Source organism: Petromyzon marinus, chromosome 4, assembly GCF_048934315.1.
Source record: "Petromyzon marinus isolate PM22_M1 ecotype Great Lakes invasive population chromosome 4, UKy_Petmar_22M1.pri1.0, whole genome shotgun sequence".
Classification (NCBI taxonomy): Eukaryota; Metazoa; Chordata; class Hyperoartia; order Petromyzontiformes; family Petromyzontidae; genus Petromyzon; species Petromyzon marinus.
In genome coordinates, this window is record NC_133670.1 from 24,398,812 (window position 1) to 24,465,060 (window position 66,249).

The window sequence follows — 66,249 nt, forward strand, 5'->3', positions numbered from 1 at the left end:
GTGATTTGACTGAAAATCAGAGACTTTCCCGGCAGTCGTGTCGGCGTTTGTCAACGTGTGCACGTGCCATGTGGGGAGCGGTGGCGCAGCGGTTAGCGCTACGCTGCGCTACGAAACCCGGCGATGACGGATCGATTCCCGCTCACGGCCAACACCGGTGACGAGTATCTGAACCGGTCCTGGGCCTTCCTTTGGTCAACTCAGCCTCAAATTACTGGCTAGTGTGGTGTGTAAACATCGCCACTGGGGAGACAAAGGCGGTCGAGCGTGGTGCTAGCCACCCACCCCCTCGTGTGCCGTGCTGGCCTTCATACAGTGAGGGAAAAAAGTATTTGATCCCCTGCTGATTTTGTACGTTTGCCCATTGACAAATGATCAGTCTATAATTTTAATGGTAGGTTTATTTGAACAGTGAGAGACAGAAGAACAACAACAAAATCCAGAAAAACGCATGTCAATAATGTTATAAATTGATTTGCATTTTAATGAGGGAAATAAGTATTTGACCCCCTCTCAATCAGAAAGATTTCTGGCACCCAGGTGTCTTTTATACAGGTAACGAGCTGAGATTAGGAGCACACTCTTAAAGGGAGTGCTCCTAATCTCAGTTTGTTACCTGTATAAAAGGTACCTGTCCACAGAAGCAATCAATCAATCAGATTCAAAACCCTCTGCAAAACATGATTTAGTACTTGGTGGCGTTTGGCCACTCGAACCTTCAGCCCCCTCCACAGATTTTCTATGGGATTAAGGTCTGGAGACTGGCTAGGCCACTCCAGGACCTTAATGTGCTTCTTCTTGAGCCACTCCTTTGTTGCCTTGGCCGTGTGTTTTGGGTCATTGTCATGCTGGAATACCCATCCACGACCAATGTTAAATACCCTGGCTGAGGGAAGGAGGTTCTCACCCAAGATTTGACGGTACATGGCCCCGTCCATCGTCCCTTTCATGCGGTGAAGTTGTCCTGCCCCCTTAGCAGAAAAACACCCCCAAAGCATAATGTCTCCACCTCCATGTTTAACGGTGGGGATGGTGTTCTTGGGGTCATAGGCAGCATTCCTCCTCCTCCAAACACGGCGAGTTGAGTTGATGCCAAAGAGCTCCATTTTGGTCTCATCTGACCACAACACTTTCACCCAGTTGTCCTCTGAATCATTCAGATGTTCATTGGCAAACTTCAGACGGGCATGTATTTGTGCTTTCTTGAGCAGGGGGACCTTGCGGGCGCTGCAGGATTTCAGTCCTTCACGGCGTAGTGTGTTACCAATTGTTTTCTTGGTGACTATGGTCCCAGCTGCCTTGAGATCATTGACAAGATCCTCCCGTGTCGTTCTGGGCTGATTCCTCACCGTTCTCATGATCATTGCAACTCCACGAGGTGAGATCTTGCATGGAGCCCCAGGCCGAGGGAGATTGACAGTTCTTTTGTGTTTCTTCCATTTGCGAATCATCGCACCAACTGTTGTCACCTTCTCACCAAACTGCTTGGCAATGGTCTTGTAGCCCATTCCAGCCTTGGGTAGGTCTACAATCTTGTCCCTGACATCCTTGGAGAGCTCTTTGGTCTTGGCCATGGTGGAGAGTTTTGAATCTGATTGATTGATTGCTTCTGTGGACAGGTACCTTTTATACAGGTAACAAACTGAGATTAGGAGCACTCCCTTTAAGAGTGTGCTCCTAATCTCAGCTCGTTACCTGTATAAAAGACACCTGGGTGCCAGAAATCTTTCTGATTGAGAGGGGGTCAAATACTTATTTCCCTCATTAAAATGCAAATCAATTTATAACATTTTTGACATGCGTTTTTCTGGATTTTCTTGTTGTTATTCTGTCTCTCACTGTTCAAATAAACCTACCATCAAAATTATAGACTGATCATTTTTTTTGTCAGTGGGCAAACGTACAGAATCAGCAGGGGATCAAATAATTTTTCCCCTCACTGTAGGTGCTCGCTAACAGCACTTTCCCCAACAGTCTGTTAAAGCTATACGGGGGGGGCTTTGTACGTATGTGGGGAGCGGTGGCGCCGTGGTTAGCGCGCTGTGCCTCGAAACTCGGGGACCCGGGTTCGGTTTCCGCTCACGGCCATCCCCCGCAATTCCGATTAGCGCGGTTGGCTGCGTACGGTGAGAAAAAAAAAGTTCAACACGCACACACATACACACATACACACATTTTTTCCCCCAATTCTCGGAAGCCTCCGTTCGCTCCCCCAGTTCCAAAAACTCTCCACCCACCCCCTCTCTCTCATCTCTCCAAACTCCCCCCACCCCGCCCCTCAGTGCCCCCCCCACCCCCACCAGCGTCACCTCCCGCCCCTCTTCATCGACGACAGCAGCAGCAGCAGCAGTTGCTCCCCGCCACTTCTGATTAAAATCTTCGAGCCAAGCTGCGAAGTGGCCGCGTGGTGAGCTGCCTTCAGGTGTGTGCACGTGTGTTTGTGTGTGCACGTGTGTGTTTGTGTGTGCACGTGTGTGTTTGTGTGCACGTGTGTGTGCACGTGTGTGTGTGTGTTTGCACGTGTGTGTGTGAACGTGTTATGCACGTGTGTGCACGTGTGTGTGTGTGCACTTGTGTGTGTGCACGTGTGTGTGTGTGCACGTGTGTGTGTCTGTGTGCTCTTGTGTGTTTATGTTTGCACGTGTGTGTTTGTGTGTGCACGTGTGTGTGCACGTTTGTGTGTGCACGTGTGTGTGTGCACGTTTGTGTGCGTTTGTGTGTGCGCGTTTGTGTGTGCACGTGTGTGTTTGTGTGTGCACGTGTGTGTATGTGCACGTGTGTGTGTGTGCACGTGTGTGTGCACGTGTGTGTGTGTGCACGTGTGTGTTTGTGTGTGCACGTGTGTGTGTGTGTGTACGTGTGTGTGTGTGTGCACGTGTGTGTTTGTGTGTGCACGTGTGTGTGTGTGCACGTGTGTGTGGCACATTTGTGGAGAGCCGTGGTGCAGTGGTCAGATCGCTGCGCTACGAACCTGGCGATACGAGTTAAGTTCCGCGCTCACGGCCAACATCAGTGGGAATCGTCTGAACCGGTCCCGGGCCTCCTCTAAGTCGTCTCAGCCTCAAATGAGTACCTGATGCGGTGTGTAAACATCGCCACTGGGGAGACAAAGGCGGTCGAGTGTGGTGCTGGTCCCCTCGTGTGTAGTGCAGTCCTTTATTGGTGCTCGCTAACAGCACTTTCTCCAAAAGGCGTTTGAGGCTATACGGGGAACCTTTGTCTTGTGCGCACATATATATGTGTGTGTGCACGTGTCTATAAGGCGTGTGTGTGTATCTGAGGTGTGTGCATACGTGTCTGTAAGGCGTGTGTGGTGTGTGTGTGTGTGTATCTCAGGTGTGTGTGTGTACGTGTCTGTAAGGCGTGTGTGGTGTGTATGTACGTGTCTGTAACGCGTGTGTGGTACGTGTGTGTGTCTCAGGTGTGTGTGCACGTGTCTGTAAGGCGTGTGTGGTGTGTGTGTACGTGTCTATAAGGCGTGTGTGTATCTAATGTGTGTACGTGTCTGTAGGGCGTGTGTGTGTGTGTATATCAGGTGTGTGTGCACGTGTCTGTAAGGCGTGTGTGTGTATATCATGTATATGTGCACGTGTCTATAACGCGTGTGTGTATCTCATGTGTGTGTGTACGTGTCTGTAAGGCGTGTGTGTGTGTGTCTGTCTCAGGTGTGTGTGTGTGTACGTGTCTGCAAGGCGTGTGTGGTGTATCTCAGGTGTGTGTGTGTGTGCACGTGTCTGTAGAGCGTGTGTGTGTGTCTGTCTCAGGTGTGTGTGTGTGTACGTGTCTGTAAGGCGTGTGTGGTGTGTGTCTCATGTGTGTGTGCACGTGTCTAGAAGGCGTGTGTGTATCTATTGTGTATGTGTACGTGTCTGTCAGGCGTGTGTGGTGTGTGTATCTCATGTGTATGTGCACGTGTCTATAAGGCGTGTATGTATATCAGGTGTGTGTGCACGTGTCTGTAAGGCGTGTATGTGTCTCATGTGTGTGTGTACGTGTCTGTGAGGCGCGTGTGTGTATAGCAGGTGTGTGTGTGTACGTGTCTGTAAGGCGTGTGTGGTGTGTGTGTGTGTCTCAGGTGTGTGTGTGTACGTGTCTGTAAGGCGTGTGTGTGTGTCTCATGTGTGTGTGCACGTGTCTGTAAGGCGCGTGTGTGTATATCAGGTGTGTGTGTGTCTGTCTCAGGTGTGTGTGTGTGTGTACGTGTCTGTAAGGCGTGTGTGTGTCTCAGGTGTGTGTGTGTACGTGTCTGTAAGGCGTGTGTGGTGTGTGTGTGTACGTGTCTGTAAGGCGTGTGTGTGTCTCAGGTGTGTGTGTGTGTGTGCATATCACATGTGAGGTGCCCACGTGTGCAAGCATCTCCGGGGTGCAAGTTCGTGTGCAACTCAGCACCATGTGTTTGCATATGAACGGTTTGTGTGCGTGTGCATCCCACATGTGTGTTTGACTATTCCAGGTGGAGGAACTTGTGTGTGTGTGCAATTGTGGTGGTCGTTAACAGCACTTGCACCAATAGTTTGTTAAGGCTATACGGGTGATCTTTGTCTTTGTGCGTACGTGTGTGTATTTCATCTTAAGTACATGTGCCGCGTGTGTGTGCATCTCAGGTGTAAGTGTGTGCGTGTTTATCAGGTGTGTGTATCAGGTGTATGTGTGTGTGTGCACGTTTGTGCGTAAGGTGTGACAATTATCCGAACCGGTTCTGGGCCTCCCCTAGGTAGACTCAGACTTAAATGTGTACCCGGTGCTGTGTGTAAACATCACCGCTGGGGAGACAGGTTCCCGGGGCCGTAGGACTGGCCACCCATCCACCAGCTCGTGAATCGTACCTGCCTAAATAGGCGTTCACTTACAAAATAAAATCACGTTGAACCCGACAGTCTATCGAAGGCCGCACGGGTGATCTTCGTTTTTGTGTGCGCTTGCGTGTGATTCATCAGACTCGCGCGGGTGTCACACACCTGAAGCTTGGCTTCAAAGGCGCCGCCTGCACCGGTGCAGCTGCACGGGGAAGACGCGACGTGCCGCCCGTCGGAGAGAGCGAGAGCCAGAGGGAGGAAAGTTCTACCGCCTTCTCTCCCATCTCTTCATCCCCTCCTCCACTCCACCTCCAATCACCCCCATCCCCTCCCTCTCCTCATCTCCCGGCACTCTCGACCTTCGCACTCCCCCCCCCTCCCTCTCTCCCCCAGAGCCCCCCCCCCCACCGCCGACCCCCCCAAACCCCGCGATGGCCCCCCTCCTGCGCGTGCTCCTCCTCGCTCACCTGGTGTCGCAAGCTGCCCCCCAGACAGGTAAGATGCGCGCGCTGCGGATCGCGATCTCTGCGAAAGCAAAGGGTTGGTGGATCACGTAAAGATTTGTGAAATAATTTTCCATCACCACCCCCCTCCTCCCCTCCCTCACCACCACCACCACCACCGCCATCAATCCGCTGGGCGGAGAGGTTGTCTCGGAGGATGGCAGCACAGCAAGTGGGCTCGAGAATGAAGCCGTCGATGCGGATCGTTGAGTGTTTAGGGTGCCGCGGTGGCGAGATGTTAGCTACCTCGCCTGGTGTACAGGAGGTCGTGAGTTCCATCCCGACCCCCTGACGCCTGCTGCTGTATATTTGGAGTTTGCCTGTCTCTCTCTCTCTCCACGTGGTCGCGTGGATTTTTCTCCGGGTCCTCCGCTTTTCCCCTCAACATTTAGAATCAACGTCGCGCGTTTAGAGTCTTTTGTCTGCTGTGCATGTCCACGTGATGATGCCACTTCGTCGTGCTGTCATTTGTGGCCAGATCGCTTCCAAAAAAAAGAGCTGTATAGCTCAGTGGGCCTCACATAAAATTAAAAGTTTAGTTTTATCCTCGTAATGCGTGGTGAGCTTCCTCCGGGTACTCAGATGTTCTCACTCATCCGACGAAAAAAAACCCCACTCTTGCTTTTCGCTTTCTTGATTTCACCTCGTAACGCTGTGCCACCTCCCGATGAACACGGTTGGCTACGTACGGTACGGAAGAAGTTCAACGTACTCACACACATCGCTCTCGCCGAGAGAGGACGACTCGGACACGCTCCGGAGGAGGAGCCACAGGCGAGCGGGGAAGGCAGCAGCAGCAGCCGCGGAGGTGACCCGGCACTGCCAAAGAATCGGCCAAGCTCTGCGGTCCCCTCTGTATATTAATGTGTTATCGACCAATTAATGAGCGGTCATGCATGTAGCTGGAAGCCGGAGTTCCCGGCGACAACCCGCGGATGCGAGGGGTGAACACTCCATGGCTCTCTGCACCTCCGATTGGTACGGTGCGAAAGGAGATACATCTGTACGGCATATGCCGTACAGATGTATCAGATGTTCGTGAAGTTCACATTGGCCTGCACTGCCTTCTCATGGCGAGCCCGGCTATGTCTCCTGGACGCCCAAACGGGAGGGGAATGGTCACCGCGTCTGTGTGTGATCCACCAACGCCAAGCGGCCACAAGGAAACGGCCCTGCTGCTCAATGTGTGATGCTGGAAGGTCGGCGCGTTTCTGGAGTGGAGCAAGGTCGTCATGATAAGAGCTGGGGGCGGGGGTGGGAGAAGAGGAGTTTACAGAGTCGGGCAGTGCGAGGGAGGAAGCAGAGAGGGCCGAGCATTGGACTGCAAAGTCGACCAAACATTCCACTGCGAGATCCTCCTGAAACGAGTCGTAAGGGCTCGACGAGGCTTTGCCGGATAAATCGCGGAGATCGTTTGCGGTCGCAGAAGAGTCACTGGTTGCATTGCACCATCTCGTCTCGAGGTAGAAATGCAAATAAAGAAGGGCCATTGCCCGAAGCGTTACATTATAATTTATTTTTTTGTTTACAAAGTAATGACTTTGTCTATCCACTGCTGGCATGAAGACTTTTCACAGCAGATGCCTTTCGATTTTGGTTGATTGTTTTTGTGTGCGCGCCACCGTACTTTACCACGATTGATCAGAGCCGGGGATGGGGGGGGGGCGAGAAGAGCCCAGGACGGACCGGTTGAGATATCACTGATGTTAGCCGTGGCCTGGAATCGAACCTGGGCCCAGCTGAGTTCACCGCACAGTGTGCGAAGCACGACACCTCCGCTCCACCACCGCCTCCCGGTGGTTTCCCCTCCACATTCAGAATCAATATCCACGCGTTTCGATGATTTTGCTGATGCGAATGTCCACGTGCTGAGCCACTTCGTTTGAGCTGTCATTCGCGCCCAGGTCGCTTCTGAAAAAGAAGCTCATAGCTCAGTGGGCCTTACCTGGATAGATAAACAATAGTTAAATTTTGATGTAAAGCTTTCGTGACTGCAGGGATTCATATTCTTGGTTCTTTCGGTAAAGTCACGTAGAAGGGAAACAATAAAATAATAAAAATATAAAACAATAAAATTCTCACGACGGTTCGACTGCAACACAAGCGATCATCATCAGGTGTGAAAACCACAACAATAGAAAACACAACAAGAAAATTTGTTGTGGTTTTCACACCTGATGATGATTGCTTGTGTTGCAGTCGAAACGTCGTGATTATTTTATTGTTTTATATATTTATTATTTTATTGTTTCCCTTCTACGTGACTTTACCGAAAGAACCAAGTATATAATAGTTACATTTTATTTGTATATTTGTTTTGGTGACTTGTCTGTTTGTTGTAACGTTCTAACCCACCCCTACTGGACATGTGCGACAAGCAACTGTTAGAGCTCATCGAATTCCTCCTGCAGTATAGAGACAGATTCTGATTCTGCTGTGAATGGTGGTGTCGGATGAGCCGACGCCACCATTCCACACGCTCCTGTTGCTGTCCTTGTACTCCGTTCTCACTCAGTCATCCTCAGCGGCAGCAGCCACCATCTATCCACCGCTGAATGATGGCCTCCCTAACCGCCAATATAATTTTAATTTAACCCGTGTTGCGTTAACCCTCCCGAAGCCGCCAATATAAGTTTAACCCGTGCTGCGTTAACCCCGTATCAATTGACAAACTCTTTAACTCATGCCGCAGGGACAACAGAGCAACGGCCCCTGACATTGAATTTCAAGAGGCGCGGGAGGGACACGGCCTTCATCGAGCAGTGGATAGATAATGGTTGATGATGCTGGTGGTGGTAGACCTAGAAAACTTGATTCATAGACAGGGTGAGGATGAGGAGGAGGAGGCACGGTGTGTGGGTGCCTACGAGGCTCTCCGCGAGTCATTGTTTGCAGAGGAAGCTCGCGAGGGAGCGATTTCAGAGGAAGCGAGGGGGGGTTGGTGGTGGGAGGAGGAGGGGGGGTCAGCGATAGGGGGGCGGTGGGGGGAGCAGAGGTGGGAGTGGATGGGGGATCAGGGGAAGTCAGAGGAAGGGCGAGTCCGTCTGCTCTTGTGAAAAGACGACGATATGCCTTCCTCTTCACTTCACACACGTGTGCTTGTGTTCGAGTAGAAACACACAGACGGATAAAGATCCCCCGCGTAGCCTCTATCAGACTGTAGGGGCAAGTGCTGTTAGTGAGTAGCACCTATGGAGGCCGAAACAGCACCACGCCCGGCCGCCTTTGTATCCCCAATGGCGATGTTTACACACCGCACCAGGTACTCATTTGGGGCTGAGCCGACCTAGGGGAGACCCAGGAACTGTTCAGGAAATCGTCACCGGTGTTGTCCGTGAGCGGGAATCGAACTTGCAGCGCTAACCACTACACCACCACACCACGCGCACACCCGCATACAATAATGTAGGAAATGGTCAAACATCCCATTGGAGCAGGACTCTCATGAAGAGTTATCTTGAGAGTCAGGGAGGTTTTCCTGGGTACACAAAGGGCTATTGTTGTGACTGCATCCGCCCGGGCGTTCTGCTCTGGTCAAGAGGTCCCGACTCACAGTTCGAAGGCCAATTCTGCTTCTTCGTCTTCTTGTTGCCGTACGGCTGCTGATATCGATGCAGAGCAACGATTACCATTTCACATTCAGGTGCTCAAGTCAGAACGGCGGAGTGCCTCGCTGCGATGTCTCCTTCGTGCTTGTACGGTATCTGTCCTGGATGAACGCAGTCGCACCACGATTTGTGCACCGGATGCGGTTCAGGGTGGGCCACGAGCTTCGTCGAAGATCAGAAACCCCCAGGGGATCTTCTGCGTTGGCTCTTTCACGTTGACAGACGTAACAGACAAATGAAGTTAATTATAATTAACTCATCGCCATCATCAGCGGCTGAGCACGAGGCTGCCCGTAATCCAGCACTGTGGAGGCAGCAGCGAGGGTCGGTGAAACGCACAGTAGACGCTGCGTTGACGAGGTGCCATCACCATGATTCATCAGGAGAAGGCTGCATTGCAAAATTGTGGACTCCACCTGTTTCCATCTGTATGGGATAGAGGGTTGCGCCCTCGCATGCGTGGGGTTGTCTTCGGGCGCTCCTGTGCCGTCCTCTCACCGCATAAACACGTGAATTGGCCGATAACACTTTCATGCATAGGGGACCGCAGAACTTGGGCAATTGTTGGTTGCGCCGGATCACCGTTGCGTGGCTGTTGCTGCCGCTGCTGCCGTCATGTTCGCCTGTCGTTCCTCCTCCTCTCTCTACGACGGCGAGTGAAGACTGTGCGGCTGAGCGTTACAAGTTGACACGCTCATTACTTTGAAGGGGCACCACGGTGGTGGTAATGTTAACTACCTCACCTGGTATACAGGAGGTCGTGAGGAGGGGGGGGGGGGCGCGGTGGGGTGGGGGATGGAGGGGTGCAGGGAGGGGGTTGCACATCGAGTTACGTCGCGGTACATTATCTGTAGATTTGAGGTTCTTTACAACATTAGTTGGACTGATAGATTTACGGTAGTTTGCGGTATTTAGGGGCGCCGTGGTGGCGAGATGGAGTTCCATCCCGACCCTGACCCCTGCTGTATATTTGGAGTTTGCGGTGTGTCTCTCTCTCTCTCTATGTGGTCGCGTGGATTTTTCTTCGGGTCCTCCGGTTATTCCCTCCACATTTAGAATCAACAATGTACGTTTAGAGCATTTTGCCGCTCTACACGTCCACGTGATGATAATCCACTTAGTTTAGCTATCGTTTGTGGCCAGGGCACTTCTAATAAAAAAATAAACTACATAGCTCAGTGGGCCTCAATCTGGCATAAAAAAACAAAAATACAGTGAGGGAAAAAAGTATTTGATCCCCTGCTGATTTTGTACGTTTGCCCACTGACAACGAAATGATCAGTCTATAATTTTAATGGTAGGTTTATTTGAATAGTGAGAGAGAATAACAACAACAAAATCCAGAAAAACGCATGTCAAAAATGTTATAAATTGATTTGCATTTTAATGAGGGAAATAAGTATTTAACCCCTCTGCAAAACATGACTTAGTACTTGGTGGCAAAACCCTTGTTGGCAATCACAGAGGTCAGACGTTTCTTGTAGTTGGCCACCAGGTTTGCACACATCTCAGGAGGTTTCGAGGCTGACGTTTGGCAACTCGAACCTTCAGCTCCCTCCACAGATTTTATATGGGATTAAGATCTGGAGACTGGCTAGGCCACTCCAGGACCATAATGTGCTTCTTCTTGAGCCACTTCTTTGTTGCCGTTGCCGTGTGTTTTGGGTCATTGTCATGCTGGAATACCCATCCACGACCCATTTTCAATGCCCTGGCTGAGGGAAGGAGGTTCTCACCCAAGATTTGACGGTACATGGCCCCGTCCATTGTCCCTTTGATGCAGTGAAGTTGTCCTGTCCCCTTAGCAGAAAAACACCCCCAAAGCATAATGTTTCCACCTCCATGTTTGACGGTGGGGATGGTGTTCTTGGGGTCATAAGCAGCATTCCTCTTCCTCCAAACACGGCGAGTTGAGTTGATGCCAAAGAGCTCCATTTTGGTCTCATCTGACCACAACACTTTCACCCAGTTGTCCTCTGAATCATTCAGATGGTCATTGGCAAACTTCAGACGGGCATGTATATGTGCTTTCTTGAGCAGGGGGACCTTGCGGGCGCTGCAGGATTTCAGTCCTTCACGGCGTAGTGTGTTACCAATTGTTTTCTTGGTGACTATGGTCCCAGCTGCCTTGAGATCATTGACAAGATCCTCCCGTGTAGTTTTGGGCTGATTCCTCACCGTTCTCATGATCATTGCAACTCCACGAGGTGAGATCTTGCATAGAGCCCCAGGCCGAGGGAGATTGACAGTTCTTTTGTGTTTCTTCCATTTGCGAATCATCGCACCAACTGTTGTCACCTTCTCACCAAACTGCTTGGCAATGGTCTTGTAGCCCATTCCAGCCTTGTGTAGGTCTACAATCTTGTCCCTGACATCCTTGGAGAGCTCTTTAGTGTTGGCCATGGTGGAGAGTTTGGAATCTGATTGATTGATTGCTTCTGTGGACAGGTGTCTTTTATACAGGTAACAAGCTGAGATTAGGAGCACTCCCTTTAAGAGTGTGCTCCTAATCTCAACTCGTTACCTGTATAAAAGACATCTGGGAGCCAGAAATCTTTCTGATTGAGAGGGGGTAAAAAATGTATTTCCCTCATTAATATGCAAATCAATTTATAACATTTATGACATGCGTTTTTCTGGATTTTCTTGTTGTTATTCTGTCTCTCACTGTTCAAATAAACCTTCCATTAAAATTATAGACTGATAATTTCTTTGTCAGTGGGCAAACGTACAAAAATCAGCAGGAGATGAAATACTTTTTTCCCCTCACTGTAGTTGCGATGTGGCCGAACGAACTTCTTCTGTGGTTCTCGTTCTCTGAGCGGCCACTATCGCTGCTGCTGCTGCTGCTTCGCTCAGCCTCAATCCCAAGATCACTTGCCACTGCGCCTGATTCCTTCCACGGAAGTTGTTGTTTTTTTACTTCAGCCGGATCAGTCCAGAACGCTGTGACCCGAGTTCCAGTCCCGCTCACCGCCAGCACCAGTGACGAGTATCTGAACCGGTCCTGGCCTTCCCCGAGGCCAACTTAGCCTCAAATGAGTACCTGGTACTGGCGCGTAAAAAAACATCGCCATTCGGGAGATAAAGGCGGCCGGGCGTGGTGCCGTAGCCTGGTCTTCATAGGTGCTGCTCACTAACAGCACTTGCCCCAACAGTCTCTTAAGGCTACACGGGGGATCTTTGTCTTTTTGGTGGTGTGTAAAACACGTGCATTAGGATTTTAGGAAGATATGATTTGATGATATACATATATTATTGGTAATTATGTATATTGTACTATTATAATGAGCGTTTGCACTCTAGTGGTAGTGCCTTACGCCAAACAATACTCGGTACTATACTCTTTTGTTCTATTCGGTAAAGTCAAGTAGGTAAAAAAATAAAACAACAGAAATCACGACGTTTCGGCCACAACACAAGCGGCCTTCATCAGGTGAAGGGACCAGGCTGTCTCGAGGACAGCGCTAGAGTGAAACACAGCCACGCTCAGACCGCGACCTTTAAGCTGTGTGCGAGGAAACAAGGTGCCTTGACAAAGGAATTAGCATAAAAATGAGCATTTGATTGGCCGACTTAGCATGATGAACGGTGTAGAGGTGGTGTACATGCGGGTGAACATGCCGGTTGGCGCGGGGGGGAGGGGGATTTACCTATTGATGGTATGAAAAGGGAATTTTTAAGAGCTGCGAAAGTTTGGGGTACCACTACTTGAAAAATATACTGTACCATTGAAAATGAGTTTAATGTTTGGTTCGATTTAGAACATCTTTCCAATGGTTGCTTAATTTGAAACCATCTTCTCGGTTGAAATTGTGTCCGTGTTTGTAGATCTGAATTGCCTCGTGAACAAATCTCTGATAAAAACCCGTGGGTTTGCAAAGAACCTTGGTATCGGAGAAAATTATATTGTGATCACCCACAGCGTTGTAACAGTGATCAGCTACGGCAGAAGAATTCGTTCTGCCGTGTTTCAAATCTGATTTGTGCTCGCGAATTCGGTCAGAGACATGTCGCTTTGTCTCCCCGATATAGCAATCACCGCAGGTACAACTAAATTTGTAAAACCCGGGGTACTGTAAGTCAGGGATGACATCCTTCACGGATGGGATCAGATCACGAATTGTGTGTACTGTATTGAACCGGACCTGGATCTTGTGTTTGTTTAGAATTTTGGAAATCTTTTTAGTAACGACTGCTATATATGGTAGTGTGATGGTTTTGACCGGAGTATCAAGTGTTTTTTTCTGTATGGAGGGAGAAACAGCTTGGCGGATGGTACGGTCAGAGTATCCATTCCTTTTGAGGGCCAGGTGTACATGTTTTAATTCACTGGTCAGGTGGTGTTGGTCCGAAATGCAACGAGCCCTATGGTATAAAGTTTTGATGAGAGAATTATTTTGATCTGGGTGGTGGTGGGAATCAGGCTTCAAGTACGAATCCGTGTGGGTGGGTTTCCTGTAGACAGAATGCCCCAATGAGCCATCAGGTCTCCTCTCAAACAGAACATCCAAGAATGGTAGCTTGCCATTTTTCTCCACTTCTATAGTGCATTTGATGGCGGGATGTCTAGAATTGATGTGGTGTAGGAAAAGGTTCAGAGCTGGGAGGCCATGTGGCCAAATGACGAAAGTGTCATCCACATATCTCTTCCACAGGGAAGGTCTGAGGGTGAAAGTCTGGATGGCGTCCGATTCAAATTTCTCCATGAAAACATTGGCTATCACTGGTGACAAGGGGGAACCCATGGGAGTACCCTCTTTTTGTTTGTAGAAGGAACCATTCCAAGTGAAGTAGGTGTTGGTGAGGCAGTGCCTGACCAGCGTAGGTACCTCGGGGTTTAGTCCATGTTGTACCAGCTTAAAGGTCGCGGTCTGAGCGTGGCTGTGTTTCACTCCAGCGCTGTCCTCGAGACAGCCTGGTCCCTTCACCTGATGAAGGCCGCTTGTGTTGTGGCCGAAACGTCGTGATTTTTGTTGTTTAATTTTTTTTTACCTACGTGACTTTACCGAATAGAACCAAAGAGTATGGATCCTTGCAGTCACGAAAGCTTCAAATCTAGAATACTCGGTACTTTACACCATGCCTAGCAGCGTCCTGCAGAAAATATCGCGTGAGCAATGAAGCCTCGCTTTCACGTGATAAACCGCTGTCGTTATCGTTCTGTTTCTTCTGCCACCTCTAGAGCCAATCACCTTCCTCCTGGAGAACAAGACGGGTGGCCAATGCCTGACCGTGCAGAGTCGAGCGCTGAAGTGGGTGCCGTGTGACCCCAAGGTCACGGGACAGCACTGGCTCTGGGGCTCCACCGAGAACCTCATAAGCGCGTCCCAGACCCCCGAGGATCGAGGCCTCTGCCTCACCGCCACGGCGCTCAAGAAGAGCGCGGCTGTAAGTCAACGGAGGGAGGGGGCGGGGGGTGGACAAACTGGCAGGAGGAAAGCGGCGATGGCGATGTTGTTTGTGTCGGTGGGGAGCGGTAGGTGTAGCGGTTAGCGCGCTGCGCTACGAACCTGACCACCCGGGTTCGATTCCCGCTCACGGCCAACACCGGTGACGATTATCTGAACCGGTCCTGGGCCTCCCCTAGGTCGACTCAGCCTGAAATGAGTACCTGGTGCGGTGTGTAAACATCGCCACTGGGGAGACAAAGGCGGTCGGGCGTGGTGCTGGCCACCCACCCCCTCGTGTACCGTTCCGGCCTTCATAGGTGCTCGCTAACAGCACTTGCCCCTACAGTCTGTTAAGGCTATACGGGGGGTCTTTGATGGCGTCAGTGGCAGCAGTGCGAAGGTCGAGATGGAGTCCTCCTCGGCACGGTGCCCCCCACCCCCGACGCCTTCAAACTAAATCAGAACTATGACATCTGACACCGTGAAGTCGAAGCGCCCCCCCCCCCCCCTCCGTGGGGAAGGCTCAGCCTGCAGACACCGCTCTCGACAGTTTCATTCTGACAACCACGTGGCCTTCGATCCTCTCAAGGAGAGCCATCATCTGTAGCATCCCCGTGATCACGGCGGTGATTATAACACTGCTGTTGCTGCCGCTGCTGCAACTGATGGTGGCGGAGGTGATGACGTTGCTTCTGCTCTTGCTGCTACTGATAATAATAATCATAGAGAACATTATGGCTGTGACAATGATGGATGTTGCTGCTGTTGACGGCAATACAAATGACGACACCGCTGCTGCTGCCGCTGCTGCCGCTGCGTGTAGGTGTCGGTGGAGCGGTGCTCTGTGGCCCAGGAGAGCCAGCAGCAGTGGCAGTGTCGCGACAGCGAGCTGATGGCGGCCAAAAAGCACGTGCTGTCCCTGACGATGCAGAACGGGCAGCTGGTCCTGGGCCGCACGGGGGGCGTCAGCTGGAGGATCCACGGCTCGGAGCAGACTCCCTGCAGCGTCCAGCATCAACGTGGGTGGTTGACCAACCTCCCACAAACCCGCAAAGCCACGGCCCATCGCTGCCAACCGCCGCTCAGAATCATTAAAAAAAAAACACTTTAATGAGACTGCAAGGCGTGGGATCCGATGAGCTATGAAGCTCGTGTATCCACAGATGCCCAGTATGGGCGCGGTCAGCGAGTTAAAACGGCAAACGACAACAAACCCCGATAGGAGTGCGAAATCGAGAAAATGGTGAGAAAGTCACGAAAGATAAATACAGAATAAATAAAGTTCAACCAAGTCCGCTTTGTCAAGCTTGGGCAAGGCAGCAAAAACAGCAACAACAACAACGGGTCCCAGATCACACCAAGATAACCCCACACAGTAGATGTAGTCCCTCAATACAATGGCCACATGCACATTGAACTATCGATACACGGGTAATGATCAAAGTTACAAAGCACATTCGCAAATGCGATCGTTGTATCCAGCACAAATCTCCTGCTTCAGGATGGAACCACTAGGGGTCCGTCCATAAATGACGTCACGCACCTGGGGGGGGGGGCTCAGACATTTGTGAGGATGTGTGACGAGGGCGGGGGGGGGGGTTGAGAAATATGACGTCACATCAAAATGCACCAACTTTAAATAAATACAGACAACACGTTCTACTTAATTAAATATACTTTATAATAAATGTTTTCTCCTACAACATCAGAGTGCAGCGCCACATTAAGTACGCACTACAATGACAATAGTTTAAAGCGATTTGCAGCATGTTTCATTTTTTTTAGGGGGGGGGGGGGGGAGCAGACCTTTGTGACGTCATATTTGAGGGGGTCTGACTTTTTGTGACGCCGTATGACGAGGGGGGGGGGTAAAAAAATCGTCCAAAATCGCGTGACGTCATTTATGGACGGTCCCTAAGTCGCCAACCACAACCAGCCATTATAGAAGTGTTTTGGGGTTAGATCGCGTAAATAAATATATAATGCGTCGTTGAACCCGCTGCGACCCGACACAGCCAATAGGCAAGGTTGGTCACGTAAACAACACGTGACAATTAGTTACTGCTTCAGCACACCGCCTGTGTGTTGGAGAGTAAACCCACAAATTGGCTGCGTCGGGCGGTGGCTGGGTTACCGACACTTTTATATTCAGGCGATCTAGCCCCAAAACACTTTCATTATGAGAAACAGCAGCAGCAGTAGCAGCAGTAGCTGTAGCAGTAGCTGTAGCTGCAGCAGTAGCAGCTGTAGCTGTAGCTGCAGCAGTAGCAGCTGTAGCTGTAGCAGCAGCAGTAGTAGCAGCAGTAGCTGTAGCTGCAGCAGTAGCAGCTGTAGCTGTAGCTGCAGCAGCAGCAAGCAGCAGCAGTAGCAGCAGTAGCTGTAGCTGCAGCAGTAGCAGCTGTAGCAGCTGTAGCAGCAGTGGCTGTAGCTGCAGCAGTAGCAGCTGTAGCAGCTGTAGCAGCAGTAGCTGTAGCTGCAGCAGTAGCAGCTGTAGCTGCTAATGCAGCTGCAGCTACAGCTGCTGCTGCGGGATCTGGCGGAGGGCAGAGACCGTTGTTGTTGGCGCAGTGGGCTCCTGGCATTGGTTCCGACTAAACTATAAAACTATTTTTTTTATTTAAAGCTTTCGTGACTGCAGGGATTCATCTTCTTGGTTCTTTCGGTAAAGTCACGTAGAATGGAAATAATAAAACATTAAATACAACATTTTATTTATTTTGATTAAACTATTGTTTTTTTATATTCTTGGTTCTTTGGGTAAAGTCCACAGAACAAAAGAATGATTAACTTAGCCCCACACCCCACCAATGTCCCCCACTTGCCCCCCCCCCACCCCCCTTAACCTGTATTTAAGCTCGAGGCTCTCAGAGCCTCCCCACTTGATCAGCGATCTTACTGTGACTGTCCCACCTGAAGACGGAAGCTTGTGTTGCCTCCGAAACGTCGTGAGAATTTTTATTTTATTTTTATTATTATTTTATCCCCATTCTACGTGGTGACCTTACCGAAATAACCAAGAAGATGGTCCCCTCCATGTGCAGCCCCCCACCTGCCCCTCCCCTCCTACCCCCGCGTCTCACCCCCCGTGCCCCTCCCCTCCTACCCCCGCCCCCCCGTGCCCCTCCCCTCCTACCCCCGCCCCCCATGCCCCTCCCCTCCTACCTTCGGCCCCCCGTGCCCCTCCCCTCCTACCCACGCGTCTCACCCCCCGTGCCCCTCCCCTCCTACCCCCGCCCCCCCGTGCCCCTCCCCTCCTACCCCCGCCCCCCATGCCCCTCCCCTCCTACCCCCGCCCCCCCGTGCCCCTCCCCTCCTACCCCCGCGTCTCACCCCCCATGCCCCTCCCCTCCTACCCCCGCCCCCACGTGCCCCTCCCCTCCTACCCCCGCGTCTCACCCCCCATGCCCCTCCTACCCCCGCGTCTCACCCCCCATGCCCCTCCCCTCCTACCCCCGCCCCCACGTGCCCCTCCCCTCCTACCCCCGCGTCTCACCCCCCGTGCCCCCCCTGGGGACGGCTCTCCCGCGCCCCCCTCCCCTTCCACCCCGCGTGGCCGTTGGCCAGCGCGCGTTCTGATTGGCTGCAGCCCCCACGTGGGGGCTGTGGGTAGCTAGGGTGGGGGCTGTGGGTAGGTGGGTTGGGGGCTGTGGGTAGGGGGGGCTGTGGGTGGGGGGGAATGTGGGTAGGTTGGGTGGGGGCTGTGGGTAGGTGGGGTGGGGGCTGTGGGTAGGTGGGGTGGGGGCTGTGGGTAGGTGGGGTGCGGGCTGTGGGTAGGTGGGGTGGGGGCTGTGGGTAGGTGGGGTGGGGGCTGTGGGTAGGTGGGGTGGGGGCTGTGGGTAGGTGGGGTGGGGGCTGTGGGTGGGGGTACTCTTTGCGGTACACGTGCAGTAGGTGGCCATCATTGGTCATTAGCAGGACCGCATCAACAGCGGCTTTGGCCAACGACGACGTCTCGGATCCTGCTTGTCCCATTAGCGCGGCTCGAGACGATTTTTTGCTGCTGCCATCGACAAAATATAAAAAACCATGGGGGGCCACGTGAAATCAAATCGCGGACCACGGGTCCCCCCCCTCCGACCCCCCCCTCTCTCTCACGCTTGAATGTCTCTGCGCGTCCGTCGGTTGCCGTCTCGCCCGTGACAGCGGTGTCCACGCTGTTCGGCACGGGCAAAGGGCAGCCCTGCCACCTGCCCTACCGGTACAAAGGCAAGTGGTACGTGGGCTGCACAACCGAGGACAACGGCAAGCTGCCGTGGTGCGCCACGACGCTCGAGTACGACCAGGACAAGCTGTGGGGAAACTGTCCGACGGCGTGTGAGTGCGTGCCGAGCGGCCCGCTCACTCGGAGCACAGAGACACTCACAGAGACACTCACAGAGACACGCAGAGAGACACGCAGAGAGACACACAGAGAGACACTCACAGAGACACACAGAGAGACACGCAGAGAGACACACAGAGAGACACTCACAGAGACACACAGAGAGACACACAGAGACACACAGAGAGACACTCACAGAGACACACAGAGAGACACACAGAGAGACACACAGAGAGACACTCACAGAGACACACAGAGAGACACACAGAGAGACACACAGAGAGACACTCACAGAGACACACAGAGAGACACACAGAGAGACGCACAGAGAGACACACAGAGACACACAGAGAGACACTCACAGAGACACACAGAGAGACACACAGAGACACACAGAGAGACACTCACAGAGACACTCACAGAGACACACAGAGAGACACACAGAGAGACACGCAGAGAGCCGCTCAAACACACGGAGACACAGCGAGACACTTAAACACAGACACACAGCGAGACACTTAAACACATAGACACACAGCGAGACACTCAAACACATAGACACACTGCGAGACACTCAAACACATAGACACACAGCGAGACACTCAAACACACAGATACACAGCGAGACACTCAAACACACAGACACACAGCGAGACACTTAAACACATAGACACACAGCGAGACACTCAAACACATAGACACACAGCGAGACACTCAAACACATAGACACACAGCGAGACACTCAAACACATAGACACACAGCGAGACACTCAAACACACAGACACATAGCGAGACACTTAAACACATAGACACACAGCGAGACACTCAAACACATAGACACACAGCGAGACACTCAAACACACAGACACACAGCGAGACACTCAAACACACAGATACACAGCGAGACACTTAAACACATAGACACACAGCGAGACACTCAAACACATAGACACACAGCGAGACACTCAAACACACAGACACACAGCGAGACACTCAAACACACAGACACACAGCGAGACACTTAAACACATAGACACACAGCGAGACACTTAAACACATAGACACACAGCGAGACACTCAAACACATAGACACACAGCGAGACACTCAAACACATAGACACACAGCGAGACACTCAAACACACAGACACACAGCGAGACACTTAAACACATAGACACACAGCGAGACACTTAAACACATAGACACACAGCGAGACACTCAAACACATAGACACACAGCGAGACACTCAAACACATAGACACACAGCGAGACACTCAAACACACAGACACACAGCGAGACACTCAAACACATAGACACAGCGAGACACTCAAACACATAGACACACAGCGAGACACTCAAATACATAGACACACAGCGAGACACTCAAACACACAGATACACAGCGAGACACTCAAACACACAGACACACAGCGAGACACTTAAACACATAGACACACAGCGAGACACTCAAACACATAGACACACAGCGAGACACTCAAACACATAGACACACAGCGAGACACTCAAACACATAGACACACAGCGAGACACTCAAACACACAGACACATAGCGAGACACTTAAACACATAGACACACAGCGAGACACTCAAACACATAGACACACAGCGAGACACTCAAACACACAGACACACAGCGAGACACTCAAACACACAGATACACAGCGAGACACTTAAACACATAGACACACAGCGAGACACTCAAACACATAGACACACAGCGAGACACTCAAACACACAGACACACAGCGAGACACTCAAACACACAGACACACAGCGAGACACTTAAACACATAGACACACAGCGAGACACTTAAACACATAGACACACAGCGAGACACTCAAACACATAGACACACAGCGAGACACTCAAACACATAGACACACAGCGAGACACTCAAACACACAGACACACAGCGAGACACTCAAACATACGGAGACACAGCGAGACACTCAAACACATAGACACACAGCGAGACACTCAAACACATAGACACACAGCGAGACACTCAAACACACAGACACACAGCGAGACACTTAAACACATAGACACACAGCGAGACACTCAAACACACGGAGACACACAGCGAGACACTCAAACACATAGACACACAGCGAGACACTCAAATACATAGACACACAGCGAGACACTCAAACACATAGACACACAGCGAGACACTCAAACACATAGACACAGCGAGACACTCAAACACATAGACACACAGCGAGACACTCAAATACATAGACACACAGCGAGACACTCAAACACATAGACACAGCGAGACACTCAAACACACAGCGAGACACTCAAACACACGGAGACACACGGAGACACACAGACACACAGCGAGACACTGAAACACACGGAGACACACAGACACACAGCGAGACACTGAAACACACGGAGACACACAGCGAGACACACAGACACACAGCGAGACACTGAAACACACAGAGACACACAGACACACAGCGAGACACACAGACACACAGCGAGACACTGAAACACACGGAGACACACAGACACACAGCGAGACACTGAAACACACAGAGACACACAGACACACAGCGAGACACACAGACACACAGCGAGACACTGAAACACACAGAGACACACAGACACACAGCGAGACACTGAAACACACAGACACACAGCGAGACACTGAAACACACAGAGACACGCAGAGAGCTGCTCAAACATACGCTGACTCCGTTGTTCAATCACACCCGATCACTCACAAACTCACTTGACTCCCCATTCACTCAATTACTCACGAAACCACTCATTCATTCAATTACCCCTCAACACAGCCGCTCTCTGAACCCTTGTCGTGCACGCACTCTCTGAACTACCCACTCAACCAGTGACTCGGTCGTACGAACACAGAGACCACCACCCCCCCCCTCTGTATGTCATACACGCCAACTTCGTCACACTCACTCATTCGCACGCTTACCAAACCACTTAATCAATCATCTGATGGCTCGATCACGCCCATTCAAGCAAACGCATTCCCAAACACTCAGTAACCTGACTGCTCATTCACCCCCCGTTGTAGCCTATAACAGGTTGTAGGGGCAAGTGCTGTTAGCGAGCACCTATGAAGGCACGGCACACGAGGGGGTAGGTGGCCAACACCATGCCCGGCCGCCTTTGTCTCCCTAGTGCCAATGTTTACACATCGCACCAGGTACTAATTTGAGGCTGAGTCGACCTATGGGAGGCCCATGACCCGTTCAGATAATCGTCACCGGTGTTGGCCGTGAGCGGGAAATCGAACCCGGGTGGACTGGCAGCGCAGCGCTAACCGCTACACCACCGCTCCCCACAACTCAACCCCCCACACCAACTCACTAACATGCGCGCGTGTTCCCGTCCCCCGCGTGTGCCCACCACCCCCTGCCCCCCGTGCCCTCCGCCAGTGCCCGCAGAGGACGACGGCTGTCCGCAGCTCTGGAAGCTGGAGGCGGCGTCGCGCGCGTGCGTGCAGGTGAACGAGGGCGCGCGCCTCACCTGGCACGAGGCACGCGCCAGCTGTGTTCTGCAGGGCTCCGAGCTATTGAGTGTCGAGGGGGAGTGCGAGGCCATGTACTTCGCCGGTGAGACTTCACGCACGCGCGCGCACGCACGCACGCGCGCGCACGCACGCACGCGCACGCATGCACAAACGCACTCGAAAGGAGAAAGATTCCCCAAACGTTTTTTTTTTCAGTTTACATTTATTAGGTAGAGCCCTGTGAGCCATGCGGCTCTTGACTCGGGTGCAACCGCAACAAAACAAAAACATGAATAAGGAAACATCTTAAAGTGACTACACGCAACATAAAAAAAACGTATAGCCTTAACAGACTCACACGGTGGCGAGATGATGTTAACTACCTCGCCTGGTTATGCAGGAGGTCGTGGGTACGATCCCGACCCTGACGCCTGCTGCTGCTGCTGTATATTTGGAGTTTGCGTGTTTTTCTCCCCGTGGTCGCGTGGATTTTTCTCCGGGGCCTCAGGTGTTTCCCTCCACATTTATAAACAACTTCACGCGTTTAGATTATTTTTGGCTGCTATATATTTCCACGTAATAAGCCACTTTGTTGAGACCAGGTTGCTTCTGAAAAAGAGCTAAATAGCTCAGTGGGCCTTACCTGGAAATTTTTTTAAAAAAGTTTAAAATACTTAATAGACTGCTGGGGAAAGTGCTCTTAGCGGGCATGGCACACGAATCGGGGTGGGAAGCCAGCACCACGCACGGCCCCATGTGTCTCCCCAGTGCTGCTGATTTATACACACCGCCAACAAGTACTCGTTTAAGGCTGAGTCGACCTAGGGGAAGGCCCTTGGCTGGTTCAGATATTCGTCCCTGTTGTTGTTCGCGCGGTGCAAACATTCCACCCCATCCATCCTCCGATTATCACGGTTGGCTACGTACGGTGTGAAAGAAGTTCAGCATACATCAACATACATACATACATCCGCCAACTCGTTCACACATGCAGGCACAACTCCATTCAGAGATACCTTTCGGAATTGTAACAAATTGCGTAACCGATTTTCGGACTTATCACGATATTATTTTTGGGAATTTCACTTATTTCACACTCACTCCTTCCAAAATGCACTGCGCTCATTCACTCGCCCACCCACCCACCCGCTCGCACCATCTGGAACTCGGGGGGCTTCTCTGCCATCTCTCACCGGCGGCAAAGGTGGCAACCCGCAACGGCCGTGCGATCTTCACACGCGGTTGGGTCCAAGCGGACCCGCGTCGTCCTCGGTTGGTCCCTCGGAACGTCGACGGTGGTGCCAACGTCGCCCACCACTGCGATGTGTGAATTAGGGGGGGGGTCGACATTGTGGACGGCTGTACGCGATGGACGGGAGTACGTGAGGGGCGAGTGTACGTGATGGACGGGAGTAGATGATGGACGGGAGTACGTGATGGGCGAGAGTACGTGATGGACGGGAGTAGATGATGGACGGGAGTACGTGATGGGCGGGAGTAGGTGATGGACGGGAGTACGTGATGGACGGGAGTACGTGATGGGCGAGAGTACGTGATGGACGTGAGTACGTGATGGACGGGAGTACGTGATGGGCGGGAGTAGGTGATGGACGGGAGTACGTGATGGACGGGAGTACGTGATGGCCCGAACAGAAGTGGCGGTGGCGTCGGCAAGCTACAGAACACAAAACAAAGTCTGAGTGTTGCTGTACGAAAGCAGTTCAACACACATGCAGACGCGTGCGTACATGGATGCAGGTTGAACTTCTGTCGCGCCGTACATAGCCGACCGTGCTAATCGGAGGTGCCGGGGGAAGGACGTCAAACGAAGCACATACACAACAAAGCGGTTCTCAAGAAACGAGTTTTAAATTTAGGAGTGAGTTCCAGCCATCGCTCCCTCCCTTCGTTCGCTGCCTCCCCTCCCTCCCGCAGGGGCGATGCTGGGGAAGGAATCCCTCTTCTGGATGGGGCTCAACCGCCTCAACGCGGCCGGCGCGTGGCAGTGGAGCGACGGCCGAGCGCTGACGCGCGTGCACTGGGAGTCGAGTGAGGCCCTGGGGCTCGGGGACCCGGCGGGGTGGACAGCGATAGGCGGGGGGGGGCGCGTGGGGTTACGCGGGGAGCGGGGCGTGTAGGTGCACGGACACATGGGAGCAACTGTGAATGGTAACGATGATGATGATGTTATTAATGTGATGATGCTGTTCTCGGCGATGGTGGTGACGATGGTGATGATGATGATGCCGATGACGGTGATTATGGTGGTGCTGTTGTTGGTGGTGATGATGATCGTGGTTATGATGATGGTGATGATGGTGGTGGTGATGGTGATGATGAGAGTAGTGATGATGATGGCAATCGTGATGCTAATGGCGGTGATGGTAGTGGTGATGATGACGGTGATAACAGTGATGATGATGGTAATAATGATGCTGCTGCTGATGATGATGGTGGTGGTCGTGGCGATAATTCCTTTGTTGTCACCCCCAGAGCCGCCCACGAGTGACGAGGAGGGGAGTTGCGTGGTGATGAACCCGGAGTCGCACGGCTTGTGGAAGGTGGTGCGCTGCACGGAGAAGCTGCCCTACGTCTGCTACCAGCGCCTGCCCGAAGCAGCGACCAACGCCACCGCGCCCAGCCTCCCACCCCGTGAGAGACGCACAGACACGCAGACACGCGGGCACACAGACGCACGCGTAGACAGACAGGCAGACGAAACATACGGACGGGCAAACATACGGATGCACACACGAGCGTCAGTATGAGAGAGAGAGCCACGCACGTAGGGGCAGAGAGACGGACGGATGCGCGGACGCACCGGTCGACCAAGGAACGTACGAACGGGCGCACAGGCGGACGGACGGACCAACGGACCCAAGGCTGAACAGATGTGAACAGGCAGACACGTGAACAGATGGACATGTTAACAGATGGACATGTGAACAGATGGTCATGTGAACAGATGGACATGTGAACAGATGGACATGTGAACAGATGAACATGTGAACAGACATACACGTGAACAGATGGACATGTGTAACAGATGGACATGTGAACAGATGGACATGTGAACAGATGAACATGTGAACAGACATACACGTGAACAGATGGACATGTGAACAGATGGACATGTGAACAGATGGACGGACAATTCTTTGGGTGGATGGACAGACGGATGGATAAATGGACAGACGGACTGACGGACGATCAAGTAGTTAAACAGGCTGGTAGAAAGTCTGACATATACATACACGCAGACGGACAGGTGGAGCTGAGAGTAACGATGCTCCGATGTTGCGCTGGTGCTGCTGATGCTCATGATGCCGATGATGCTAATGATGCTCATGATGTTGATGATGCTCATGATGCCGATGATGCCCATGATGCCGATGATGCTCATGATGCCGATGATGCCCATGATGCCGATGATGCCCATGATGCCGATGATGCTCATGATGTTGATGATGCTCATGATGCCGATGATGCTCATGATGCCGATGATGCTCGTGATGCCTATGACGATGATGCTCATGATGATGCTCATGATGATGCTCATGATGATGCCAATGTTGCCTCTGGCACGTGGCAGCTGTTCTCGCCAACGCCACGTGCCCGCGCGGCTGGAGCGCGCACGGAGCCGCGTGCTTCCGCGCGCAGCCGACGGTGCTCGTCACGTGGCACGAGGCGCGTGCCGCGTGCGTGCGCGACGGCGCCGAGCTCGCGCGCCTGAGCAACGAGGACGAGCACGACTTCGTGAGCACGCGACTCGCGCCTGGTAACACACACACACACACAGACAAAGATCCCCCGTATAGCCTTGACAGATTGTAGGGGCAAGTGCTGTTAGCGAGCACCTATGAAGAGGCCGGAATGGTGCACGAGGGGGTGGGTGGACAGCACCACGCCCGGCCGCCTTTGTCTCCCCAGTGGCGATGTTTACACACCGGCACCAGGTACTCATTTGAGGCTGAGTCGACCTAGCGGAGGCCCAGGACCGGTTCAGATAATCGTCACCGGTATTGGCCGTGAGCGGGAATCGAACCCGGGTCGCCAGGTTCGTAGCGCAGCGCGGGTTGCTGAGGAGATGGAGTCTGCCCCATTAGCCCGCGATCACAAATGACTCTTTAACTCCATCAAAAAAGTAACTTGCAGCACCACACCTATCAGCATCATTATGGGAAAGAAATGTTGATCCGATCTCCGACCCGCAGGAACAGGTTTTCCGATTTGCTGAGCATTTCTGAGGTCTTGGGGGAAGGCAAATCCCTCAGCCTGGAAAACATCACGGGGAAAAGTGGGGATGACCCTGCTGAGGCTGTGGTGCCTCATATATTGGAATAAGTTTGACAGCAGAGGTCTCACTCCGAATTAGTCGAGCAGCATTATCTTTTCACCAGCTGCGTCATGCTGCATGGAAGCTACCTGGTCTGTCGCTTCACAAGAAGCTTCGGGTCTTCTCGCCACGATCATGCCCTCTCTTCTCTATGCTTGCGAAAAGTGGACGCCCCTAATGGAACATCTTGGCCGGTTAGAAACATTTTGGCCAGCCTGCCTACGATCCATCCTGGGATTAATCTGCAGGCTGGATTGTGTGAGCTTAAAAATCCTTGAAAGATCTGGGCAAGGTCCCATCGGTGAGCTCCTCCGGCAGGCAAGGCTGCGTTGGCTAGGTCATGGAGCCCGCATGCCCAGCCACCGCATGCCGAAACAGCTTTTGTTCTGCTGGATAGAGGGGCCTAAACGGCTGGCGCACAGGCTAAATAGGAGATGGAGTGATGTAGTATAACTGGATTTGGAGCGTTTGTGGACTTGCCAATGATTGGTACCAGCGGTGTCAAAATCAGCCTCTGTGGAGGAGGCTCGTGAAGGACGCTGTTACTGGGCAGTTGGAGGTAGTCGCCCTCCAGCAACAATGGAGGGCGGAGGAGCGACGCTCACAACATTGAGCGGAGCGCCGGGCGGCTAAAACACAGCAGGTTGTCACAGTAGGGGACACAGGTGGTGCATTGGCCAGTCATCTCACTCAGTCAACCCATGGAACCTGGCTCTGTCCCGTGACCTCCTGCCAGTGGGCGTTTGACACTTCACGTGGCCTTAAAGTGCACATGGCCTTAAAGTGCACATGGCTTGGCACAGGCGACGTGGTGACGTCACCGCCATTTAGTGGCGAATGGCGGTTGTTGTTGTTGGTGGTGGTGATGATGGTGGCAGTGGTGATGATAGTAATGTTGGCGTTCGTGGTGATGTTGCTTGTGGCGGCGATGATGGTGACGTTGGCGGTGGTGGTGGTTGTGGTGGTGATGGTGGTGGTGGTGGTGGTGTTGTTGTTGTCACCCAGAGGACGACTCCTTGCTGTGGATCGGCCTGAGTGCGTCGGGCCCTGGTGCTGCGTTCGCTTGGTCCGACGGGAGCCCCGTGACCCTCACGGTCTGGGACCGCTCCCAACCCAGCCGCGGAGACCGCTCGCCCGCCACCTGCGTCTACCTGTCGGAACAGGTACTGCTCCCCTCCCCCCGCCCGCCCACACACAACACCGATCCCATACAGGTGTCTCGTACGATGTCACCTGCTCCAGCGGTTTCTGTCTACACTTCTACAGTCTCGCCTGCGTCTCGGCCAGCACCATTGCGCTACGATCCTCGCAACCCGAGTTCTCTTCAATACAATTGCCGATTATCTCAACCGATCCTGGGTCGACTCGGGCCTCAAATGAGTACCTGGTGCGGAGTGTAGTAAACATTGCCATTGGAGAGACAAAGTCGTTTGGGCGTGGTGCTGGCCACCCACCCCTAGTGTCCGGTGCCCAGCCTTCATAGGTGCTGCTCGCTAGCGTCACTCGCCCCGAAAGTCTGCGAAGGCTATAGCGAGGGTGGGGGGGGGTGTCTTTGTCTTTTGTGTTCTTTATGTCACCCGTTGATCGTTGTGTGCTTGCACCGCCTCTCCTCTCAGAGCCGCCGCTGGAGCGACGCGCCGTGCAACCTCCCCAGGGGCTACGTCTGCAGGAGGCCGATCATCCCGGACGGCGTGCGCCCCACGGACAGCCCCAATTGCCAGCCGGTGCGTGTGCCTCCGCGCTGGCAGCTGCACCAGCACCAGCGGCTAGCACCCTCCAGGCCAGAGCAGGCTGGAGGCGCACCAGCGGGCAGCAGCAGTAGCACCACAACCACCGTCGGTCTTTCCCTTCGCTCGTACGGCCGATGATGTCGATGCGGAGAGCATCGACTACGGTTTCACGCGCAGGTGGTCAAGCCAGCAGATGACCGCGTCGGGAGCGGCGGAGTGCGTCGTCGCTGCGATGTCTCCTTCGCATTTGTGGATCGGGGGCTTTGCGGCGTGAAACGTTGTCCCGGCTGTTCTGGATGACCGCAGTCGCCACACTGCTACTGGGGAGTCCGCTGCCATGGTTTGTGTGGATGCGATTTAGGGTAGACCATGAGCTTAGTGGAAAATCAAACCCAGCGATATTCTTGACAACTTTGCTACCGCCACCCACACTCCGTGCCCCCTCCCCTGCGCCCCCCCCAACTTCTCCACCCCCCTTCAACCACGCCCCCCCCCCCGCCCCCAGGGCTGGGTGATGGGCCCCCACTCGTGTTACTGGGTGGGGGCAGAGAAGGCGGAGTCATTCACTGGCGCCTTCAACGTGTGCCGTCGTCACAACGCAACGCTGGTTTCCATCACAAGCAGGCGAGTACCGGCCCTGCCTCCAACTCTAGCACCAGCACCAACACTAGCACCAGCACCAACACCAACACTAGCCCTAGCACCAGCACCAACACTAGCCCTAGCACCAACACCAACACTAGCCCTAGCACCAACACTAGCCCTAGCACCAACACTAGCCCTAGCACCAGCACCAACACTAGCACCAGCACCAACACTAGCCCTAGCACCAGCACCAACACTAGCCCTAGCACCAACACCAACACTAGCCCTAGCACCAACACTAGCCCTAGCACCAACACCAACACTAGCCCTAGCACCAACACTAGCCCTAGCACCAACACTAGCCCTAGCACCAATACCAACACTAGCCCTAGCACCAGCACCAACACTAGCCCTAGCACCAGCACTAACACTAGCCCTAGCACCAACACCAACACTAGCCCTAGCACCAGCACCAACACTAGCACTAGCACCAGCACCAACACTAGCCCTAGCACCAACACCAACACTAGCCCTAGCACCAGCACCAACACTAGCCCTAGCACCAACACCAACACTAGCCCTAGCACCAACACTAGCCCTAGCACCAACACTAGCCCTAGCACCAATACCAACACTAGCCCTAGCACCAGCACCAACACTAGCCCTAGCACCAACACCAACACTAGCCCTAGCACCAGCACCAACACTAGCACTAGCACCAGCACCAACACTAGCCCTAGCACCAGCACCAACACTAGCCCTAGCACCAACACCAACACTAGCCCTAGCACCAACACTAGCCCTAGCACTAATACCAACACTAGCCCTAGCACCAGCACCAACACTAGCCCTAGCACCAACACCAACACTAGCCCTAGCACCAACACTAGCCCTAGCACCAATACCAACACTAACCCTAGCACCAGCACCAACACTAGCCCTAACCCTAGGACCGACACCAACACTAGCCCTAGCACCAACACTAGCCCTAGCACCAACACCAACACTAGCCCTAGCACCAACACTAGCCCTAGCACTAAGACTAGCCCTAGCACCAACACTAGCCCTAGCACCAACACCAACACTAGCACCAACACCAACACTCGCCCTAGCACTAAGACTAGCCCTAGCACCAACACTAGCACCAACACCAACACTCGCCCTAGCACTAAGACTAGCCCTAACACCAGCACTAGCCCTAACACCAACACTAGCCCTAGCACCAACACTAGCCCTAGCCCCAGCACCAACACTAGCCCTAGCACCAACACTAGCACCAACACCAACACTCGCCCTAGCACTAAGACTAGCCCTAACACCAGCACTAGCCCTAACACCAACACCAACACTAGCCCTAGCACCAACACTAGCCCTAGCCCCAGCACCAACACCAACACTAGCCCTAGCCCCAGCACCAACACCAACACTAGCCCTAGCACTAAGACTAGCCCTAGCACCAACACTAGCCCTAGCACCAACACCAACACTAGCCCTAGCACTAAGACTAGCCCTATCACTACCACGAGCCGTATTCCTCACACCAGCCCTACCACATCAGCCTCGACGCAGCGCAACGTCGAGCACGCACCCTCGCCCTGACTCTTCCACGTGTCCACCGTCACCCCCCCCCACCCTCCCGGCGCGCGTGACAGCTTCGAGCAGGGCTTTGTGCACAGCCTGCTGGGGGACGCGGCCGTGGGGGCCGCGGCGGCGCCCGGGGCCCACGCGTGGCTCGGCCTGCGCGACGCGCGGAGCCCCGGCGCGTTCCACTGGGAGAGCGGAGAGGCGCTCACCTACACGCTCTGGGACCGTTCGCAGCCAGGTGACGCGGGCAGCCGCAGCAGCACGGCAGGGGCAGCGGGGGAGGGAGGGGGGCAGGGAGGGAGGGGGATGATGGCGAGGAGGCATGGTCCGTCGTGACAATGATGTTGCCGATCACTGCCGACGATTGTTCCGACTTTGGTGACGACGGTGCCATCAAAGACGCTGCCGACACCGGCACGGTTGATGATGACGACGATTGTGACAACGACGACGTTGTCCATTCCGAGATCGTCAACAACGGCGATGATGACGGTCAGAGCCCGGCGCAAGCCCCCCGCCCCCCCCCCCAAAGCGCGGGGCCCGGGGCTGTCGCCCCGATTCGCCGTGCACCCCTAGGGGAACGGCTCTGACCGCACGCGCGCGCGCGCAGGCGGTGACACGGGCTGCGTGACGATGGACCCGGTGGGGGGCCGCTGGAGCGTGCGGAACTGCTCGGCCTTCCCCGCGCGCTTCGTGTGCGAAGAGAAACTCCGGGGCGACACGGAGGAGGAGGAGGAGGAGGGGCAGTCCCCGCCGACCCCCACGACCACGGGCACCGCGCCCCTCCACTGCGCCGAGGGGTGGCGCTCCAAGGACGACCTCCCCTTCTGCTACCAGGTACCGGCGGCGCGCTTCCGCTCGCGAAGCTAAAACTACGGACTAGTTTTAGTTTTTATTTATTTTACCAGGTAAACGCCCACTGAGCTGTAAAGCTCTTTTTTTCAGAAGCGAACCTGGGCTGTCACGAATGATGGCTCAACGAAGTGGCTCGTCATCATGTGGACTTTTGTAGTAGCAGCCAAAACACTCTAAACACGTGATGTCTATTCTAACCGCGGAGGGAAAAAACAGGATAAAACAAATCCACGTGACCACAGGGAGAGAGACAGCGCGCAAGTTCCGAATATACAACAAGCGTCAGGTTTGGGATGGAACCCACGACCTCCTGTATACCAGGCGAGGTAGTCAACATCTCCGAGCCACCGCGACATTTTCGTTCCACCGACGTCCCCGCCATCAACATTTCTCAGCCAGGGGACCGCAATTGGCTCTGATACCGACCGCCAACATTCGGCTGCACGTTCATTCGGTCCCCCCCCCCCATCATCTTCCCCCACTTCGAGAGGGATGCCTGGGGCAGCAGCGCCCGCTTTTCTTCACCCCCCCCCCCGGCCCGGCGACGTAACAACTTGAGGAAACGAACGGAGGAGAGTAAAAAAGGGCGTAAGCTTGCGTAAAATCGAGGGGGGTAGTCGTCTGTGCCTCTGTGTGCGCGTTAAACTTCACGTAGCCATTCCGCGCTGATCGGAGGCGCGAGCGGAAGGAGTGGACTGGCCGGGAGCAGAGCTCACTTCTCAAATCCAGGCTGCTCCCACGGCTAATCCCACCAGACGCGAGCTCTACCACTAGCTCTTGACTAGCCAACCAGACGTGAGCTCTAGCTCTACCACTAGCTCTTAACTAGCCAACCAGACGTGAGCTCTAGCTCTACCACTAGCTCTTAACTAGCTAACCAGACGCGAGCTCTAGCTCTATCACTAGCTCTTGACTAGCCAACCAGACGTGAGCTCTAGCTCTACCACTAGCTCTTAACTAGCTAACCAGACGCGAGCTCCACCACTAGCTCTTAACTAGCCAACCAGACGTGAGCTCTAGCTCTACCACTACCTCTTAACTAGCCAACCAGACGTGAGCTCTAGCTCTACCACTAGCTCTTAACTAGCCAACCAGACGTGAGCTCTAGCTCTATCACTAGCTCTTGACTAGCCAACCAGACGTGAGCACTAGCTCTACCACTAGCTCTTGACTAGCCAACCAGACGCGAGCTCTAGCTCTACCACTAGCTCTTAACTAGCTAACCAGACGCTAGCTCCACCACTAGCTCTTAACTAGCCAACCAGACGTGAGCTCTAGCTCTACCACTACCTCTTAACTAGCCAACCAGACGTGAGCTCTAGCTCTACCACTACCTCTTAACTAGCCAACCAGACGTGAGCTCTAGCTCTACCACTACCTCTTAACTAGCCAACCAGACGCGAGCTCTAGCTCCACCACTAGCTCTTGACTAGCCAACCAGACGTGAGCTCTAGCTCTACCACTAGCTCTTAACTAGCCAACCAGACGTGAGCTCTAGCTCTACCACTAGCTCTTAACTAGCTAACCAGACGCGAGCTCTAGCTCTATCACTAGCTCTTGACTAGCCAACCAGACGCGAGCTCTAGCTCTACCACTAGCTCTTAACTAGCTAACCAGACGCGAGCTCCACCACTAGCTCTTAACTAGCCAACCAGACGTGAGCTCTAGCTCTACCACTACCTCTTAACTAGCCAACCAGACGTGAGCTCTAGCTCTACCACTAGCTCTTAACTAGCCAACCAGACGTGAGCTCTAGCTCTATCACTAGCTCTTGACTAGCCAACCAGACGTGAGCACTAGCTCTACCACTAGCTCTTGACTAGCCAACCAGACGCGAGCTCTAGCTCTACCACTAGCTCTTAACTAGCTAACCAGACGCTAGCTCCACCACTAGCTCTTAACTAGCCAACCAGACGTGAGCTCTAGCTCTACCACTACCTCTTAACTAGCCAACCAGACGTGAGCTCTAGCTCTATCACTAGCTCTTGACTAGCCAACCAGACGTGAGCACTAGCTCTACCACTAGCTCTTAACTAGCCAACCAGACGCGAGCTCTAGCTCCACCACTAGCTCTTAACTAGCCAACCAGACGTGAGCTCTAGCTCTACCACTAGCTCTTAACTAGCCAACCAGACGTGAGCTCTAGCTCTACCACTAGCTCTTAACTAGCCAACCAGACGTGAGCTCTAGCTCTACCACTAGCTCTTAACTAGCTAACCAGACGCTAGCGCTAGCTCTACCACTAACTCTTAACTAGCCAACCAGACGCGAGCGCTAGCTCTACCACTAAGTCTAATAAGTCAGCATTTGAGGTGATTTCGTCGATATTAATGTGTTGCGTGTCCGCGTGTCCGCATGTCTGTCCGTCTGGTCCGTGTGTCTGTCCGTCTGGTCCATGTATCTACCCTGTGTCCGCGTGTCTGCCCGTGTGTCCGCGTGTCTGCCCGTGTGTCCGCGTGTCTGCCCGTGTGTCCGCGTGTCTGCCCGTGTGTCCGCGCGCCCGTGCACAGGTGAACCGCATGGCGCAGGACGTCCGCCAGACGTGGCGGGTGGCGCTGGAGCACTGCCGCGTGCAGGGCGCCGAGCTGCTCAGCGTCCATTCCACGGAGGAGCACAGCTTCGTGGACGACCTCGTGTGAGCGACCTGCGCTTCTGGGGCAGACGTCGGCAAACCTGCGGCTTCGGACGCCGCGCGCGGCTCTTTGAGGGCCGCCTTTGTGACGTCATGCACATTCGCATTGCTGATCTTGAGACGTTGAGTCTCTTTTGCCGAATTCGAAAATTAAAATGGCCCAGGATCGTTCGAGACCCCTGCTCTAGAACTACCCCGAGCCTTAGACCTAAACCTAGACCTAGGCTTAACCCTCCAGCCAACCCCTAACCCTACAGCCAACCCTTAACCCTACAGCCAACCCCTATCCCTACAGACAACCCCTAACCCTACAGCCAACCCTTAACCCTACAGCCAACCCCTATCCCTACAGCCAACTCTTAACCCTACAGCCAACCCTTAACCCAACAGCCAACCCCTATCCCCACAGCCAACCCCTAGCCCGAGGCTTGGCCTCTGGACGTGTCCCTTGACCTGTGTGTGTATGTTGAACTTCATTCCGACTGTACACAGCAAACTGTGCTAACCGGAGGTTCCGGGGAAGGACACAAGATGGCCACTGCATGGCGTGCTTGCAGATGCACTTCTGTGGCTGTCTGGAACGCTGTTCGGAAGCCACTGGAGCTGTGCACTTTTAAATCATCTAGATTGACAAACTCGCTGATTTAGAACTGCTTGTTGGTGTGTTTAGTTTGTCGTCCTTTCCCCCACACCCGTCAATTAGTACGGTGGGCTACGTACGGTGCAAAAGAAGTTCAACATACGTGCACATACAAAAAACGTCGGTGGACATGGCCGAAGCACCGTCTGGAATGCGTTCACCCCGCCACGTGGCTCTCTCGCTCCCCGCTCCCTCCCTGCTCCCTCCCTGCTCCCTCCCTGCTCCCTCCCCGCTCCCTCTCCCCGCTCCCTCCCTGCTCCCTCCCTGCTCCCTCCCTGCTCCCTCCCCGCTCCCTCCCTGCTCCCTCCCTGCTCCCTCTCCCCGCTCCCTCTCCCCGCTCCCTCCGCCCGCTCCCTCCCTGCTCCCTCTCCCCGCTCCCTCTCCCCGCTCCCTCTCGTGCGTGCGCGCAGGGAGGATTCGAACAGTAAGCGCTCGATCAGCGACTTCATCCACATGTACAGCTACGAGTACACGGATGAGAGCGACTCCCCCTCGGACCCCGGGGCCTTCTGGGTGGGCGCCAACCAGCTGGACCCCGACGAGAGCAACATGTGGAGCGACGGCTCGCCCGTGCGTCGTCGCGCCCGCACGCTGCTGCTGCACACCTGCTGCACACCTGCTGCACGTGCACACCTACACACCTGCTGCACGTGCACACTTGCTGCACACCTGCTGCACGTGCACACCTATACATATGCTCCACGTCTGCACACCTGCTGCACGTGCACACCTACACACCTGCTGCACACCTGCTGCACGTGCACACCTACACACCTGCTGCACAACTGCTGCACGTGCATACCTACACACCTGCTGCAAAACATCTGCTGCACGCCTGCTGCACTTGCACACCTGCTGCACCTCTGCTGCACCCGCACACCTACACACCTGCTGCACAACGGCTGCACGCGCACACCTACACTCCTGCGATACACCCGCTGCACTACCTAGATACAGGGATACCCACCTACATAAGAACTTGCACACCTGCTGCACTCCTGCTGCACAACCTGCTTGCATGCGCACCTACACCCCCGCTGCACACCAGGATATATGGATACCTATGGACCTACATACGTGCCTGCACTCATGCTCTCCTGCACTACTGGACACATAGACGGCTGCACAGATGGACACCTAAGCAGCTGAATATCTATACACTTTGACGTGTAGAGGCCTGGACACAGAGACACTGAGACACCTGCACGCGTGAACATCTAAACACCGGAACATAGACATTCTCACCTTCATTTATGTATCCCTATACACATAGACACACATACACAGCCTAACGCCTGTACACGTGCATGTCTGTTCATCGTGTCGAGTCGAGTGAAGTCGAGTGCAACCCCGCCGAGCTGAGCGGAGTTTCGAGTTCAGCGCGATGGGTCGCATCGTGGTGGGGATCGCGACCCGGGTAAAGTCGCGCTCAGTTCACTCGGCTGAACAGAGGAGGGCGCATCTCCACCCCCCCTCCCCCCCCCCGCAGGTGGACCGCCAGTTCGTGCGCTTCCACCCGATCGAGTCGGATGGCCAGTGTGGCACGGTGGAGAACTCGTACGTGACCCTGTGGAGGATGGAGCCGTGCGACCTGTTCAGGAGCTGGATCTGCAAGGTCGCCAAAGGTGTGGGGGGCAAGAGGCGACCGTGTGCACGGCGGATCCAATGGGGTGGGGGGGGGGGGGCAGGGGGTGGATACGAGTAGCCCACAGTCACGCAGAGAAGACAAAGATCCCCCGTGTAGTGGTGGTTAAGGAGGTTAGTGGCGATGTGGCTGAATTCTCAGTCGACTCCAGGCAGAGATTACAGGTTCAAGATGTGGAGCCCGGCTCCCAAATGAACCACCGTTCACTGGCAGTAGAATGTGGAATTTCCACTAACTACTAACTACAGCAATGTGACAAGGACAAAGATCCCCCGCATAGCCTTTGTCAGACTGCTGGGGCAATTGCTGTTAGCGGGTAGCAGCAGCTATGAAGGTCGGAAATTTGGCACACGAGGGGGTGGGTGGGTGGCCAGCACCACGGACAGCCACACACAAAGACAAAGATGCCCCCTATAGCCTTAACAGACTGTTGGGGCAAGTGCTGTTAGCGAGCACCTATGAAGGCCGGAACGGCACACGAGGAGGTGGGTGCCCAGCACCACGCCTGACCGCCTTTGTCTCCCCAGTGGCGATGTTTACACACCGCACTAGGTACTCATTTGAGGCTGAGACGACTTAGGGGATGCCCGGGACCGGTTCAGATAATCGTCACTGGTGTTGGCCGTGAGCGGGAATCGAACCCGGGTCGCCAGGTTCATAGCGCAGCGCGCTAACCGCTACACTATCGCTCCCCAGTCACACACACAGTCACACAGTCACACACACAGTCACACACACACAGCTACACACAGTCACACACACATAGTTACACACAGTCACACACAGTCACACACAGTCACACAGTCACACACACAGTCACACAGTCACACAAACACAGTCACACACACACACACAGTCACACACACACAGTCACACACACACACAGTCACACACACACAGTCACACACACACAGTCACACACAGTCACACACACAGTCGCTCACACACACAGTCACACACACACACAGTCACACACACACACAGTCACACAGTCACACACACACACAGTCACACACACATAGTCACACACACATAGTCACACACACACAGTCACACCAGTCACACAGTCACACACAGTCACACACACAGTAACAGGCAAACCGACGCCGTGTAGCCGAGTGGCGTCCGCTAAGCTCCCATGCCACTGTGTTTACATATTCCCAATTGTCTTTTGTTTTTCCAGGAAAACGTTTAAATCCGATGTCAAATGACATGTTCCACAAAGGTAAGCACGTCGCACTACTTATAGGCGCATCGCGATGTGCCACCCGACACAGGCAATTATAATTAAGTAATCTAACCCACCCAAAAAAACTATATTTTGGATTATATTTGTTGCCAAAGTCTACGTGTTAAACAGACATTTATTATGTGTGTAATATTCCCTTATTATATACAAATGACAAAGATCCCCTGTATCGACTAAACAGACTGTTGGGGCAAGTGCTGTTAGCGACCACCTATGATAGACCGGAACGGAACACGAGGGGGTGGGTGGCCAGCGCCACGCCCGACCGCCTTTGTCTCCCCAGTGGCGATGTTTACTACACACCGCACCAGGTACTCATTTGAGGCTGAGTCGACCTAGGCGAGGCCCAGGGCCGATTCAAATAATTTTCACCGGTGTTGGCCGTGAGCGGGAATCGAACTCGGGTCGCCAGGTTCCTACGTCGGATTGTTCCAAAGTGCGACGTAGGAAAAAGCGATTGTAAACTATCAAAGTAAATTGTTTTGATTTTAGCAGACAAGACCCACCGTGTTATTAGCTCGATTTCAGAAGCGACCTGGCCACAAATGATAGCGCCACGAAGTGGAAACTTACAACAGCCAAATACTCTATACGTGTGGTGACGTTGATTCTTAATGTGGAGGGTGGGAACCGGAGGACCCGGGGAAAAATCCACGCGACCACGGGGAGAGAGAGAGAGAGGAGAGAGAGAGACACGCAAACTCCAAATATACAGCAGCGTGCGTCAGGCTCTAAAATCACGGCCTTCCTGCTGCATTCCCCGGCGAGGGAGACAACACCATCCACAGCTTGGCATCAGGCGATGTCACCTTTCAGGACGCAGTCAAACAATCAAGGCCCCACCTCCCCCCCCCCTCGCGGGACACAGAGAACATGACGGCGGACGGGTGGTACGCGCTGGGCACGCGCGACATCTTCTACAGCCGCAACCAGACCGCGACGTTCGCCGAGGCTCGGCGCAAGTGCGCGCTCGGAGGGGGCGACCTGGCCATGCCGCGCAGCGAGCAGGAGCAGCGGGAGCTGCTGCGCATCGTGAGCTGGGGGGGGGGGGAGGTGGTGCTGGTGGTGGTGGTGGGGGGGTTGGCACGCTAGGTGGGTGGTGGTGGTGGGCTTGGTTGGCACGCTAGGGGGGTGGTGGTGGTGGTGGGGTTGGCACGCTAGGGGGGTGGTGGTGGGGTTGGTTGGCACGCTAGGGGGGTAGTGGTGGTGGGGTTGGCACGCTAGGGGGGTGGTGGTGGTGGGGTTGGTTGGCATGCTAGGTGGGTGGTGGTGCTGGGGTTGACACGCTAGGGGGGTGGTGGTGGTGGGGTTGGCACGCTAGGTGGGTGGTCGTGGTGGGGTTGGCACGCTAGGGGGGTGGTGGTGGTGGGGTTGGCACGCTAGGTGGGTGGTGGTGGTGGTGGTGGGGTTGGTTGGCGCGCTAGGGGGGTGGTGGTGGTGGGGGCGGGTTGGCACGCTAGGGGGGTGGTGGTGGTGGGGTTGGCACGCTAGGGGGGTGGTGGTGGTGGGGGGTTGGCACGCTAGGGGGGGTGGTGGTGGGGGGTTTGGTTGGCGTGCATGGGGGGTGGTGGTGGGGGGGAGGGGTTGGCACGCTAGGGGCGGGGGGGGGCACAGGCGGTGCGTGCGCAAAGTCATCTGAGTCAGTCGATCCACGGCCACCACCTGGGTCTGCCCAGTGGAGGAATCTACAACTCTGGTTTCACGACATGTTCATGTTTACGCGATCTAACCCAAACCCCTTGATTATTTACGGGAAAATATTCGTTGCCAACGCCTCCGTGTTGAACTCACTTTCATACTATTTTTTTATTTCATCGGGTAAGGCCCACTGAGCCATTAGCTTCTGTTTCAGAAGCCACCTACCCACAAATGATAGCCCCAATAAAGTCGCTTATCACGTGGAAATCTATTGCAGCCAAATGGAGGGCGGCACTGCGCATGAGGGGTGGCGTGGCACGCACCACGCCCGACCGCCTTTGTCTCCGCAGTGCTGATGTTTACACACGGCACCAGGTACTCATTAAAGGCTGAGTCGTCCTAGGGGAGGTCCAGGATTGGTTTAGATATTAACCACTGATATATACCGTGGCCAGGAATAGAATCCAGGGTGACCGGGTTCATAGTGCAGTGCGCCTAACCACTCCTCCACTGCCCCCCGTTATCTCTACACACACACACGCACACCCAGATACATTGTGTGCAACGACACAGACTGCTCCACACGTCGAGAGCTACGTGTTCATCTCTTGCAAATGTTGAGAAAAAATTTGCAATTATTGATACCCATTCATTGATCTGTGTCTGTCTCACTTTGTGTGTCTGTGTCTCTCTGTATGTCTGTCTGTCTGGCTATCTGTGCGTCTATGTCTCTCTGTGTCTGGGTGTTTGTGTGTCTCTCTGTTGTCTCTCTTTATCTCTGTCTATGATGCGTAGACATCCAAGTACGACCTCCAAGAAATATGGATTGGTCTTCAGATGAATAAAGGAGTGTTTGGGTGCGTACTCACGCAAACACAATAGCATGCACACACGCACACACGCAAGGTAGGCACACATACACACAATAAACAGGGGAGGTACGTACACATGGATACGTCCAATATTATCACTCACCACTGATGTCGGCCCTTGCCTGGATTATAATTTAGGTCACCGGATTCATGGAGCACCACGCTAACCACTGCGCCACCGTTCTACGCCATCTGGGCATACGGACACATGCAGAATGCGTGCGCACATAGACAAAGACACATTGAGAAGTGCACATAGACGAGGAGGCGCGCAGACACGTGCGCATCACACGGACACGCACGCACACGGGACACGTATGCAGACACACACACACACACAGACGTGTACACAAGGCCTCATTTGATCCGCGTCTGTTCGGCTTTGGCGTGCACACGTGCAGGTGGGTCGACGGCTCGCCCCTGAACCACACAAACTGGTCGCCCTACGAGCCCAACAACTACGCCCTGGAGGAGTACTGTGGCAGCATGAGCTCGCAGATTGGTGAGCGCAAGTCCTGCCCCTCCGTCCGTCAAACTCCGAGCAATCCTCCATCCGCCTCACGCCAAATCTCTCCATCCCTCTGTCCGTCTACCCATCCTTCTGTCTAATGCGAAGTGCGCGCGCGTGCGTGCGTGTCTGCCCGTCTTATGCCATCTGTGTCTGTCTCTATACAGCGATGGAATCCCCGTCCTCTCTTTCTCTGCCTACTCGTCTGCGAGTCTGTAATGCTGGCCGCTCAGTCTCTTAGATCATTCTGCCGATGATGAACTGAACCTTATGGCGGGACCCCGGGGTCCCGAAGAAACGGAAGTCAAAATCGTAATTAATTTATTAATTTTTAGGCGACTCCGTCCCACCACGCACATAAACGCCGCGACCCGCCTGGCGCGGATCGTTCTGTTGTCGTGTCGCCCAAGCGAAGTAGCGAGGACGAACGCGCAGAGGAAACAAACTTTTAAACTTTTATTATCGCATCGTGTAGAGCTCGTCGAGAGGGACAGATCGCCGTGTCGTTCGCCTTCAACAGACTTAAAATGACGTCGCAACGCAGTTGATGCGAGAGCCCCGGGGGCTTATGGGACCCAGGGGGTCCCGCCATAAGGTTCAGTCGATGATGGTGATGACCCAAACCGACGAGATGATGACCGTGGATGTGCCCCGCCCCGCTCACCCGCCCACCCTGACCCCCTCGCAGGGAACTGGAACGATCGCAACTGCGGGGCGCGCCTCTTGTACGTTTGCCAGCGTGGGAACGGCACCACCCCCATGGCCACCCCAGCCCCCACCGCCCCCTCCACGGGGGGATGCCCCCGCAAGTGGCTCCTCTTTGGCAGCAAGGTGACCCCCCCCCCCCCACGACGCCACCACCCTCCCCCACCCCAACAAACAAAAGACAAAGATCTCCCGTATAGCCTTAAGTGCTGCTCGCGAGCACTTGTGAAGGCCGGCGCTGTGGCACACGAAGGGGTGGGTGGCCAGCAACCACGCCCGACCGCCTTTGTCTCCCTAGTGGCGATGTTTACACACACCGCACCAGGTACTCAATTTGAGGCTGAGTCGACCTAGGGGATGAAACCCATTACACAGCTGATGATGCTGCGGATGATGATGCTGATGACGGTGCGGATGATGGTGCTGCTGCTGATGGTGCTGATGGTACTCATGATGCTGATGATGCTCATGATGCTCATCATGCTGATGATGCTCATGATGCTGCTGCTGATGGTGCTGATGGTGCTCATGATGATGCTCATGATGCTCATGATGCTCATCATGCTGATGATGCTCATGATGCTCATCATACTGATGATGCTCATGATGCTGATGGTGCTCATGATGCTGATGATGCTCATGATGCTGATGATGCTCATGATGCTCATCATGCTGATGATGCTCATCATGCTGATGGTGCTCATCATGCTGATGATGCTCATGATGCTGATGGTGCTCATGATGCTGATGATGCTGATGACGCTCATGATGCTGATGATGCTGATGATGCTCATCATGCTGATAATGTTCATGATGCTGATGCTCATGTGTTGCGAGCAGTGCTATTTGATCCGGGCATCCAACTCATCGGAGTACGTCAACTGGGACTCGGCCAACCTCATCTGCCACAGCCGAGGAGGACACCTCGTCACCGTGCAGTCCCCCCTCGAGCAAGGTTATCAATTGATGCAGATCATCATCATTCACATCGCCATCTTCGTCAACATCATCATCGTCAAGAGCACCATCGTAATTACCATCATCCTAATCATGGTCAACAATAGCTGTTGCCTTTATGTGTCCGTGTGTATGTGTGTATGCGTGTTTGTGTGTGTATTCGTGTTTGTGTGTGTGTGCGTGTTTGTGTGTCCGTGTGTGTGTGCGCGTGTTTGTGTGTTTGTGTGTCCGTGTGTGTATGCGTGTTTGTGTGTGTGCGCGTGTTTGTGTGTCCGTGTGTGTGCACGTGTTTGTGTGTCCGCGTGTGTGTATGCGTGTTTGTGTGTGTGTGCGTGTTTGTCTGTGTGTGTGTGTGCGTGTTTGTCTGTGTGTGTGCGTGTTTGTGTGTCCGTGTGTGTGTGCGCGTGTTTGTGTGTGTGTGCGTGTTTGTGTGTCCGTGCGTGTGTGCGCGTGTTTGTCTGTGTGTGTGCGTGTTTGTGTGTCCGTGTGTGTGTGCGCGTGTTTGTCTGTGTGTGCGTGTTTGTGTGTTCGTGTGTATGGGTATTTTGTACCATCGGACACTACACCCCCACAACTCCCAATCGGTGATGGGGCAGTTGTGGAGCGAGTGGAGAGTTTCCCATACCTGGGCAGTGTGCTTATGACCGGCTCCAGTTTAACAGCAGAGGTCTCACTCCGAATCAGTCGAGCGGCAATATATTTTCATCAGTTGCGTAACGCTGTGTGGAAGCTACCTGGTCTGTCGCTCCGCACTAAGCTTCAGGTCTTCTCAGCCACGGTCATTCCCTCCCTTCTCTACGCTTGCGAAACGTGGACCCCCCTAATGGAACATCTTCGCCGGTTAGAAACATTTAGGCTGGCCTGCCTACGATCCATCCTGGGGTTAACCAGACTGGATTGTGTGAGGAGCTCACAAATCCTTGAAAGATCTGGGCAAGGTCCCATCGGTGAGCTCCTCCGGCGGGCAAGGCTGCGATGGCTGGGTCATGTAGCCCGCATGCCCAGCCACCGCATGCCGAAACAGCTTTTGTTCGGCCAGATCGAGGGGGCTAAACGGGCGCGGCACGGGCTAGAGAAGAGATGGAGTGATGTGGTACAGGAGGACGTGGAGCTGAGTGGACTTGCCGATTACTGGTACCAGCGGTGTCAAGATCGGCCTCTGTGGAGGAGGCTCGTGAAGGACGCTACTGGGAAGTTGGAGGTAGTCGCCCTCTAACAACAACGGAGGGCAGAGGAGCGACGCTCAGAACAACGAGCGGAGCGCCGGGTGGCTAAAGCACAGCAGGTTGGCACAGTAGGGGGCACAGGTGGTGCATCAGCCAGTCATCTCGGTCAGTCGACGGGTGGCACCTTGGTCTGCCCCGTGACCTCCTGCCAGCGGGCGTTCGACACTTCACGTGGCCTCAGGGTGCACATAGCCTGGCACAAGCGTCGTGGTGACGTCACCGCCACTTAGTGGTGAATGGCGGTTGTTGTTGTTGGCTATCTGTGTGTGTCTGTGTCTCGGTGTTTGTGTGTCTCTCTCTCTCTGTGTCTGGCTATCTGTGTGTGTCTCTGTGTGTCTGTGTCTCGGTATTTGTGTGTCTCTCTCTCTCTCTGTGTGTATGGCTATCTGTGTTTGTCTGTGTCTCGGTGTTTGTGTGTCTCTCTCTCTGTGTGTCTGGCTATCTGTGCATGTGTCTCTGTGTGTCTGTGTCTCATTGTTTGTGTGTGTTTCTCTGTGTGTGTATCTGGCTATCTGTGCGTATGTCTCTATGTGTCTGTGTCTCGGTATTTGTGTGTCTCTCTCTCTGTGTGTCTCACTATCTGTGCGTGTGTCTGTGTCTCGGTGTTTGTGTCTCTCTCTCTCTGTGTGTCTGGTTATCTGTGCGTGTGTCTCTGTGTCTGTGTCTCATTGTTTGTGTGTCTCTCTCTCTCTCTCTGTGTATCTGGCTATCTGTGCGTGTGTCTCTGTGTGTCTGTGTCTCGGTGTTTGTGTGTGTCTCTCTCTCTCTGTGTGTCTCTCTCTCTATGTGTCTGGCTATCTGTGCGTGTGTCTCTGTGTGTCTGTGTCTCAATGTTTGTGAGTCTCTCTGTATCTCACTCTATGATGTGTATTTTTGTAGACACCCAAGTACGACCTCCATGGTACATGGATGGGTCTTTAGATGAATTAAGGAGCATTTGGGTGTCTGCTTGCTCGACTGTAATCAAGCGCTGCCAACCATCGCCATACCTCCGCAAGGAATTGCTGGGAGACGTTCTCGGGGAGGCCATCATCCAGCAGTGGATCGATAGTGGTTGCCCAGGATGACGATGATGACCAGGGCCCCCCCCCCCCCCGCTCCCCCTCCCCCGCAGCCTTCCTGCTCAGCCACATGGTGCCGAATGCAAACGGGCACCTCTACATCGGCCTCACGGACCGCAACAAGATGGACGAGTACCTGTGGACCGAGAACCTGCCGCTCTCCTTCAGCAACTGGGCGGTCGGACAGCCCTCGCAGACTTACTCGGTAGTGCCGAGGTACCGGCGCGGTACCGGCGCGGTGCCGCTGACTCGCCCACTGAGAGCCCTCGTCCTCACGGCGCGGCCAACGGTGTCCGCCGATGTCCCCAAACCGCACCCCACCCTCCCCGCCTCTCTTCTTCGGGAGAAGGGCCGGGGGTGGCGGCGAGCTCGGGGAGTTCGCCGGGGGAGCGGGGGGGGGGGCGGGGGGTGGGGGGAGCGGGGAGGGGGGCGGGGGGGGCCGTTCAGCCGCTCCCAAATCGCGCCCCCCACCCCCCTCGATCAGCGATAACCTCTGACTCCTGTCGTGGTGTACGCCAGCCGGCGTCGTGCTGCTACTGCCGCTGCGCGATTACTCATGACCGCATGCCGGAACGTAGCGGTTATGAGGAATAACCGGTTATGAGGAATAACCGGTTATGAGGAATAACCGGTTATGAGGAATAACCGGTTATGAGGAATAACCGGTTATGAGGAATAACCGGTTATGAGGAATAACCGGTTATGAGGAATAACCGGTTATGAGGAATAACCGGTTATGAGGAATAACCGGTTATGAGGAATAACCGGTTATGAGGAATAACCGGTTATGAGGAATAACCGGTTATGAGGAATAACCGGTTATGAGGAATAACCGGTTATGAGGAATAACCGGTTATGAGGAATAACCGGTTATGAGGAATAACCGGTTATGAGGAATGACCGCTACGCTCCCTTGCGGAGTTTTTCAACGCTCTCCGCTGCATTTCCTGGAGTCTGTAATTCTTCCGCGTTTTCCACTTTCCCCACCTGCGATGCATCGTTGTCGCCCAGCCACCCCAGCCGTCCAAAGCCATTCCGCTGACGACTTTCTGACGCTTGGCCGTTCATCCGCACTCGGGCCCTCTCGAGTGCTGCTAAGCTTGGCTTGTATGTCGGGGATTTTCGGCGTAAGGCACTACCACTGGAGTACGAGATATGTGCCTATGCAAAGCGGTGGATGTAAAGTTAAGACATCCAATGGTATGACTCCATCCTGTGCCGGACACTCGGAAACGTTATTGTTGATGTCGTCCTTGATGTCATTGTTAATATCATAGTCGATGTCATCGTTGGTGTCGTTGTTGATGTCATAGTCGATGTCATCGTTGGTGTTGTTGTTGATGTCATAGTCGATGTCATCGTTGGTGTTGTTGTTGATGTCATTGGCGATGTCATCGTTGGTGTCGTTGTTGATGTCATTGGCGATGTCATTGTTGGTGTCGTTGTTGATGTCATAGTCGATGTCATCGTTGGTGTCGTTGTTGATGTCATTGGCGATGTCATCGTTAATGTCGTTGTTGATGTCATTGGCGATGTCATCGTTGGTGTCGTTGTTGATGTCATAGTCGATGTCATCGTTGGTGTCGTTGTTGATGTCATAGTCGATGTCATCGTTGGTGTTGTTGTTGATGTCATAGTCGATGTCATCGTTGGTGTTGTTGTTGATGTCATTGGCGATGTCATCGTTGGTGTCGTTGTTGATGTCATTGGCGATGTCATCGTTGGTGTCGTTGTTGATGTCATAGTCGATGTCATCGTTGGTGTCGTTGTTGATGTCATTGGCGATGTCATCGTTAATGTCGTTGTTGATGTCATTGGCGATGTCATCGTTGGTGTCGTTGTTGATGTCATAGTCGATGTCATCGTTGGTGTCGTTGTTGATGTCATAGTCGATGTCATCGTTGGTGTCGTTGTTGATGTCATTGGAGATGTAATCGTTGGTGTCGTTGTTGATGTCATTGGCGATGTCATCGTTGGTGTCGTTGTTGATGTCATAGTCGATGTCATCGTTGGTGTCGTTGTTGATGTCATTGGTGATGTCATCGTTAATGTCGTTGTTGATGTCATTGGCAATGTCATCGTTGGTGTCGTTGTTGATGTCATAGTCGATGTCATCGTTGGTGTCGTTGTTGATGTCATTGGCGATGTCATCGTTGGTGTCGTTGTTGATGTCATTGGCGATGTCATCGTTGGTGTCGTTGTTGATGTCATTGGCGATGTCATCGTTGGTGTCGTTGTTGATGTCATTGGCGATGTCATCGTTGGTGTCGTTGTTGATGTCATTGGCGATGTCATCGTTGGTGTCGTTGTTGATGTCATTGGCGATGTCATCGTTGGTGTCGTTGTTGATGTCATTGGCGATGCCATCGTTGGTGTCGTTGTTGATGTCATTGGCGATGTCATCGTTGGTGTCGTTGTTGATGTCATTGGCGATGTCATCGTTAATGTGTTTGTTGATGTCATAGTCGATGTCATCGTTGGTGTCGTTGTTGATGTCATTGGCGATGTCATCGTTGGTGTCGTTGTTGATGTCATTGGCGATGTCATCGTTAATGTGGTTGTTGATGTCATAGTCGATGTCATCGTTGGTGTCGTTGTTGATGTCGTTTATGTCGTCATCGTTGCTGCCATTGCTGTGGTGGTGAGCGCAGCACGACTGCGTGGGCATGGATCCCTTCACAGGGAAGTGGTTCACCACCTCGTGCTTTGAGCTCAGTGGCTTCATCTGCCAGAAGTTCCGAGGTGAGCAGCTCAGCCCTCCCCACTCACCCACACGCTCACCCCTTCCCCGCTCACTGGCGCGCTCAGCCCTCCCCACTCACCCACACGCTCACCACTCCCCGCTCCCTCACACGCTCACCACTCCCCGCTCACCCACACGCTCACCACTCCCCGCTCACCCACACGCTCACCACTCCCCGCTCACCCACACGCTCAGCCCTCCCCACTCACCCACACGCTCACCACTCCCCGCTCACCCACACGCTCACCACTCCCCACTCACCCACACGCTCACCACTCCCTGTTCACTCACATGCTCACTACTCCCCGCTCACGCACACGCTCACCACTCCCCACTCACCCACACGCTCACCACTCTCCGCTCCCTCACATGCTCACCACTCCCCGCTCACCCACACGCTCACCACTCCCCGCTCACCCACACGCTCACCACTCCCCGCTCACCCACACGCTCAGCCCTCCCCACTCACCCACACGCTCACCACTCCCCGCTCCCTCACACGCTCACCACTCCCCGCTCACCCACACGCTCACCACTCCCCGCTCCCTCACACGCTCACCACTCCCCGCTCACCCACACGCTCACCACTCCCCGCTCCCTCACACGCTCACCACTCCCCGCTCATCCACAGGCTCACCACTCCCTCACACGCTCACCACTCCCCGCTCACCCACACGCTCACCACTCCCCGCTCACCCACACGCTCAACACTCCCCGCTCACCAGCACACTCACCACTCCCCGCTCACCCACACGCTCACCACTCCCCGCTCATCCACAGGCTCACCACTCCCTCACACGCTCACCACTCCCCGCTCACCCACACGCTCACCACTCCCCGCTCACCCACACGCTCAACACTCCCCGCTCACCCACACACTCACCACTCCCCGCTCACCCACACGCTCAACACTCCCCGCTCATCCACAGGCTCACCACTCCCTCACACGCTCACCACTCCCCGCTCACCCACACGCTCACCACTCCCCGCTCACCCACACGCTCAACACTCCCCGCTCACCAGCACACTCACCCCTCTCCTCTCACCTGCACGATCACCTACCTGCATCCTGTCTCACCTCCACACCTGGGCACAGTTTCACCTGAGAATTGTAATCCGCCACGATGATTCAATTGTCAATCCCACGATAACCCTTCTCTCTCCTCCCGCGCCAGACCCGCTGTTCCTGCCCCCCCCCGCCACGCCGGCCCCCCGGCAGCGCGACTTTGGGGGGCTGAGCTACTGGGTGGTGGCGGGGGAGCGCGTGGCGTGGGCACGTGCCGCGGAGGTGTGCGCCGCGGAGGGCGCGGTGCTGCCCCACGTGATGGACCCCACGCACCACGCGTTCCTCACCGTGCTCGCCAGCCGCGTCAGGGAGCCCGTCTGGCTCGGACTGCACGCACACGGCAACAAGGTGACGGTGGCGACGGCGGTGGCGGTGGTGGCGGTGGCGGTGCTGGTGGTGGTGGTGGTGGCGGTGCTGGTGCTAGTGGTGGCGGTGCTGGTGCTAGTGGTGGCGGTGGCGGCACTGGTGGTGGCACTGGTGGTGGCGACGGTGGCGACGGTGGTGGCGGTGGTGGTGCTGGTGGTGGTGGCGGTGCTGGTGCTGGTGGTGGCGGTGGTGGCACTGGTGGTGGCGGTGGTGGTGGTGGCAGTGGTTGTGGTGGGACTGGTAGTGGTGGTGGTGGTGGTCGTAGATGTGGTGGTGGTGGTGGTGGCGATATTGGCAGTGTCACATTCATCGTTGTAATCATCATACAACAAAATAAATAAATTACCATCATCTTTGACATCACCGTCATCGTCTCCATCATTGGCGGTGATGCTGGTGGTGGTGCACAGTGTAGCAAACGCAATAATACAATACAGTTAGAGCTGGGCTATCCGATTAATTAATTTACTCACTCAGGTGAGCTCGGGTGAACTTGGCTACCTCAGGTGATGTCAGGTGCGGTCGGGTTCGCTCCGGTTTGGCCTCCGCGCGGTTCTTCGCCAGTCGCCAATCTGTTCCCGTGTTGCTTCCTGGGCCGCTCGCGACGCTCAAGACCGAGGAGGCCCGCTCGCGGTTCGCGTGGGCCAGCGGGGAGCGCCTCTGGTACGAGGAGTGGGCGCCCGCAGAGCCCCGGTTTGGCAGGGACTGTGCCGTCATCTCCCTCAACGGCAGCTGGGCGAGCGAGGAGTGCGACGCCACTCGGCGCGTCGTGTGCCAGTCCTTGTCCGGTATGCTTCCGGGACACTCGTGACATCGTGGACGGTAGCCGACACTTTACTAACCCGACCGAGTTAAGCAGTCGCCTGCCGATGATTAATCGCCCCCCCCCCCCCCCCCCCGGGGCCGCCTGCCGATTTTCAAAGCAGGAAGCGCGTCAGACGCTTTTATTTTTAAATTTCATATCGCGCTGCGATTTAGCTTGGAAAATCAGAATGCTGTAAAGCGGTTTACCAATTGGAAAGATTTCAGCTGTCAATTCCAAACCGTGCTTGCCAGTCCTACCGCTGATCGGTAGTGTTGGCATGTATGCATGCGGAAGGGAGTTTACGATTGGCAGGATGATGATGACGATGATCAGTCGCATAGCGGAAAAGTGAGCAGGCAGAGCCACTGCGCAGGGGCCTGGGGGCCGCAGGGTCCCAGGCGCCAGGCTAAACACCTCCAATTAGCACGGTTGGCTACGTATGGGGCGAAAGAAGTTCAACAATGCATACATACCTCCTCTAGTCTAGCGACGACCCAGGAAATATAGAATTGGAAATTATTCGCTGGTCACGTCCGTCAATACCTTGATCTCCTGAGTGGTCCGATTCGCGAGGCGTCCACTCGTGTGCAGCTCTGTCACGGGGCTCTATCTGCTGTCGGTCTGTGGGAAGACTTTATCTCCTTCGGTTGGCTCGCTACTGACGTGACCTTTTCGCCCTGTTGTCCACTTATTACCACCACCCCTCTCCCCTCTTATCTTTTCCTTTCTCTTTTCTATCTCTTCCGAATGTTCCCTCTGTCTCCCTTTCCTGTCTCTGAGCGTCCTGTCGCCTCCTCGGTCACGGCTTGGGGCCTCCTCCCACTCTGCGTGAAAATAATCGCATCATTTTTTATTTATTTGAAAACTCAGCACACTTGTCGATAAAATTGCGCCCAGTAATGTGGGAACAGCGCGGGAAACCAGCACAGAGTGAACTCAACGACGGCCCACCATGCATTGTCCAATTCTAACCTCCCCCCCCCCCCCACTCCTTTTCATGTCATTGAAAATTCGGTATTTCGAATCGTTACACGTTACGTTTTTGAGAAACTCCATACATTCCGTTTCCGTCAAACGACGTATGCCCATGTGCAATAGGCGACGTTCTGGGCAATGTCCCTTCATCGCAGTGCATAGAGAGGGACCACAAAGGTATAATGCGTTGATTGTTTTTTTGGTGCTGTTATTTGTTCTTGTGCACCACTGACAATGCAGCAGCAGCAGCAGCTCCGTTCGATCATTTTTAGTTAGAATGTTTTAAGTTACCCACTGGTTACCCAAATGTTCTTCATTGCAAGGCCCGCGGGCCAATGGCGGCCCTTAGTGGCCTTCAGTGCAGGCCCTGACGTGCGGCCCCCAACAACACATAAATGTGAAAACACTTCCCATCATCATCGTGCTGCTACCACACCCTGTGGTTTAGATTGTGTGGCGGCCCTGACACTGATAATGTCTTATTGGTGAAAGTGCCCCCCCCCCTCTGAAAATGAAACGAAGCTTTGATTTAAAGCTTTCGTGACTGCAGTAATTCATATTCTTAGCTCTTTCGGTAAAGTCACGTTGAAGGGAAACAATAAAATAATAATTATTGTTTCCCTTCAACATGACTTTACCGACAGAGCTAAAAATATGAAACGAAGCTATTTCAAACCGCAATTTTTTTTGTATTTCACCAGGCAAGGCCCACTTAGCTATGTAGCTCTTTTTCAGAAGCGACCTGGCCACAAATGACAGCTCAACGAAGTGGCTTATCTAAATGTGGAGGGAAAAACAGGAGGACGCGGAAAAAAATACACGCGACCACGGGGAGAGAGACACCGCGAACTCCAAATATACCGGTGTCAGGGTCGGGATGGAGCCCACAACCTCCTCCTTACCAGGCGAGGGAGATAATATCTCCCAGCCACCGTGGCGCCTCATAGTGTTTTACTCTGCTACCCAAGCCTGCCGACAATGACCCACCATGGCCCACCGTGGCCCACCGTGATCCCCCGTGACCCATCGTGACCCACTGTGATCTGCTGTGACCCACTGACCTGCCGTGACCCATCGTGACCCACTGTGACCCACTGTGACCTGCCGTGACCTGCTGTGACCCGCTGTGACCCGCGTGCAGCTGAGCGCACGCCCGAGCACGGCACGTGCCCCGAGGACCCGTCGGGCACCAGCTGGGTCGCCTTCCGTGGACACTGCTACTCGATCCACACGGACAGCCCCAAGTCCTGGTCGCTCGCCGTGCGCCACTGCATGGGGCTGAGTGCGTGTGGGGGGTGGGGGGGGGGGGTGGGGGGGGGGGTGGGGGGAGTGGGGGGGTGCACAGGGCACGGTAGGGGGCACAGCTGGTGCATCCGCCAGTCATCTCAGTCAACCCATTGGCACCTGGGTCTGTCCCATGACCTCCTGCCAGCGGGCGTTCGACACTTCACGTGGCCTTGAAGTGCACATAGCCTGGCACAAGCGCCGTGGTGACGGCACCGCCACTTAGTTGGGAATGGCGGTTGCTGTTGTCAGGGGGCTGTTTTTGCTGATGCTGATGATGGTTACCGTGCTGATACTGCTGCTGCTGGCGATAGGGCGACTAATTATGCTGCTGCTGCTGTTAGCGCTGGGGGTGCCTGATCTGGCTTGAGATGCCGCTTGCACCAGTGGTTTTGCTACTGCTGCTGCTAGTAGTAGTGCAGGGAAGAGGGGGATGTGGTCTGGTGGTGCAGAGGGGTGGGGGGAGCAGTGATGGTGTGGGTTGTGAGAAGTGGTTTAGTGGTGTGACCTGCGGGAGTGGAGGTGGTGGTGATGTAAGGTGTGGTAGTGTGGGGGTTGACAATATGGGTGTGCGGGTAGTGGTGGTGTACTTTGCACTCCTATCGTGTTTTAGTATTTTTGTTGTTGTAACGTTCTTACCCCGTGCCCCTACTGGACATCTGTAAATACATATTCTGATGATTCTGATCTCCCTCGAGCTGCTTGTATCTCCCTCCCAACAGCCTCTGTGTCTTGCTGACACTCCCATCTCTCCCTCGTCCCTCCCTGCGCCTCCTCTCGTCTCACGGCATCTCCCTGTGTCTCTCCCCCGTTTCTGCCGCCTCTCTCCGTGTCTTCTGGTGCACCCCCGACTCCCCTCCCTCTAACACAGACTCCTCCATGGTGAGCATCCACGATATGGAAGAGAACAAGTTCTTGGTGAAGATGTCCGTGATGGCCGATCCTCAGAGCCAGGGGCTCTGGACGGGCCTCTTCAAGTTGGAGACCGGTGAGGGCCGCAGCTCAGACGACCGCTCAGGAGGAAGAACTTCCCTCCAGCGGGGCTCCATGCACACACCCATCTCACGCTCTCACATCCTGTCTCTCCCCTCTCTGTTCTCTCTGTCTCCTCTATCCCATGCCATCTTCTCACTATCTTCCCTCTCTGCCCCCTTGCACTCCCCTCTCTGCTCTCTACCCTCTATCCCATCTCACCCCCCCCCCCTCCCCCCTCTCTCTCTTACGTCCCCTCCCCGTGTGCGCCCATCATCAGCTCACGTTCCAGCCAACCTCTACTGGCAGGACGAGAGCCCCGTGTCGTTCACCAACTGGAACTGGGGGGAGCCCAACACCGCGATGGAGCGCTGCGTTGAGCTGCTTGCGGGCGGCCGATGGAATGACAGATCCTGCTCCTACGTGCTGCCCTACGTGTGCAAGAAGCCGCAGGGTGCGTGACGGCCACGGGCGAGAGCCGGGCGGGAAGTGAGAGGGGACAGAGAGGGTAGCGAGCGAGGGAGAGACGAGAGGGAGGTGAGGGAGGAGCAGAGGGCACGGAGAGGAGAGGGGAGATTTTTTTTAATGATCGCTTGAACAGCCAAAGGCCATCTGGCGTCGTCTTGTTCTGGCACGAGGAACGTAACGTCACCGTCGCTTACTAAACACTCGCAACTCCAACGGGGCAAACGAGGGTTGTGCAGCTTTAAAAACTTCAACCTCGGGTGAAACTTTCTCGAGCGGAGTCGGGCGGGCGCGCACAGGCTCGGGGCGTGGGAGGTGCGGGATTGGAGCTGCGTGGTGCGTCCTCGCCGCGTCGCTCGCCGCGTCGGGGTTCGCGCGAGAGTGCACGGCGAGCGTGCCCAGTGGGGGAGGAGGGGGGTGGTGGTGGGGGGGGGTGGGAGCCTTCGTAACGCGACGTTTTCTCCCCTGTGTTTTTGTTGCAGTGAGCGTCTGGGCGGCTCAAGCGTCAGGTGAGCAATCCGGGTCGAGGGTAGTTTTGTTATTTGTTAAATGCGCGTCCGCTCATTCGTCTTTGCATGCATGTGTCTGTCCGTCTGTCCGTCTGTCCGTCCATGTGTGTGTGACCACCATGGGCGCAGTTTGTTGGGGGGGGGGGGGGGGGCAACGCCCCTCCCAAAAACTGGACACTTTCATGAATGTATTTTCAGTTGTTTACAATTAAGATTAAAAAGGCATTAATTATATGCACCGGCGATTCCTAATATGAGAGACAAAGCGAACCCATGCCCGCCCCCCAAATAGAGAATTCAAACTCCACCTATGATGCCCATCCATTTGCCCATTTGTCTGTTCAGCAGTACTTTTTTCTGCTCGTACATATGCACTGTACATGCAACTGTCCTCATGTCCGTCTATCTGTATGTCTGTCTGCCTGTCTGTTCATCTGTGCTTTAGGCTGACCTTGCCATATGAGTGTTACCATTCATAATCCGGGCCGTCATTTTTCGTGCCATAAATCGGAAGAAATATTGGTTTCCTGCCGCCTCTATTTGTCAGCGCTGACCTGACAATTTTGTTGTTGTCAAATATTGTCTTTCTAGCCCTTTCAGAACAATAGAATGTACGTCTGACACTAAGGATGTAAACGTTCACCACATGACAGCAGTGATGGCGTATTCATCCATTAATGTTGAGAAGCCTACCCCAAGACACGGAGACGTTTGCTTTATTGGAATCCGAACACTCGGGATGGAACTGTTCACCAGACCCGCAATGCGATGAATCGTCTCGAGCTGTGGTTCTTCTTGAGCCGGGGTGCACGCACCCCTGGTGAGTGCGAGATGCCCTTTCAAGGGGCGCGAGACGTTTCCAGTTTTTTTTAGAAGGTAAATAATCTAAAACGCAAATGAAGCGCGGGCAGGTGAGCACAACTACTTTGTTTCACGAAACGTATGTATTCGTGAACATTGTACAGGCTGCAGTAAAGGCTAGGAATCACTGGACTCGAGCAATCGTCAACCAATTTCATTGATTCTTATTTTCCTTTGCGGTGCATGTGGAATTGACAGCAGTGCGAATCTGTGGACTATACACAGGAGTCGATCTATACAATCTCGAGTCGTGACTCTATATTCGCTGCAGTGGAGCGGATTATGGCAATCTTAAACAGTGCGAACGTTTAGAATCTGCAGCGCCATGCATCTATAGTGGTGGATCTATAGAATCCGCAACGCTGTGAGCCTTTACAAAAAGACACTCATACATTATCACTGTTGCCGAGCACGTACTGTATGCGTGTTGAACTTTTTTCGCACCGTACATAGCCAACCGTGCTAATCGGAGGTGCGGGGGGGGGGTTAAGGACACCAAACTAAACACACAAAAATCAGTTCTAAAGAAATGAGTTGGCCACAGACACCACAGGTTCCGAAACACCGAGCGGCCGGCAACAAACAGCACCAATAACAACATCAATATGAATTTGCCGAGCAGAGTCACTCACTCACTCTCTTTCTCTTCTTGTCATCCCGACCCCCCACCGGCGTGACCTGTGCGCCGACGCCACCACCAACACCTTCATCACCACCTCCATGCTCCTGCAGGGGGCGCGGTGGCTCCCGCGGGCATTGCGGCCATCGTGGTGTGTCTGCTGCTGCTCGTGGTGGCCGGGCTGTGCGCGCTGGCGGTGCGCGCGTCGCACACACGCGGCCTCTGGGCGCTGCCGTGCGTCCCCTACAGCGGGGTCATGTTCGCCGCGTCGCGCGACAGCACCACGGACAGCGGTCCCAAGATGCTCATCAACGACGACGAATGCAACGAGCAGCTCTGAGACGGGGGAGGCGGGGGGGGTTGGAAGTGGTGGGGGGTAGGGTGTGGGTAAGAGGGGAGGAGGAGGAAGAGTGTGAGGATGAGATGGGAAGCAGTGGGGGAGAGAAAAGGGATGGACGGTGCAGAGAGGTTGAGGGTGGTGTTGGAGAGTGGGCAGTGGGAGATATGGTGAGTGGAGCCATCGAAATAGATAAGCGAGGGGGAGAGAGTTAGAGCGGGATATGTGGACGGAAAAGATGCTGGAGTGAGAGTAGCGAGTTGCACGGTTTACTACGTGCGGTCCGAAAGAAGTTCAACACACACGAGAGGTGGTAAACAGGAAAGGAAGGAGAGAGAGTGGGTGGTGTGAGAGAGAGAGATCATTGAAGGAGCTGGGGGGACAGCAGATAGGTGGTAGACTGAGAGCGCAGGGAGACGTGAGAGAGGAAGTGATGGGGGAGTAGAGGGGGGTGTGAGAGAGAGAGAGAGGGGGTAGAGGGAGCAGATGAGCTGTGAGCCAGGAGACAGGTTGGCGGGTAGCAGGGTGGAGGGTCTGAGAGAGGGAGCGATTGGCATCGGAGAGAGAAGAACAGAGACGGGAGAGAGATGCCTGATGGGGAGAGTGGGGGGGGTTTGGGGTAATGGTGAGAGAGGAGAGAAGCATGGGGCCAGACGTGATGTGGCATCAAGTGGAAGAGAAGGCAGAGATGGGGGGGAGCGGTGAGGGAGGAGAGTGGAGGCAGAGCAATAGATGGGGCCAAGGGTGGACGCGAAGAGAAGGGACAGGTGAGAGAAAGAGCAGAGATGCAGAGGGTATCTGGGAGAGTGAGAGGGCGGGATGGTAACAGGAGGCGAGGCCGATGCGAGGGAGTGCATACAGATAGAGCAAGGGGGATGAAGGGCAGTGGCAGATGGGGGTGGGAGAGACGCGTGAAAGGCGGGGAAAGTGGAGAGATTAAGAGAGGCGATGGCGAGTTCGAGATGAGTACGAGTGGCGACACGGCAATTATAATATGGAGAGGGGAGAGACGGGAAGGAGAATTGAGTCCCGAGTCAGGAGATCACAAGGAATGAGATAGCGCAGCTTGTCAGCCCATACGGTTTAGCCCGTATTCTTGTACAGGGAAATTGAGCTTTGATGGCCATACGGCGCACAGCCGTTTCTAGACGGGCCAAACAAAATGTGTCTATTTTTTTTGTGTTTCTCCCTCGTGATGGGACTTTGTAGGATGAACCGTTGGGATGTATAAGGGGCCACGGGGGTGACCATTAAGGTCTGAATTTGTCTGTAATAAGGTAGGGAGGGCACTGATAAGGGGTTGACAGGTAAGAGAGCGAGAGGCGAGGGCATTGCAGAACGAGAGGTGGGGAGGAGAGCTGAGGGAGAAAGCCAACAAGAGACCACGAGGGTAGCAAACGTCGCTGGAGGTGATGCGGGGCGTTGTTTGTCAGCGGTGGTTGTGGTGGCGGGGGATGCACACGGAGCGGCTCCGAGCTGCGTACAGCTTGCACCACCATAATATATGCGTGTGAGCGCTGCTACAAACGATCTAATTTTATTACAATTAACCAAAGTGATTCGTTCCGTCGGTCGCCGGTGACGTGATTTGTCGCCGGTGGTGACTTGGAAGTCGGTGACGACAGATCAAGTCGCCGGTCACGTGATTTGTCGCCGGTGGTGACTTGGAAGTCGGTGACGACAGATCAAGTCGCCGGTCACGTGATTTGTCGCCGGTGGTGACTTGGAAGTCGGTGACGACAGATCAAGTCGCCGGTCACGTGATTTGTCGCCGGTGGTGACTTGGAAGTCAACGACGACAGATCAAGTCGCCGGTGACGTGATTTGTCGCCGGCGGCGACTTGGAAGTTGGTGACGACAGATCAAGTCGCCGGTGACGTGATTTGTCGCCGGCAGCGGCGACTTGGAAGTCGGTGACGACAGATCAAGTCGCCAGTGACGTAATTTGTCGCCGGCGGCGGCGACATGGAAGCCGGTGACGACAGATCAAGTCGCCGGTCACGTGATTTGTCGCCGGCGGCAGAGTGCGTTGCGTCGCGTGGGATTTGTCGAGTCCGGATTAATTTTTTTGGTTTATCGGCGATTTGCGTGAAATGTGTCCGCCCATCCACGAGTCGAACTCAAGCTGGAGGTCGAACGTGCAACTCTCCTTTCGCGAAGCTTCATGAAATTATCCATGTATTTTGCAACATTCATCTCAATCGTCACCCATGGGGGTATTGTGTGTGTGTAATGAAGAGGCCGGGAGGTCGTCTCCGGCCTTCCCCGTCTTGCCCGGGGCGGCTCCGGGTCCCAGCGAGCCGGGCAAAGGATCTAGGCCTATGAATTTTTTAAAAAAGCTAGTAAAAAAAAGCTATCGAGTTGCAACAAAAAAACAAGGAAATACATGACAAATAACTCAGGTGCGTGTCGTTTTACTTCATAAAGAGAGATTACTATAGACGTGTTTAACATCGAAGCTGTTATCCCTTCAGCAGCACTCCGTGACCCCGGTGCAGCCAATCTCTGTGCGCGCGTTACCAAGTCAAAAAAGCCATTTGTAAGAAGAGCAAAACGTTAAAACTTTTGTTTATTCCACTGGGTAATGCCCCACCGAGCTATATTTGAGCTCTATATTTTGTTGTTGCAGAAGCGACCTGGCTATCACAAATGAGGTCTCAACGAAGTGGCTCATCACCGTCACCCGCGTGTTAAAAACAAATTTGACGGCCTCAGCCAAATGGTCTCGGACGTGCGTTTGATTAATTCTCAACGTGATGCCGGGTTGATGAGAAGTTGCAGAGGTTCACGTTCCCCAACCCCAAGTATCGCTCCCCATGTTCAACAGAGCCACATCGGACAACATTGTTGCCAGCAGGCGATTGTGATTCCTCTTCAAATTTTTTTTTCCGGAACGCTGCGAGGCTGGCTTGTCGGGATTATTGGCGTAAGGCACTACCACGAGAGTACAACGTGGTGTCTTACATTGGTGTAGCCTAATTGTGAAGTTGTAGTTGTTGCTCCGCGTCTACATCAGCCATACGTAAGAAGAATAAGAAGTTGTACCCTATTACCTCTATATATCAAACAACGCACCGTTCAAACTTGGGCTTCCGACAACACGAACACAAAGGCGGGTTCTGTGTAGAACGGTTTCTGTTAGTCGCTGGGTAGTGTCCGATAACATTAATGTCACCCATTGGTAAAATGGGTTCCACCCGTGTGTCAAGTGGCTTTCAACCAGCTCGGAGAGAAACCCGCCTCCGTGTGCTATGACGCTCAAATCGCCGCACAGATGGATTCAATAAATGCATTTTTGTGCCAACCATCTCCCGATCACCTTGCAGGCTCGCGACTACAACGCCGCAAGCAAAGTCCCATCCCTCCCAACCCCTACCCCTAACCCAAGTTAGCGACCAGGGCTCCAAACCAGCTTAGGTTTTTTTTTGGGGGGGGGCCTCTTGAGATTCGAAGAGACGTGGCCACACACGATGGTCAGTCAGCAGCACCTCGACAAAAATCGCACCACTTGCTTCGTGGTTTGTTCGCGGTGGTGCCGCATGCGCTCTCCGATGTGTGTGTTTCTGGTCGTGCCGCGTGTTACGGGAAGGTGTCCGACGTTTCGCTGCACGTGCCGGGAGGTTTTTTTTCCCTTCTTATTCTCGCGGGACTAAAATCCAGCCGCGTGCCAAGCAGCACGCGGTACGAGCGGACAGCGAGCATCGGGAAGGCTGCGTCATGTCCATGTCTGGTTGGGAAACGGGGGTCGATTTTTCTCCGAATCATCACCCGACTATATACGTGTATGATTATGTGCTGTATATCCTCTTGTAAGGGCAGAGCTAATGATGTGAATGCGGGTGAGTGTTGACTGATTTGTGCTATGCGCGTCGCTATAAATGCACTCGTGGTCTTAGTGTTTTTTGCTCGTGTTCGCGTTTTGTGCGTTCACTGCCGTCGCCTGAATGTGGTGGGCAAAGTGTCACATTTGCAAGGAGCGAATACGGTTTTTCTGTTTAATTTTTAAACTCTTACTTGTTCAATTCACAGTGTGTCGTTACGTCGCAATTGCTGACGGTATACGGAATGTTACGCAGTATATGTATATGATAGGGTGTTCTCCGCGTCTTACCACAGTAAACTTAATATATTAGCTACAGTACACTATGGGGATTGGTTGTCGTTTTTGTTTTTTTCATTCGTTTCCGGGTTGAGGTTTTTTTTGTTGTTGTTGGCTCCACTGAGTTCGGTGTTGCAGTCAATGCGACGGTTCCTGAGCCTCATTGAATCTCAATCTCATTGAATCTCAATCTCATTGAATCTTAGTCTCATTGAATCTCAATCTCATTGAATCTCAATCTCATTGAATCTTAGTCTCATTGAATCTCAATCTCATTGGATCTCAATCTTATTGAATCTTAGTCTCATTGAATCTCAGTCTCATTGAATCTTAGTCTCATTGAATCTCAATCTCATTGAATCTCAATCTAATTGAATCTCAATATCATTGAATCTCAGTCTCATTGAATCTCAATATCATTGAATCTCAATCTCATTGAATCTCAGTCTCATTGAATCTCAATCTCATTGAATCTCAGTCTCATTGAATCTCAATCTCATTGAATCTCAGTCTCATTGAATCTCATTGAATCTCAGTCTCATTGAATCTCGATCTAATTGAATCTCAATCTCATTTAAACTCAATCTCGTTGAATCTCAATCTCATTGAATCTCAATCTCATTGAATATCAGTCTCATTGCATCTCAATCTCATTGAATCTCAGTCTCATCGAATCTCAATCTCATTGAATCTCAGTCTCATTGAATCTCAATCTCATTGAATCTCAATCTCATTGAATCTAAATCTAATTGAATCTCAATCTCATTTAAACTCAATCTCATTTAAACTCAATCTCATTGAATATCAATATCATTGAATCTCAATCTCATTGAATCTCAGTCTCATTGAATCTCAATCTCATTGAATCTCAATCTCATTGATTTTAAATATCATTGAATCCCAGTCTCATTGAATCTCAATCTCATTGAATCTCAGTCTCACTGAATCTCAATCTCATTGAATCTCAATCTCATTGAATCTCAATCTCATTGAATCTCAATCTCATTGAATCTCAATCTCAATGAATCTCAATGTTGCATGGTCCACCGCACCCAACTCCGTCGCTGTGCCTCTCCTGTAGCATTAGAATTGTAGCGGGAAGCGATCTTCATCACGATACGCTAAAACATTTTTCTGGAAATGCTACTTTGATTGCTATCGGTGCCCTGTGTCGAGAGTCATATGCTTCTATTTCTATTTGGGAACCCGAGCACAGTTGGCGTTGCAACATCGCACTTCCGATTCGCACGGTCGCCTACGTACGGTGCGAAAGAAGCTCAACATACATCTTGTGTTATTATAGAACGGCCCCTGGAACGACTCCTGAAGCGTCTTCAGCTTGGACTATCCACACGAGATACCGTCCGTACCTCACGTTCCCCGCAAAGAGTGTTCGTCACAAGTCCGTTCAAAACGTGAATCTTCAGATACCGTGTACAAGCCGAATTGAATGAAAATCCAACGTTAATAGTTGTTTCTGCATCATCAGCCACGGTCAATCTACTGCTGGATGAAGGCCACCTCAAGCCGCTGCCATGTCTCACGAACACGTGATGTAATAATTGCACACGAGCCGAGTCATAATCGGAATCTTCACTTATACCGGAGAAGTCCGATGAGCTGTAAATCTCTTTTTCACATATCCTGTAGAAAGCTCAAGGTTCATTGCTCAGTACCCTCGCATTCCATGCCTTGGCTGCATCATTATGCTTGACCATGTGCCCCTCAATCATCCACGAGCGACGTGTCCTCCCCAAACTCACAATAGGAATTCCAATGCCATCAACGTGTCCAGGACAGCCTCACCGAGCCTCAAGCTCCTATTGTCAGGAGGGGTCTGCATCGGGTTAGGGGCGGGGGGGGGTCGGTATTTTGGCCAATTCCTCGTTCAAGAAGTGTTTTCCGCGTGAGAGGAAACGGCAGCACCCGGCCGCGAAGCGTCGGGGACAACGCCAGGATGGTGCCTGGGTGGGCGTGCCCCTGCGGGGGTGGTGAGGATCGGGGTGGGCAAGGGACGTGAGGTGAGGAGGTTGAGACGTCTGGAGATGTATTTTGCGAACGTGGATTTCCTGTGTTTGTGTAACGCTGAGCGAGACGATCACTTCCACAGAGGAAGCGAAGCAATGGGTCTAGCGCACAACAACCCAGACAAAGACAAAGATCCACCGTATATCTGTGCAGCCTGTTGGGGGCAAGTGCCGGTATAGCGAGCACCTATGAAGGCTGCAAGGCGCACGTAGGGAGTGGTGGTGGCCTCTGTCTCCCCGGTGCTGATCTTGACACACACCGCACCGCGTGCTCGTTCAGGGCCGAGTCAACCTAGAGAAGGCGCAGTTCAGGCATCACTCGACACTGACGTCAGACAAAGTATCACCCGGCTCGCTGCGTTGGGAGTGCAATGGACGAGCCACTTCCCCAACCGCTGTCTCACACGCAACAAAGACAAAGGTCCCCCGTATAGCCTGGACAGACTGTCTGGGGCAAGTGCTGTTAGCGAGCACTTATCAAGGCCGGCACGGCACACGTTGGGATGGGTGGCCAGCACCACGCCCAGCCGCCTTTGTCTCCCCAGTGGCGATGTTTACACGCCTCACCAGGTACTCATTTGAGGCTCAGTCGACCTAGGGGTAGGCCCATGACCGGTTCAGATAATCGTCACTGGCGGTGTTGGCCGTGAGCGGGAATCGAACTCTGGTCGCTGGTTTCGTAGCGCAACGCAGCGTTAACCGCTACACTACACACACACACCACCCCCACCACCACCACTCACACAAACACACATCTGCACACAGGATGTGCCCCGCTATTTTATTGAGTTCCTGTTACTCTCCTCGAACCACTGGAGACCTGGGTTAGAGCTGGGGTCAGGTATTTTTTTTCTTTTCAAAAGGGGACATTGGGGTGGGGGGTTTCCCCACTCCTCCCCCACGCGTCACCTCCCCCGGTTTCTTCCCATCACCACAGACATCACGATCCGGCCCGTCCTGCCACTGTCTCCTCTCTCTAGCCCCCTCTCGTCCCACCCCCATTATACAACCTGCCTACCCAGTGCGGGATTAAGCTACTGTGGGGCCTGTAGCATATGTTGTTATAAAGGGGCAATAAATAAAAAAACAACACAAATATTAAAACAAATAGTTTAACCGCCTAGTAAAGTAATTATATTTTTTCATTTTCTATACAGCCAGATAATACGACTAATCGCTAACCTTAAACACCCAGTCCTTCATAAGAGGTGAAGGCGGTATAGTACTATAGTAATAGAGCAAGTGCAGAATCACTGAACCGCAATTGATAGCTTGAAGCATTTAGCGCGGGGCCCTTGAAAGTGCGGGGCCCGTAGCTACTACATTTGTTGCTACTTTTGCTACGAGGATCATCCGGCACTGTCCCTACCCCACCACTTCAAACCACCCACCGCTTCTTCTAAGCTTCTTGGCTCTTTGGCTTCCCCGTTGTGGCTATTTGGCTGCCCCCTTGCGGGCAGTCGTTTTAAAAAAGGACGTCAATTTTAAACATAAAGTAACGTTGAATTAAAGCTTTCGTGACTGCAGTAATTCATATTCTTAGTTCTTTCGGTAAAGTCACGTTGAAGGGAAACAACAAAATAATAATATATATAAAACAATAAAAATTCTCACGACGTTTCGACCATAACACAAACGGTCGTCTTCAGGTGTGAGAATTTTTATTGTTTTATATATTTTATTATTTTGTTGTTTCCCTTCAACGTGACTTTACCGAAAGAACTAAGAATATAAAGTAACGTTAATAATGTATTAAATATGGCAGGGAAGGGGGTGCCTGTGGAATTTCTTGGTGACAGCAAAATATTACAAGGGTCAAACTGTATTGTTCAAGAACAACTAAGGGGGGAATAAACTAAAATAGACGCAGTTTTATTCCATCGCCTATATTGTTTATTGAAGTCAGAATGCGGCGTAGTCTGCTGTGTGCCTGGCTGCTGTGTTGTCTGTGGAGCTCCGCGTGTGTGTGATGCGGCCCTCCGAACCGTTTCGGTCAAAGACAAGGAGAAAAGTGGCGCTTCTTCTTCTTTGGAAGGTTGCCGACCCCTGTTCTTTGGGCTTGAGAAGACGTCTCTTTTGTGAACGATGCAAAGCACCGGCCGACGCGTGAGCCAATCGGCGTGGCGAGAGTTACGCCTTTTTTGTGTTTAGTTTGTTGTTGTGGTCTTTCCCCCGAACCGCCGATTAGCACGGTTGGCTACGTACGGTGCGAAAGAAGTTCTGCATATATACAGGAGGTCAATGAGGCAGTTAAGTCGGTCATTTAAAATGACAATGCTAATTTTGACATCGTCTAAATGAGACCGAATCTCAGTGCCGTACTTTATGCTGTACGGCAGCACGAGGCTAAATTTGTTTTATAAAGAGAGAAATATACTGTGCCATCAGCCACAGGCAGAGGAAAGAAGTGATACAGGTTTTCTTTCTCATGTATTTATTATGGATGTTATTGGTGACGAAAGCCTATACGTGGTACACTGATTGAGTGAAGTCTGAAGGACTTGGAAGAGGGTCGGGGAGTCTACGGCATGGATGGCGGGCGGATGGGAGTTCCAGACTCTGAAACTTTTTATTTTACCAGCTAAGTCCCACTGAGCTATGTAGCTCTTTTTCAGAAGCAACCTGGCCACGAATGATACCCCAATGAAGTGAGTTAGCATGCGAAAATGTATGGCAGCCAAATACTCTAAACGCGTGATGTTGATTCTAAATGTGGAGGGAATAAAACCCGGAGGACCCGGAGAAAAATCCACGCGACCACGGGGAGAGAGACATCGCAAACTCCAAATATACAGCAGCAGCAGGCGTCATCAGGGTCGAGATCGAACCCACGACCTCCTGTATACCAGGCGAGGTAGTTAACATCTCCTAGCCACCGTGACGATGATGAGAGAGAGACACGCAAACTCCAAATATACAGCAGCAGCAGGCGTCAGGGTCGGGATCGAATCCACGACCTCCTGTATACCAGGCGAGGTAGTTAACATCTAGTCACCGCGGCCACCCAGACAATGGGTGTTGAGGAGGCGAATGAGAGACTGAGCGGAAGGTTGACCGGGGCAGAGGAGGGAACTGGGGGGTAGGGAGAAGGGGGTAGCGCTCTCGCTTGCTCTTCCTTCACTCCTCCTCCCAGGTTCCCCCATTCCAGATCCCACAGTCCCACTGCTGGTTCTGGGCAAATAATGCATGCACCTAGCCTTGCACAACTACCGCAGCTAACATCGCCGCCACTTGGCGAATGGTAGATGTGGGTTGTGTGTGTTGTGTATGTTATTGCGTGTGTATTGTTTGTGTATATGCTGTTTATGCGTGTTGTGTATTGTGGGGAGCGGTAGTGAATCGGTTAGCGGGCTGCGCTATGAACCCGGCGACCCGGGTTCGATTCCTGCTCACGGCCAACACCAGTGACGATTATCTGAACCGGTCCTGGGCCTCCCCTAGGTCGACTCAGCCTCAAATGAGTACCTGGTGCGGTGTGTAAACATCGCCACTGGGAAGACAAAGGCGGTCGGGCGTGGTGCTGGCCACCCACTCCTCGTGTACCGTTCCGGCCTTCATAGGTGCTCGCTAACAGCACTTGCCCCTACAGTCTGTTAGGCTATACGGGGGATCTTTGTCTTTGTATTGTTGGTGTATATGCTGTTTATGCGTGTTGTGTATGTGTGGATTGTGTATGTGTGTGTATTTGTGTATGCAAGAGGTTGCGAAATTGCACAGCGCACCGCGCAATGAAACCCAGCCGTCTTGAGTTCGATTCCCAGCGACGGCTAAAATCAGTGGCGAGTGATGTGCCTCTGGGGCCTCTTGTGGATCGACTCGACCTTAAATGTATATGTCAGCTGTGATGTGTAAATATTAGCACGTCCGGTAGTGGGGCTGGCCGCACGATACCCGTCACGCGTCATGGTTTGCCTTAATAGGTGCTCGCTAACAGCACTTACACTCGCGTTCTGTGGACCACAAGGAGGATCCTTGCCTTTTGATGCATGCTTTCGTGTTTATGTATGCTTGTTAATGCGTGTCGACGTACGGCGTTCGTTGTATGTACGACATATGTTTGTATGTACGTACGCATGTCGTTTTTTATGTACGTGTATGTGATTGCGTTTGTGTGCATGTGTATGTGCTTTTGTAAATGTTCGATTCCCGATCCCGACAAACACCACCAGTGACGATTATCTGAAGCGCTTCCTGTGCCTCCCCTAGGTCGACTCAGTCTCAAATGAACACCTGGGGCGACGTGTAAACATCGCCACTGGGGAGACAAAGGCGGTCGGGCGTGGTAGTGCAGGCCACCCCAGGCCTCTCGTGCGCCGTGCCGGGCCTTCAATGGTGCTCGCCCAACAGCGCTTGCCCCAACGGGTCTGTTCGAGGCTACACGGGGCGGGGGGTCTTTGCCTTCGCGTGGTTTGCGTGAACGTGTAAATTATATCAAGACAGAGGTCCCTCGCCTCTAAAAGGCGCCACGTGCCCCCCCCACCCAACCTATAAAACATCTGAGCGCCTCTGTCGTGCCCGCTCACTAATTGCCGCCGCTGACAGCGGGAGGCGATGTTGGGAAATTGAATTTGGAGGCGCAGACAGGAGAGAGGAGTTAGCGAGGCGGTGGGTAGCGTGGCGTGGGGAGGGGGGGGAGCCCCAGGGTTAATTAATCACCATGGAAACCGACATCCACAATTTATCGTCCACACGGACGCCGCTCAGATTGACCGTTCCGCTTCAAGCGCAATGCGGTAGAGTGGCCGCTGCAGATCAAGAAGA

At 53.5% G+C, this 66,249-nt stretch overlaps 1 protein-coding gene across 1 annotated transcript; it reads left to right on the forward strand.

Annotated features, from left to right (window-relative positions):
- The first annotated feature begins 5,227 nt into the window (after positions 1 to 5,227).
- Positions 5,228 to 59,503, forward strand: LOC116938871 (macrophage mannose receptor 1-like). The gene is made up of 30 exons (XM_076054177.1): positions 5,228 to 5,291; positions 14,093 to 14,298; positions 15,124 to 15,319; positions 18,444 to 18,614; positions 22,064 to 22,240; positions 24,073 to 24,186; positions 24,631 to 24,789; positions 25,730 to 25,915; positions 27,479 to 27,636; positions 28,090 to 28,328; positions 30,441 to 30,610; positions 30,983 to 31,209; positions 33,738 to 33,862; positions 34,910 to 35,069; positions 35,989 to 36,124; positions 37,328 to 37,369; positions 38,262 to 38,425; positions 39,827 to 39,888; positions 40,305 to 40,405; positions 41,100 to 41,242; positions 41,957 to 42,071; positions 44,414 to 44,565; positions 47,012 to 47,102; positions 48,279 to 48,517; positions 49,149 to 49,323; positions 51,457 to 51,597; positions 52,471 to 52,587; positions 52,852 to 53,025; positions 53,519 to 53,545; positions 55,139 to 59,503. The coding sequence occupies exons 1-30, from the start codon at positions 5,228 to 5,230 to the stop codon at positions 55,363 to 55,365; spliced, it is 4,458 nt and encodes a 1,485-aa protein (XP_075910292.1). The 3' UTR covers positions 55,366 to 59,503.
- The last annotated feature ends 6,746 nt before the right edge of the window (positions 59,504 to 66,249 follow it).

Bases quoted from the DNA above. Each gene is read 5' to 3' on its own strand.
- LOC116938871 (XM_076054177.1), top strand. From the start codon at position 5,228: ATGGCCCCCCTCCTGCGCGTGCTCCTCCTCGCTCACCTGGTGTCGCAA. The intron at 40,406-41,099 runs GTGAGCGCAAGT...ACCCCCTCGCAG, and splicing joins CAGCATGAGCTCGCAGATTG to GGAACTGGAACGATCGCAAC. The intron at 53,026-53,518 runs GTGCGTGACGGC...TTTTTGTTGCAG, and splicing joins CGTGTGCAAGAAGCCGCAGG to TGAGCGTCTGGGCGGCTCAA.